General features: G+C 41.6%; 1 protein-coding gene across 2 annotated transcripts; it reads left to right on the top strand.

Annotated features, from left to right (window-relative positions):
- Window positions 1-19,891: 19,891 nt before the first annotated feature.
- On the top strand, window positions 19,892-66,373 carry LOC148015238 (large ribosomal subunit protein eL20z-like). 2 transcript variants are annotated; one of them, XM_087665440.1, is made up of 6 exons: window positions 19,892-20,078; window positions 20,170-20,409; window positions 20,817-20,901; window positions 21,294-21,408; window positions 65,826-65,882; window positions 65,961-66,373. In XM_087665440.1, exons 2-5 carry the CDS (start codon window positions 20,196-20,198, stop codon window positions 65,877-65,879), a joined length of 468 nt encoding a protein of 155 aa, XP_087521566.1. In that variant the 5' UTR covers window positions 19,892-20,078; window positions 20,170-20,195; the 3' UTR covers window positions 65,880-65,882; window positions 65,961-66,373. The 2 variants fall into 2 exon arrangements, with proteins under 2 accessions (XP_087521566.1, XP_087521565.1); XM_087665439.1 differs by having other exon boundaries at window positions 19,893-20,078; window positions 65,981-66,373.
- Window positions 66,374-72,089: the final 5,716 nt, after the last annotated feature.

The following is a 72,089-nucleotide window of genomic DNA, read 5'->3' as shown; positions in this document are numbered from 1 at the left end:
GGTCATCGACTCTAGGAATTGGATATCTATTCTTTACTATGATCTTATTTAAAGCTCGATAGTCAATGCACATACGATAGGTATTATTTTTCTTCTTTACTAACAAAACAGGTGCACCAAATGGAGAACTACTAGGTCTAATCAATCCTCTATTTAGTAATTCCTCAACTTGATTTTGAATTTATTTTTTCTCTATCTGGTTATGCCTATATGGTGCTTTACAAGGTGGTTGTGTACCAGGAATCAAATCTATTTTATGGTCTTCTGGACATGAAGGAGGTAAACCAGGTGGTAGATCTTCTACAAAACAGTCTTTAAAGTGTGCAAGAAATTCTTTATGCCTAGGGTGCATATGGTTATCTTTAACTTGCAGTTCATTCACCCAAATGAGATAAGATTTACTACTTTTGCGTAATGCATGTTTAGCTTGAGTATGAGAAAGCAGTGGAAAAGCATTAGATGCATGCATACCTTACAATGTAATATGTTTTCCTTGAAAATGAATATTAATCGAATGTGTGGAATAATCTATATCAGGGTTATGCTGATGACGCCAAGGCATACCTAAAATAATATCACTGGACTGTAATGGTACAACTAGAAAATTTCTTCTTTCAGTGTATTCACCAATTTGAATTTCTAAGTCATGCACTTCTTGTGTTCCATTATACCTTGTGCCTAAGAATGCTACTTTAATGCGATAGTGCGTAGGTACAGTTTGTAACTTCAATTCTTTTACTAGCTTTGCAGAAATTAAATCATGAGTACTACCATCATCATGCAAAATAATCTTTTCTTTTCCATGCACTAAACATTTCATTGTCAATAAAGAATGTGGAGTTGGCATACCTGGTAAAGTATCTGAAGGAGTGGTAATGTCGTCTTCATCTTCCATGAAATCATGCATTTCTTCATGTTCGTCATCTTCCATTGCTCCAAGGTAGTTGATATGGACAGATGGCTTCTTCGAATGACAATTGGCTGCTAGATGACCAGGTTGGTGGCATTTGTAACACACTATAGGTTTGGCTTTGGTTACATTGTTTGCAATGGCAAGAAGTCTAGGAATATTAGGATTTGGCTGTGGAATGGGTTTAGGGTTATGATTGGTATTGGATGGTAAAGAAGGTGGTTTTGCCCAAGTTTTACGGAAAGATGATGAAGGAAAACGACCTTGATTAAATCTTCTAAAATTTGAGTTGAATTGCTTAGATCCATAGTTACCATTGGTTTGAAATTGCTGTGGACGCTTATCTCTTCCTCGAAGCTTGTCTTCAGTGTCATGAGCTAAAGAAATTGCGTCTTTAAGAGTTGCAGGCTTGAATATATTGACTTCAGCGTAGTAATGCCCAAGTAATCCAGACATATACTTGCGCTTGTGTGTCGCTTCAGGTACGTCTTCAAGCATGCGTAACTGGAGTAATGCATTCCAAAAGCATTCGGTGTACTGAGGAATAGGCTCATGATCTCGTTTTGCTGAAGAAGGTCCCATTGCTTTATGGCTTTTTCATGGAATTGTGGAGGAAGGAAATTCTGCATAAACTTCTTCTTGAAATTCTCCCAGGTAGTGGGACAATCTATACTCTTACGAACCACGGTCCACCAAAGAGATGCTCTATCCACTAATGATTAGTGACACACTTGATTTTATCTTTTTCTGCATATGTTTCCTCATGAAAGTAATCATCAAACTGACTGATGAATGCAAGAACAGTTTTTCCATCTCGAGTGCCATTGAAAGTACGGAATTTGAAATTTCTTTTACTTATCTTTGTTTCTTTGCGAATGGATTGAGCTTCAAGAGTCGCGTTGATGGTACGTCGAATAAGGTCTTCAGATTGAGGTTCCTCTTTGTCGATAGTTGATCTTTGTAAATTAGCCAATTGAACTTGCAATGCTTGCCTAGCTCGTCGTTCTTCATCCAACTGCATCATAATTAAGTCCAGCTTTTGCTCCATCGTAGGTTCAGGTAGATCGCCTTTAGCCATTAAATCATCCATATGTGATTCCGTCATCCTGCAAAACTTCAAAAGACCTCACACTCTCAAAATCCAATTAGCGGGATGAGCGTAGCTCAAGATCGGGTGTACAAGGCTTATATATTTTTGTGTGTGGCTTTCACAATCTTCGTCTTTGGCTATTGCGGAATTTGTAATCTTTGAAAAATCTGCGTTTTAATCTTCTGCGCGTGTTGAAATGGGTTCAGCAAACCTGCGTATGCGAACAGTACCTTCCAATGAACAACTTTGCAGTTTGGAGTTTCTGCGCAGGAACAACCCTTCTATGAGTTTTGAACAGAAGACAATTTTGACTTCAAGTGACTTGTCTGACTTGTAGAGTTGCAGACTTATGTGACTTGCAGAGTACCAGAACTTGCAGAACTTGCAGAACTTGAGTAAATTAGCAGACTTGCAGAATAAGTAACTTTGTAGACTCGCAGAATTTATGAGGCTTGTGTGATTGGAAGCTTAAGAGACTAAGCTTATAGCTCAGATGGATGAAAACGGCGAATTTTAGGGGGGAGGGCCGTTTTTTCAGCTGCCAAAAATTTCGCGAACATACTCTGATACGCCGATTAAAAATCGTGAAGCTTTAAAGCTTCTTTAAGCTTTATAAGCTTTGTATTAAGCTTTGAAGATTATGAAATTTTTAAGACTTATCTATGTAACTCCACGACTTGTATGAGAGGATGTAGGAGTGGTTCTCCGTCATTGCAGGCCGGTCCTTTGCGATCTGAGGATGGAAACAGAGGTTCTTGACCGCCAGGAATCTGCCCGTATCAACCGTTTGCGATGAGATTAACCGTAGAGCTCGATCGTTCCAGGAGCTCCGCCTTCGCACAAGATGGGTAGCAATTGGAAGCTCTTGATCTCAGCTTCGCTCTGATACCACTGATGCGCAGATCGGATGTTGTACGCTCGCGTAGTGAATGCCAGAAGGTCCCCAAGAACAAAAGAACTCTACTTTTTGCACAAAACTCAAGGTAAAAAGCATGCACGACATGAACAAGAGACCGATTGGGTGCAATCTCCCCCCATGCCTTGTGTGAGCGCTCCACAAAGCATGTATTTTATGTATTAATCATCTTCAAGCTCAAACAATAGCCCAAATTACAAAATAGCAAGCTTTTAGCTTTTGAGTTTGCTTTAGCACAAAATAGAAATAAAGCTAATGGGCAGTGCCCAAAGAGTCAGGCATACCCAATACAATGTCCAAGTACAAATATCATAATCGTGCGCCCATGCACATACAAAATAATAAATAAATATCCAACGCCTCAATAAATAGGCGCGACAAAATATAGGCGCCATGCCTAAGGTATGCACCCATCAAAATATAAGTGATAAATCGAATACTCGCTATCCTCCAATGCTTTCCTCCGCCACTGCTGCTATCTCTATACATCAACTGAAGCATTCACAATCATTAGTAAAATAATACAATTAAATCGACAAAAGTGAATACCTAACAGTCTTCAGCTACATAAATAAATCAACTGGTTAGAAATCAATCCTAACCTTAATTTATTACGAGTGCGCACTCTAAACTCATAAACATTTATTAATTTAATATGCATTTTACGAAATCACCCGCCATGGAATCACCCATGTACACACTAAATTAATGAAACGCCCGAAAAGGATAGGCGTCCCCATCAACTTCTCGCACAAAGAATCCACTTTGTGTATGAGCCCCGGTCATCAAAGTTTACGGAATCCACCGTAAAACCTCACGGAATCCACCGTGAAATATTCCTCCTGGCATCACTAACACTATTGCATATCAACAATTGTAATGTGCCATGGTATATGGTGTACTATAATGTGTCCCCCTGTCCACTTGCAGGACACGTCTTAGCTGCCCATCGGAAAGGGAGTCTAGAAAGCGCCGCCCGGCACTCACAAGAAATGTCACAGGGTTTGTGATCAAGGTATTCCCGAGTCTGCCACGAAGCAGAAGCATCTGGCTGTTCCCACTTAGGACCAACCTGAGTCAGGGTTTTCCTAATAGTCAAGTTCCTAGGAGGTAGCTAGCGTCGATGAACCACTTTGCGTAGAACATCAGGGTCGAAGCGGATTTATACTACACTTGGTTCAAGGAGAATGGAAAACGAGAGGGATGCGAAGCTCGACCTCTCTGCCTGTAAGGCATATTCCCATTCCGTTCTCCTAAAATAGTATAAATCGAGACTCTAGCTCTCTAGATTCTAGGTCATTGTTACCTCACTGTCAATTCCTTTGAGAAAAGTTCCTGGTCAACCGGGACCACCCTTCCATAGGACGGACCCAGATTCACGTCCACTGTACTTTCCTTGGGTTTCTTTAGTTATCTAATTACCTACCACATTTAGTTTGACAAGCAAAAACAGCTTCCTTAATTAACCATTTAATCACTGATTCCTTCACGTAACTTAGACACTCGCACAGAAAAACATTGTCAAGCAAGTTCCTTTTTCAACATTTGATCTTTATTTATCAGTCTTTGGAATACATCAAATAACCTGCCCGAATGCTATTCCAGCAATCCTCAAGGATCGCTATTCCAAGTTACGCCCGTTGACTAGTATATGCGGGCCTCGAGATCCCATCTCGAGTCATGTCGGCCTCTTGTACACGATCCGGAGCCAAGGGATTTACGGCCAGAGCCTCCCTTGGCACCCAAGCGTCCTCCTGCTCCAAGTAGCACCCACGCAGAGACCTCTCGTGGCGGGTTCAGTCCACGTACCCGACGTGGCTAACAACCCCCTTAGATAGGGTCAGGCAGACAGTCGGAGGTAACTAGTACTACCTCTCCCTCTAGGCTTTCAACCTGAAGCATTAGTTATTTTTCCTAAATTAGTTCCTTGAGCAAAGAAGTACAAATAGTGCGCCTAAGTGTACAATCACGAGCATTCCAGTGGTCGTTTGTACGGCCAACTGCTAAGGTGTAACTCCTTCTTCCCGAACGCTTCCAGCATTCGATCCTGGATCAATCCCGACTTGGCAAGATCCCAAGTGTTTCATAAGCTGAGTTGCTTGTTTACCCTCTTTCCTTGGGTTAGGGTTTATACCCTGTTGACCCAAATCGTCAATACCTTATGTTTCCTTATATTAAGGTCAATAAATCCTGGGCAACCTCGTCGTCCTAACTTGGTTGGTCAACTACTTTCTTGGCAATTCGTAACTCCCCTAGCTTGGCAAATCAGTCTTCAAGGAAGAGTCTTGAAGCAGGACGAATACTCTATTTCTAGAAAATTAGACTTGTAATTACGACTTACCAGACTTGGTCTAAGGAGTAGCGATACTATTTTGTGATTTAGACACAAGATTGTACGATGTTGCAGCTCGTTGCACAAGCTACGTGTCAGTATCTGACTTGTGGGATCATATCTTTCTTCGTACGATCTTTCTTATTCAAGAATACCTTTGATCAAGATAAGGGCTTGGGAGTCCTCTTGACCCAATCAAAACCCTAACCCTCCACGGTGTGCAGCATGACCAATCCCCCTCCCAAGCTCATGGAGGGGGTTTATATGGGGTGAAGGGGGTGAAGGGTGTGAGGGGGGGTAGCCACACAAGTGGCGGATTGCATGCCTCCTCCCCATGCCCCTCCACCACTCAAGCTCCACACATACTCCCTCTCCCCACCATGCAACGGCTGAAGGGGAGGGAGTTTAATGTAAAAAAAATTTGCAATTAATTCATTATCTTTTTTTGTCCCTTGAAGGGGTGTTCCCGCGTGGGGTACGGTTTTTGAGCCACAACTTCCTATACACGATGTGGGGCTAGTGTTTGTTGATGCACATGGATGGAACACTTATCCCAAAGTTATTTTGTTGCGGGAGATTACTTTGAGTCGCTTTTGTATGGAATCAAGAGTCGTTAATATTTCGTTGCGGAAATATTACATTCTCTCCCCCTTAGAGGAATCGAGATGTCCTCATCTCGAGAAAATCTGGGGGTATTGTTAGTTGAGAGTACTTTCATCCATCCAAGTGGCATCCTCTTCGGGATAATCTTTCCACTGGATGAGGTATTCTCTCAAGGTCCAAGATCTCAAATGCCTCTCCCTAACATCTAAGATCCTGTCAGGTCATAGCTCAAGGACTCCTTGGCTGGGCATTATAATTTGTTGATCATCAAGCACGTGACTAGGGTTAGGCACATACTTTTTCATTAGACTGATATGGAATATATTATGAAAATTTAGGTTTTCAGGGAGTTGCAGTTTGTAAGCATTAGGCCCTAGGCACTTTAGAATCTTATAGGGTCCACAATACCTTGGAGTTAGCCTTTTGCATTCACCCAAGGATAGGGAGCTCTTCTTTGGATGTACGCGAATGAAGACCATATCACCTTCAACGAAGGATCTGTCTTGCCGTTTCAGCAATCACACTCACTGACAGCCTCTTTGTATGGAGCTTCAGGGCCAAGGATATGCAGGCTTACCTATCCCATATGCACAGTGGTGCCTACTACAGTTTCCTACTTTCCTATAAAGCATTGTACTTGCTTCCTTTTCTTAATGCAATGATAGTACTCTTTTCCTTCCAGTAAAGTGTCAGTGTCATTGTCCACACACAAGATTGTGTTTATGAGTTCAAGTCTCAATCTTGAAACCTAATTCACTTGTGTGACAGTCAGTGTTTGGACTATGTCTACATGAGTCTTCTTCCCGTCTTTGAACCACCATAGCCATGCTCTAGATCCGTGTTTCTCAACATGATATCAGAGCCCAGTCAGGCATGGTTCAGCTCGGCTTAGCTCTCCTCTGCTCTCTCTCAGCTCATATTAACCTCTAGTCAACTCAGTTTCATCCCATGACTTCATCTCCCAACTCCACCTTCACTTGAGCTTCCATGGCAGCCATAGCCAGCAGCACCCTATTAGATTGAGTCGCTTATATCTCACTCCACAGGTCAAATCTCTTGGAGCTTCCTTCTGGAAAAGTCTTCCCCACCTCACAAAGCTTCCCTCTATCACATCAATCCATGACATTTGGCTATCTGAAGCTTAGCATTGTGAAAATTCTCAGTCCTGCCATAGTCTTCAACTGTGACCTGCAGGACATACCCTCCATGGAGCCTTCATATCTCTCTCTGTAGAGTGTATCTTCATGAACTCTCTTCTAGACATATCTTTCTCTACTTAGGGCGCTCCCTCCTGGCACAAAAATTGTCCACATTGTTCATCAACCAGCACAGCATTGTCGAAATTCGTGTTTGCTGAAAAAATATGTGCCTGGTCTGCATGCTCTGCAAAGCCCTTAGGCTGCTCCATGTATATCTCATCATGCAAAGCCCCATGTAAAAAAGTTGTATTGACATCCAACTGATACAAGCCCAAGTTAAGTGTAACGTGCCTAGGTTACGACATGTTTTAGTAGTCCATCGGGAGTCTGATCTAAAAGATGCCGCCTGGCACTCCCATGGAATGTCACAGGGTTTGTCGGTTAGCGACTCCCGAGTCCACTCCATAATGAAACGTATTGACCAACCCTGTTAGGATCGACCTGAATCTTCCTTGGTTTCTATTGGTCAAGTCATTCTATAGCCTTCTAGCGTTGGGACGCTCGATCTACATTGTGCAGAGCATCTAAACTAAGGTGGACTCATATTGCACTTGGTTCAAAGAGAATGGGAAATGAGAGGGATGCATCGCTCGACCTCTCTACCCGTAAGGTAAAGTTCCATTTCGATCCCCTAAAATGATATGAGCCAAGGTTTTACCCTACATTATCTAAGGTCAATACGTCAGCGCGATTTGAATGTTGAGAAGCCTCCAAGTTCTTTGGGACCACCCTGCCGTAGGATGGACTCGTCAGGGGTTCCGTCCACCCGCTTCCCTTGAAGCTTTAGTTTCCTACTTACCTAAGGGCACATTAGTGGTAACACATACAAGCAACTTCCTTAATTAACATGTTAGTCACATGTTCTTTTTCGTAATTTTATGCACTGACACAAAAACAAATCAAACAAATTTCTTGAAAGTAAACTTTATCTTAAAATTTCAATTGAGATACAAATCCCGTCCATGGGACGATTTCCACAATCTGTAAGTATGCGTCTTATTTTCCTCCAAGTTTCCACCCTTGCACTACTAACAGGGCCTCAAGATTCCTTCTCAAGTCACGTAGACCATATGAGTAGGATCTAGGGGCAAGGGATTTATAGCCACAGATCCCCCCCTAGCACCCGAGCATCCTCCTACGAATAGACATTTCTAAGGAGAGACCTATTATGACAGGTTCAGTCCACATTCCTAACGTGGTTATCAAAAAAATCCCCTTGGATAGGGTTGGCGGCTAGCTAGGGGTGCTCAACACACCTTTCCCATGTGTTTCAACCTGAATCCAATTTTAAAGATTTTCTTATTATCAATTCCTTTGTTAGATGACTCCTTTTCCAAACAGGTGTTCCTAAGTAAAAACACAAGCAGAAGTGCACAATATGTACTAGAAAATTCTTTGTTCTCTTTGCCGAAAGAAATTCCGATTTGATGCGATAGCATCTAGTCTCAGCTTTATCCCTATTATCGTCTGAGATTTCTAGAGATAACCTAATTTAATTTCCTCATTCTTTTGAATGAAGGAGTATCCTTGCAATGTTGATTACAAATTGGGACATTGGCTTCCCTACGATGAAACCCTACGTATTCATTTGAACTAGGGTTTGTCGCGTAATTCATATAGTTACTCTTCAAGCAAGATGGGCCTTGAGAAGAATCCTTAAACTCTTTATGGTTTTAAATTCTTTCAACTTCCTAGGAACCCTACATATTCTATCACAAGTTCAATCTATGTTTTGTGAGATGTAATAGGATTTCCTATTATTTCAACCAAGCAAACGGATGCGAATGCATAAAATCTATCTAGCTTAATTGCAGTTTAATGCGTATTCTTGAAAATTTTCATATATATATTAGCATGAAATTTCCATGTAATTTATGTGTAATTTAATGGCTTCTAAGTGCAATTTCAATTGATTACCTAAGATGAATGAGATGAACAAAATTTTCCTAGTATTCTCATTATCTCAACACATGCTCAATTAAGTTGTGGTAATTAATGTAAACGTTCTTTTCTCCCAATTTCTTTTCCCTAATACAATGGGGTGCATCTGATTTATAAGAGATGTATTTTCCATAGTTGCAGTCCCTTGGTTCACGGTCCCATTGCTTGTGGTGGGAGTTTCAACGTTTGGAGAGATCTTTCGCTTGGGGCCATTGTCCGCAAGTGGATTCGAGAGATAAAGAATGAGAAATAGATTTGAGATGGGAGAGCATAAGAGAAGATGGCTTAGTCAAAGACCGAGATAGGGGGAATTGAGCTGACTCTCTCCCTCGTACTCTCTCTCTCTCTCTCTCTCTCTCTCTCTCTCTCTCTCTCTCTCTCTCTCTCTCTCTCTCTCTCTCTCTCTCTCTCTCTCTCTCTCTCTCTCTCTCTCTCTCTCTCTCTCTCTTGTGTCTCTCTCTCTCTCAAGCTCCTTCTCGCAATCTCTTGGAGGGGTATCCTTCTACCTCCCTCTCTCTATCTCTCTCTTGCAGCCTCTCGGGGTCTCCTTGTCCTTTTTTCTAACTACTCCCCATGCCTCATATTTATAGCTAAACAAGAGAAGAAGGGTTGTGGCAGAGAAGAAGAGCTCTTTATGGAGGGGATATTGGAAAGATCAGCAATCTGATTCTCAAATCACAATTCTGATAGTTTCTTGGCTCCGAAAGGGAGCTAAAACCCCAAGATACTTGCTTAGAAATCTTCTAGATCACTCTTTCTTCTCCTCTCTATTCGAAATGCTGTTTATTGCTTGTAAACTGCGATCGCGACATGCACGATTTCACCAATCCTTCTTTTTTTTTGTATTAAATCTCCAAAACAAGCTGAAAAAACTTGCTTTTTTTTGCATGACATCTTGTTCTAGAAATCTCCATAGATTTTTAGGATATTTACAATAAGTAATAACTAACATATCTAAAATATGCTAGTTTTGCCCAAAATCTAATATTTTTGGACCATCCATACTATACACATTAATACTAGTGATTAATATGGCTCATAACTCTCATTCACGTTGTAACTTTCGTGAAGGGTGGCTACGGTTCTTATCAATTCGAGAAAAATGTCAGATTACGACTCTTCGTTTTTTTAAATATTTTTAATTAAATAAAAAATATTAGTTATTAATGTTAGTTAGTTTTTACTTGGGTTAGTCTTTTATTAGTAACCTTACTAACTTATTAATTGACTAACTAACTTTCAAACTAACCAACTAATTTTTAATTGCATAGAAGTATTACATCAAGTTGTGTAGCCAAAGCTAAGACTAAGCATAGGGTGGTCATCTTAACCACAGGAGAGAAGACCTCATCAAAGTCAACACCATGCTCCTGCTTAAAACCCTTTGCTACCAATCTATCTTTGTATGCCAGCCTAGGGTGTCTAGGGGTACTTTTCAACTTGTAGACCCACTTGCCACTAGAGGCAAGGAAACAAATCCCATATACGATTCTTATGCAACGAGCCAATCTCAGACTACATAGCCCTCTCCCAGGAGTGACTATTACCCCTACGCATAACCTCATCATAGGTGAGAGGCTCTCTCGGATCTGTAACCAAGACATAATTTATGGAGGGCTCATAACGGTCAGGAGGTCATCTATCTCTAGTAGAATGCCTCAATGCAGGCTATGCTGTTTGTCCAACATCTTGTGTAACATCCTCTCTAATACCCTAGCCATGAAGATCGGTTGCTGGTGAAGGCTATCTAGCTGGCTATGCGGGAGAAGGGGGCTCCTCCTGAAAGATAACCTTGCGTATCTCAACAACTTTCTCAAGTTGCATATGCATTTTGTCCTCATGGAACACAACATCATGGCTACGAATCACTTTTCAGGCATGCGGATCCCAAAGATGATATCCCATCTCACATGCATCTCCATAGCCAAGAAAAATGTGTTTCACACTTTTAGGATCCAACTTATTGCATTTGTCCTTTGGCACATGTCCAAAGATATGCAAATGAGCATATGAGGGAGGCTTTCCTTTCCATACCTCCTCTGCAACCTGGAAGTCAATACCACTACAAGGTGACCTATTAATGAGATGCATGGCAGTAGAGACTGTCTCAGCCCAAAAATGTTGTGGTAAGACTACTTGGCTAAGCATGTTGTGAACCCTCTCTTGGATAGTCTTATTCATATGCTAGGGAGGGGTGTAAGGGCGATCAACTGACGCTTAATACCCTGCTCGTCATAAAACTACTCAAAGGCACATGAGACATACTCGCCCCCGTTTTCAATCCTTAGGCATTTCTGTCTATGACTAGACCGATTCTCTACTAAAGCAAGCCAATGCTAAAAGATAGCCGATACATTAGATTTCTGCTTCATGGGATAAGCCCAGACCTTACATGAATAATCGTCAATAAATGTGACAAAGTACTTTGCACCCCCTAATGACTGACAGGGCATGGGTCCACATACATCGGAATGCACAAGAGCCAAAGGCTCACCCATGTGTGGAATACTAGACTTTTTATGCAAATTCCTAGTTTGTCTGCCATATAAACAATGATCACATGACTCAAAATGTGAGTAATCAAAAGGCGAAAGATATTGCAAAGCACTAAGCATTTTCATTCCCTTAAGCGACAAATGCCCAAGATGAGCATGCCAGAGAGATACATGTGGGATAGAACCCATTGACAAAACATGGTCAATAGTACCATATACAACCAAGGGCTAGACGCTGCTAGACTTGGCACCTCTTGCAAGAACAAGCCTGCCACAAGTTATCTTCCATGAAAAATCACCAAATCATTTATGATAACCTACACCATCAAGTTGCCCAGTAGACATAAGGCTTTTAGTCAAGGTGGGTACATGACGTACATTATGCAGAACAAAAGTGTTACCAGAGGAAAACTGTAGAGTGGCATCACCAATGCCAACAATAGCAAGAGACCGATCATCACTTAAGCACATAGTACCAGATACACTAGGATAGGTATAAAACCACTCATTGTAGGATGTCACATGAAAAGACACACCCAAATCCAAGAGCCAACACTACGCATGAATAGACTGAGTATTGGTCATCTGAGAGGCATCACATGAAGAAGGCTGCTAAGATGTAGTCACCATCGGACTCCTTAGGCTGCATGACATTTATCTCCTCAATCTTTACGCTAGACTTTGCAGGTACAATGTTGCAATCATTGGATTTTTCCTGCACTTTTTCTTTTCTCTTTTCTTCACACTTGTCATCACACATCTTATGACACTTTGGCCGTATGTGTTCTGCTTTCCCACAATAATGGCATGTAAGATCAGACTTACATCCAGGGGACTTGTTGCATCCACGTGACCGGGACTTTTGAGAGTCCTTCTTATAACAATCATTATCTTTCTTGCCACTTCTGCCACCTCTAACAGATAAAGCATGTGAACTACGGGAGTATCATTGTTTTTCCTATTGATTTCTTCAGTCAAAAGAGCGCTCTCTACATCTTTCAATTTTAGCCCATCAAGTTTGGTGGTACAAATCGCAGTGTGAAATACATCCCAAGACTCAAGTAAAGTGCCAAGCAGAAACAAAGGATGCATATTATCCTAAAACTCAATACCTTGTTGAAGCAGATTCTTCATGATAGAATGAAACTGCCTAAAGTGACCAGACAATGGGGTCCCCTCCTTCATGTGGAGATCCATTAACTGTTTAAGCCAATACATCCATGAAGTAGGGCTCTACTTTGCATAAAGTTCATGAATCTTTTCCCATAGATTCCATGCACTCTAATCTTCATCTTCAACAACATTATTGTGGACCTCTTCAGAGAGTGATAAAATGATAGTGGACTTGCATAGTGCATCTAAATTAGCCCAATCATCATCATCATCCATATTCTCAGGTTTAATACATTTGTTTCTTAAGTGGCTTATTCTGCAATTTCTACACCAAAACCTGCCATATTTGAGACTTCCAATAGCCATAGTTGGTGCCACCCAACTTGGCAATGTTAAACAAAGCCGTATCTTTGAGATGACCAGCCATTATGAGTCAAATAGAGGCAGACTATGCAAAAAATAGCTTGTTGTAGTCAATAGTAAACAGGCTAAAACCTTTGCCAAAACAAATTGAAAATAAGAGAAATTGGTAAAATGACTAGATGTCCACCAAGTAGTACCAAAAGTACATCAAAATGACATGATTAAGCTCAATGAATACATCACAATCCACATAAAATAGCTTGTTGTAATAAATCACAGTAGTGAGAAAGAGAGAGTAAACAATGAGCTAGAAGTGATCCAAAGTCAAGTATGACTACTAGGTTAGATCCTCATGATGCGGGCATGTAACAAACATTGTAGCAGCCAAGAACCATGAGCCAAACACCCAAATACCTGACAATGTTCGGTGTATGCTCAAAGAGAAGACGGATCAAATTGACCCAAAAGCATCCAATGCAAACAATTATCTATCAAGAGCAGAGACATGTAAGAGATCCTAGTCTCATCTACTCAAGAAGCTCAACTGCATAAACCACAAGCTCTACAATATCCAGAGATAGCATGAAGCTCCCACTAGTAGAAAGATAGATGTCAATCGAGCAACCAAGCTCAAAGATATCATGTGAATGCATAAGACATCATGGTGCCAAGACCGTATATCAACAGAGCATCCAAAGCAAGGGATCGGTCAAGCATCACCTATAATATCCAATATATCATGTAACAGTCATCAATGTCAAATCTCTAACAACCTAAATAAGCATCCAAGAGCTCCAAAGTATGCAAATGAATGCCCAAGTGAAGCTCCAAGTGGCAATCAAATACAAACAATGTAATGAGCATGCATTTCTGACATATGCATCAAAGCATGCACCGAAGGGTCAAGCATAGACCATAGGCATAATGACTGTCACAAAGCATGTCATTGTAGACCAATGTCAATCAAATGCCAACCAAGACAGAGCTTGATCGAAGCTCAAAAGGCATTCTAGAGCAATACAAGACATGTGCCAACCTCTCTATACATCCGTGTAGTCATATGAGTCACTTGGGAAGCACCCGTGACCAATAGGTAGAGCATACACTGACCAAATAGGCTTCAACCTTGGTTATTAAAGCAATAAATTCATTATCAAAACAGAGTAAACCAATCCTCAAATGAAGCTCAAAGATACCTCAAATCATGGCATATGATATACCAATATACTAGCATCAATAGTACACATAAGGAGTGCATATAGAACACCCAAATCATAGCCAAAAGCAATGGGCACATAAAATCCATGTTAAAAGAGGTTCAGTCCTACTGTATATAGCAGTGAATACATTGTCAAACCAAGCTATTTTAGTACCAAAATCAGCTCCAAATCCAACCCATAACATGGGCATAGCATTCCCATACATGTAGACATCACTTCAACATAACCGAGCATCATAAGACCAACACAGCTTACCATAGAAGCATCAAATAGAGTGTTGCCTTGTATTTCTAGCCAACAAACCTCAGCCAGAACATAGTGAATTAAGTGGTTAAATCAGTCCAAAATCAACTCCAAGCAATGACGTAGTATCCCCAAATATATAAGCATCCAACCGAGCATCATCCAACCAATGGCAATGAGTGTAGATATCAAAGATAAGTACTGCCCTATTTTATGACAGTCTGTGGACTATTATAACAGTTCAAAACTGAAGCTTGGCACTCAAATGGAATGCCAAGATTGGAAGGATCAATGCCAAGCATCAAAACCAAGTGTATAAGTGCTTGTATAGCTACCCAATGAAGAATATATGATGTAGGAGATGAAAAACGTGAGTTGCTGCAAAAAAAAAAAGACATGTTCCACACAACGTGATGCTGCACCAGCAAGGTGAGGGCTATGGGGACTGCTTCAACTTACTCGAGAAGGCTCAAAGAGTGCCCAAGAAGAATGCAATCGAAAGGAAGCTTGAACAGAGTGGCGATGGATGCCAACAAAGAGATGACTGTTGTAGGTATTCGAATGGAAGTTGAGAGTGTGTTGGACCAAGCTCGAGCTCACAAAGAAGATGACTAATGTAGGTATTCGAATGGAAGTTGACCAAGCTCAGCTCACAAAGAAGAAGGCTTTGATACCACTTGAAAGGAGGTGAGCCAGTGTGAACTAGCTAAAAGTGATAGTAGATGAAAGGATCAAGACCTATAAAACCTAATCTCCACCCAATGCACATAAATTAGGGGTTAGCTATTGTATTGATCAATAACTATTCATCTAGGGATAATATCCTTGGGCTATAAACATGCTACTCAATTATTAAACCCTAATACTAGGTCAGATTAACAAGTTATTAGTCATAGTTCTAGGCATTAGAGAATGTGGTTTTTTATGGGACTTGTACATGAACAACCAAAATGAATGAGCCACTTGTTTATATTTGGATTGAATAATTGAATCAATTGTTTTGTTTAACATTGATATGTAATAAAATGCACCTCAAATTTAGGTCAATGTCTACTACAACTCACAAAATTTTCATATTTTAGAAAGTAAATTTATAGGATTTTGTTCATGAACATGCCTTTAAAACAATGTAAGTGCTAAAAAACCCTACGATGTTAGATACTTTAAAGAATAATGCAAGTTGTTCCTTATGTGGTTGGCATGTCACTCTAAGGAAACATGAGGGCTTATCCATGACCTTTTTAGACAATAGATAAGAAATTAGGAAAACTCATCGTGCTTCCTTAGAACTATTCTTATTTGGTTTGTATGGATTTAGGAATTCATTTTTTTTAGGGGTTTGCAAATATTGTGGCTCTCATGGACAATGCTTATAGGCTTAGGTAGGAAGTACTCGTGGCCTTTAAGGGCTCTAAGCAAGCAAGATGAGCCAATGTACAAAATAGTACACAAAAAACTATGTAAGACAAATGGTCCAACTAACTTTGCAAAGTTATGTTGGGTAACCATGATGCATCCTTTTTCGGTTTTGTAGATATCATTTTGCTTTTCTTAGTATATAGTGTGTTTGTTGTAATGTGCTTTGCATGCTAAAAAAAACCAATCTTTATATTGACTATGTGGTTTGAATAAAGTAATTGTAAATTTCAATGCTTCAATGCTAACAAAAGAGCATCACTACTTTATTGGGAACACACACACACACACACACACACACACACACACACACACACACACACACACACACACACACACACACACACACACACACACACACACACACACACACACACACACACACACACACACACACACACACACACACACACACACACACACACACACACACACACACACACACACACACACACACACACACACACACACACACACACACACACACACACATCTCTCTACCCTCTCGTTGCTCATACACATGTAAGATCCCTCTCTTTGAGGCTATCTTCCTTCAAAACCCTACTATAGTAATAGTAATGGTATTCTATCAAAGGGCCATTGGGCTTTTTTTGCACGTTTATTTATCAATGCTTATTATGAGAAGACATTGAGGACCAATTCTTGTGAAACAATACTTTAACTTATAAGAATATACTTAAGTGAGAAAATATGTGAGAAAAAAGCAAAATTTCTACCTAGCCACGTACAATCTCATATAGATCTATGCTTTCTATACCCACGAGACTATCACATGTAATTGTGCCCAAACACATATCATTCATATAATTTAGTTGAACACTCTTTAGTAGAGCCAAAGAGCATTTGATTCCTTCCATCTCAAGAATACACTTGTTGAAAAGGAGTTGAAAGTAAAATATGTATTTGTGAAAAGTATAAAAATGCATGCTATTATATTTGGTTATTGTGGGGGTAACCTGAATTTATAGTTATAGCAACTAGTGTGTTACTCACACCAAGAACTTGGTAGATTAATGCATAAAACATTGGATGTAGAAACCAAACACAACCTTGCCATTTGACATATGTACTCCACCACTCTCACAATGAGCTATGTGCAGGAATAGATGCATTATGAATAAAAGGATGTAGAAAGCTAGGTAGTGCCAAGAGCATGGGCTTCTTGAGCCTGCACATGTGTGCTTTCTTCCATTTAGCCCTTTAAGGTGGTTCATCACTATTTATGTTTGTTTAGCTATTGAAATCACCTTCAAGTTCACTAGATTAGGTTTAAATTTGGTCATGTGAGGAGCTTCATCAAACTTTGTACTTAGTTAATAGATTATTTGTCTCATGTAAGGAGTTTCAAGTCGAACTTTATACTTAGTTATAAATTCTTTGTCTCATGACCATACTTATCTTCTAAGTATATATAAGGAACTTCAAGTTTAAGTGTTTAACTCTACATGGAACTTGAGGATTATATGAAAAGGACAAACATAGGGGACAATGATATGGTAGGTGAGGCCATACTTGTCTCCTTATGTTGTACAAGGGACTAACTAGTACCGATAATGACAACTTAAGTCGTAACAAAATTAACAAGTATGTGAGAAGGATAGACTTAAAAGGGATAACAAAATCATATTCATGTATTCTTCGCCAAAGTATCAAAGACTGCTACTTGTGCAAACAATGTTCAAGCATAGTTATAAAAATCATGCCTTGAGTATGTACAACATAGCTATTGTGGCACGCTTCATGCAATTGTAAACAAAAAGTGATCCATCAAAAATCTTGCTTCTATCAACTAGTTGTAATTGAAACATTGCACCCTTTGTTTATTCTTCTCATAGCTTTCTTGAAAATCCTTGCTTTGTTTATTTACATTAATGACCTAAATAAATTGATACAATTTATTTTGCACTGCTTCAAATTTCATGACTCGTGAGTGTTGGATATTTGATGAAAACTTTGACTTATTATGTCTGTACTCGTTTGGATGCTTTGATTCGAGTCCACATTCTTGAAACAATAGTTGTTGGATGTTCATTGGAGGAAATAAAACTCCTTCTTAGTCTTGAAACCATCCATCAACTAAAACATGAGCAAGATCCATTATTAAAATAATATGTTTTGCATTCCAAAATTTATACCTTCACCAACTACACATTCTCTCGTTTAGGTATAGGTTTTCTACTCTCAAAGGCCTTGTTCCTACTACCAGCCTTTGAAGCAAGCCAAGGTGGGCTTTGGGCCCTAAACCAAAGTGGGATCTCATGAACCATAAGACCCTACATGATTTGAAATTTCTCTAAACCCAAAACAAGTGGACCTTGCAAAGTGTAGGCCCAACAATGTATCAAGTTGTCAAGAAAGTAAATTTGAATTATTTTTTCTTATTAACATGGTAAATATTTTTTAAATAAAATAGTAAAAACGTTTGCAACATCCTACAATCCAATGTAGCATGCCTATAGTGCCATAGAGAACAACTTTTTACATAAAAGCTAGATCTAGCACTTGGATATGAGACTTTGAAATCAAAAACCAAAAGGCCAACACATTAGACAAGGGTTTTCTTGGCTCCTCTTCCAAAGGCTACTTCATTCCTACTTGCCCTAATATACTCTAATGTGACAATGCATAGAAGATTCATCATGTTCTAGCTTGCATCATCAAGCAATCCTTAGTCCTCAAATAATTTTAGTGGTTCCTTTTATGTTTATTATAGAAGTTAATTCAACTATTCATACATCTATTTTATCATGGAAAATAGAGGCTGGTGCATGAGAATGATAAGGAAGAGAAAATGACGCATGTATATGCATGAGGTGTTGTAGGCCATCATCCACAATTGACCCTAATTGTGAACAACAAAGGCAATTGAATATGAGAAATTACAAGAGCAACTTTTTGGTGGATCAAGCAAACATGTCTAGCAAGAACATAGCTATCATATCATGCACATCTTGAAGATAACCAAGTTCATTACATGTAGAAGGTTGGAGCAAATGCGTTTAGAGGGATCCACATGAAAGGCTTGCTACATAGTCATATAAATGTCATGATACTAGCTCCTTTGCCTCAATCCTTGGATTATTTTGAGCTAGAAATGTAAGAGATAATGCATGAGTATGGTGGAATTTGCACCTCTTTTTTGCATTCATTCATGATAGCCCATGTAGATAATGAATTGTAGAGAGTGGATTTGTGGAACCAATCTTCAACTGTAGAAGGCTACCTCAACAAACTCATGCACATGAACATATTGAAACATCCATTTTGGGATGGCTTTTTTCTTAGCATCAATTAAAGGCCTCCACATGCTAAAGTTTCTCATTTAACCATGCTATTGTTGATGCACATAGGTTTTCATTGTGGTAATTGAGGGGACCTCAGCTCAACTATAAGGTAAGTGCCACATCATTAAGGGGGATAGTTCTCATGTGTGAGGGCTCTCATAGGCCTTAGAGTCAAGGCTCACGCAAGTAAATGGACTTATGCATGCTACTTCATGAACTAAATGTCTTGGAGCCACACGCAAGTAAGGCCTTAGAGTCAAGGCTCACGCAAGTAAATGGACTTATGCATGCTACTTCGTGAACTAAATGTCTTGGAGCCACACGCAAGTAAACGGTAATTAGTGGAGCCATGCCCAACAAGGGGACAAAAGCAAAACTGAGGAGAGAGAAGAAAATGCAAGGAGAGAGACACCAAATCACATATGGCAATATCCAAATTGCAAATTGCCATGTTTTTCAACTCCCAGTAGTCACAGTGGACTTCGTCCTTCCATTTTTGGAGGTGCTTCATCGACTTGGCCGATGCGCACCACCGTTGATGTCCTCCAAGTCCATGGCAGCGTGGCCACATAGAAGAAACTAGCGAGTCTCAGAGGACTTCATTGAGTCGATGAGCTCGTTTGTACCACCAAGCCACCGTCCATGGCTCCCTAGATGAATTTTTTTGGGCACAGCCTATAATTTACCGGGAATTTAGTTATTTTGCAAAAATATAAAAAAATGCCCGCGGTTTGTCTGATGCGTGTGAAGAGCACTTGCGCCTACAGTAAGCACGTTTGACACCTGTTACAGACGTGTGCTTGCGCGAGATCTGTTTCTCTCCGATCGTTTCCCCGCTTACCTGCAAGCTTAGCATCGTCAATGGAGCCATCGCCATAAGTCAACCAATCCAAAGAAAGAAGACAGGCCTGCCGTGTAGTCCCCCCAATCAGGTATCTGCATTTACCTTCCAACACACATATTTTGAATCTCGTCGTTTGTTGTCGTGGTGTTGTCTGATCACTTCAAGGCTTCTTCTTTCAGAGACTCCTGTTCCCTTTCAATCAATCATGAAGCAAGGAGGAAGCTCCGAGGAGAGGGGTTTCTACTTCCCTGGTAAGCAGGAGGAGACCGTGCCCTTGACGCAGCAACCCGCTCCAAGTGCGCCTCATTACTATGGCACGTTCCAGGGAAACCCTAACTACCCCCAGCCTTCTCCTCCTGGTTTCCCACAACCTGTGCATCCTAGCCAGATCCCTCAGTATAGCTACCACACAGTTCCAGGTATGGTTTTCTTAACTCAAATTTTGACCTTTGTTGTTCTTACTGTTTTCTGGAGATTACTGGAGCACGTGCTGATTAGAGCCTCTTCTTTTTCTTTCTGAAAGTACATCACTAAGCATATACTCGTGCATGCACGATAGTACGATAGCTAAACACCATTACTCCAAAGACCTGTGATATAATCTAATCTGGCACTTTAATACGTGTATCTCCAAAACATATTGAAAGTCTCCTTTCATGTTAATTTTTTCTTCACCTTTCTTTCAGAGTGATTGTCAATGCTGCATCAGCTGTGGATATTATCAATGCTGTATCAGCATGTGGACTGTTTTGTGCAATCAAATGCACCATTGAATGGCATGAGAATTCAGAGCTATTTGCTGAAAGTTGATTTCCACTTTATGCAGGCTATCCTGTGGTCGAGGGGATGCCTGCAGAAGAAAGAGAAATTCCACGCCTTCCTTGTTGTGGAATTGGGATTGGCTGGTTTCTGTAAGTTGCTTCTTTTCTCCCAGATTAGCATGTTGTGAAAGCAACAAAATACTGCTTATCTAGGTAGCTAGCGTTACAATTGAAGATCATGCCATTCACTATCACTTTAAACCTTATAAAAGTTGCTTTTGTGTATGTTTTTTTTGTTTGCTTCGGTGTGCATGTTATTGTGTTGTGTCTTTTTTGGGTATGCATGCATGTGCTTTTATGAGTGTGGGTGCACATGGGTATGCATGTTTTTCTCAATGTTAGAATCTAATATTTTGAGGAGATTTCTCAAAGTTTGTTTTTGTGGAAAACTCATATATGTGTGACAGTTTGAGGAAAATGCTGCTGGTATTGATTTTTTGATCTCCCCTGTTGGATTCTCATGTATGGGATTTCATGTGCAGGTTCATCATTGGCTTTTTCTTGGCTTCGATTCCATGGTATGTTGGGGTATTCTTACTTGTATGTACAAGACATGATCCTAGAGAGCGGGTTGGATTTGTTTGCTGCACTATTGCTGTAAGAGCTCATTCCCTATTGTTAAAACTTGAAAGTTTTTGAGTGTTATCTTTTGTAAGATGGGGCGTGGGTAGTATTCATTGGTCAACAAGGTTTGGTTTATATAGGGATGTCTTTTCTATTGAGTAAGGCGAAGAAATCACATGTATTGATGAGAAGAACAAGGTAAGGCAAGGTAAGATTCATATATAATTTGTGAGTCTCACACTTGACTACTCTTGAGTGATTTTGTTGCATGGATACCTATTATACTGATCAAAATTGTGGACTTATGTCAACAACGCAATTGGTTTTATAACTTTATGGGTTGGGAATCACTACTCCACATGACTTTTGCATGAGATTAGATTAGTAGTCTTCATCAGTGCCATGCTTTGTTAGAAGAGTGTGTAGCAATGGAAGCAAAGAGACACTGCTATAATAGATTGCAACAACAAGAAATAATAAAATAGAAATTGCAAGAACATGAGAACTCAACGAGAATATGCTTGGGAAATGGAATCTATATACCAAGTCTCAAGAATACAACAAAGGTATGTAGCACACTTTTCTAGATCATGGGTAATCGGTTTAGTAAAATGTACAATGATGATGACTCATCATAGTGCATATAACAATCGCTATCATATCTAGGACCATGGATACTTAAGTGGTGGGTAATCAAGCCACCGCTAAGGTGCTTTAGAAAGACATCTATGTCAATGTCGATTGTACTGATCCTTGACCGCAAAATGTAGGCATAGCTAAATCTCAATGGTTGTCATGAACTACCTCTAGGAAAGCATATCATGACCATGGTTTCTCCACCTTGCGCTAGACCGCCAAAGTGTTTCCTCAGACTAGGAGCAAAAACCACTCTTTGTTAAGCAAAACAGGCCATCACAAACCTGGAAGTGAATCTTGCTTTGACATTTCGAAACCTACCAGACTTCGGTAGTGCATGTGGGAATCTGAACTTTGGGATTATTGCACTTGCATATGGATGAGGTTAAGATGTCCCACCATCCCCACCCTCTCACACTCCCTCTTTGGCACTAGAGAGTTCGTGAGGGATGCCAACATACTAGGGCTAGATGGAGGAAGAGGAATCCTTGATGGCTTTCACCTTCATTGCAAAAGAGAAGCCCTTGGTAGCCTTGGCTGGAAGGCACGAGTTAGAGTCTCGATTTGAAGATGATGACTCGTTGAAGGAGTCCTTCTCGTCCTCCTCTTGCCGTTGTGTCCCTAGTTCCTTGCACTCCTTTCAAAGATGCCCCTTCTTACCACAATGATAACAGTGTGCTTTCTTATTCTTTTGTTTGTCATTTGTATTTGAAGTTGTAAAAGCATCTTGCTTGCTGCCATATTGAGATGGTAGCCTCCCTTGTAAATTAGGCTATCTAGTGTTTACTAACATCTGTGCTGATAAAGCATTGGCCACACCATTGAACTCTGGAGGAAGCTTGCAAAGAACAATTACACAATGTGCTTCTAGAAGGGCAAATTGTATATGTCGAAGTTGATATTGTACTTTGTTGAGAAACCCTTCACCTGTAGCTTTGCGTTCTGTATTTTGCGTTTAGGGTTTCACAATGGATAGGTCCAAAAAGGGGTTGGGCGCCCATAGTGGGGCACCATCTTAGACAGCCGCCGCGCCCTCCCTCTAGGCGCCACCCTAGACAGTCTCTTGCCTATTTATAGGCTGCCTCTGTGACTCATTCTTTATGGCTGATTCATTCAGTCCATCACCTTTTCTCTCCAACCTCTCCAGTCTCTCTACTACCCTCACACCCCTTTAGGAGGACATTGCGGTTCGTGGTTCATGGCTGTCTTCATCATCTTCCATGTGCTATAGCACCCTTGTTTCCTTGTATCACATTCTCTCCATGATTCAGATCTTCATCATTCCATTCATCAGAGTTTCTTCTCTCTTCTCCTCTTCTTAGTTTTTACCGAGTTCACTTTGTGTTCCTCTCCGCAAACCCTATTGTCTTGTTGGTATGTTGTCTTTTGACATGGTATCAGAGCCGGATTTGCTCAAATAGTAGCAAAGATCCTCCACTCCAGTGAAGGCAAAGACCGGTGGCGGGTTTGGCATCCACTTCTCTTCTTCTTTCGTTGCATCAACATCCTAATTAGCGACTGCTCCCTTTTGTGTTTGCTATTTTCCAACCTGTGTTCAAGGCTGCTGCTGCCCCCTCCACCTCCTAGTCTATTGGTGGCTTCTCCTTGCTACTGGTGGCTCCTCCCTGTTGTTGGCAGCTTCTCCTTGTTGATGGTCGCTCAACTAGACTGTTGGCGGCTGTTCTTTGCTGTTGGCGGCTCAGCTAGATTGCTGGCGGCTATTCTTTGCAACCTGGCGGCTTTGCCAGTCTGCTGGCGGCTATTCTCTACAACTCGACAACTCCACCATATTGCTATATCCTGCGTTTTTCTATTGGTTGCAACCTCTTACTGCTGGTAGCATCCTCCTCCCACAGGTAGTTCACTCCAACCCTTGCATTGCCCTCATACCCTTTTGGCATACATTGTGCAAGGCACGCTAGTACCCATGGCTTCTTCCCCAACAGATGACTAGTGTATTGGGTGTTCCTACTATGGCAAGAATGGTCATTGCATTGATGATTGTCAACTTTGACCTATGCTCCCCATCTCCTCAGAGTATATGCGTCTCTCACCTGGCACTCCTTGTGCCTCCTCTTCTTTCTGGGCCATAGAGATTGTTCTACATTGGCTATCGAAGTATTAGGCTCAAGGTAATAAGTTACAACCGATGCGCACTAAGTCCTTTCGAGCACATGGAGGCTCTAAGACCTTACGAGGCGATAAGCCCTCCTAGAGACCATCCCACTGCGGGGAGGTTTTTCCCACCCACTTTCGGGTACAATGGTTTCCACGGTCCACATCTTCTCCACAGTCCACTCTCTTGAGAGCCCGTGATTGTTTCCCACCCTTGGCTCATCCTAAGCCTCCTTATTCCCCACCCTCTTCCACTCAGGTTCGAGAGGCTTCTGGGTGCTTTTTGGCTTCTTCTTCTGAGCCCAGATACCTTCTTTGGCACGATTGGCGGCACTTCCTTCGTCATCAGATGCTTCGCAATTTGTGAGCCACGAGTGGTTGGGTTCCCTTTCTCTCTCAGACTAAGATTTAGAGGGGGATTTTCTTACTTCGCCCTCAGAGGGGGCTTCTAGTTCTTCTTTGGCTTCCAAGGGGGCTTTTACTTCTACTCCTTCCGATTCAAAGAGGGATCCTATGTGCCTTGAAGGTCTTCACACACCACCACCTTTCACTTTGAGGAGTGGATCTCCTTTGAGCAGTCATTTTCTCTACTCATACCCAAGATCTAGAGAATCTACCTAGATCAGGGCCTTGGGTCTTTAGCAATGACTTGGTGGTTGGGCCTTCGTATTCCTTTTAGCATGGAGTCACCGAGCTTGTGGCTTCTCTCCAGAGGTTGTGTTTTGGGTTCTACAACTCATCCAGTCTCCTGACTATCTTCAAAGTTCTCCTTTCGAGTGATATTCTCAAATTACAGGGTGGATCTACTTCGTCCCTTGGTCAGCATGGAGCAAACTCCTGAGATCGAGTATAAGTATATCCTTATGGTTCTCGACACCACACAAAGTCCGACATTCCTCCTATGCATTGCATGATTTCATCATCTTTGTACTAGGGCGCTTGGGCAAGTGAACAATTTTTCCAGGAGGGACACTGTCCAAGTGGCACTTGCTGCACGAGTATTCTTCAACATGTAGCATTCCATCTCCACCTCACTTTTCTCTTGTTCCCCTTTTTGGGCTTGAGAGGGGGTGTTGAGAAACCCTTCACCTGTAGTTTTGCGTTCTACGTTTTGCGTTTAGGGTTTCAATGTGGACATTCTCAAAAAGGGGCTGGGCACCCATTGTGGGGTACCACCCTAGATAGTCGGCGCCCTCCCTTCGAGCGCCACCCTAGACAGTCTCTTGCCTATTTATAGGCTGCCTCCGTCACTCATTCGTTACGGCTGATTCATTTAGTCCATCACCTCTTCTCTCTAGCCTTGCTACCCTCACACCCCTTCAGGAGGACATTGCGGTTCGTGGTTCGTGGCTGTCTTCATCATCTTCCTTGTGCTACGGCACCCTCATTCCCTTGTATCACATTCACTCCATGATTCAGATCTTCATCATTCCATTCATTAGGGTTTATTCTCTCTTCTCTTCTCTTCTCAGTGTTTATCGAGTTCACTTCGTGTTCCTCCCTGCAAACCTTGCTATCTCACTGGTGTAAAGAAAAATACCCTAACATAGGAACATAAACAGAAACCGTACGACAAAGCACAGACTGATAAAAAGAACATAGTTAGGGTTAGGGTTAGAGTAACTCAGAGACAATGAACACAATGAATAAATGAAATGATATGACTACTAATAATACGATGCTAATGCAGCAAACACACTATGCAGTGAATGAATACTAAACCTCGAACTCTTGTATCTCTAGGATCAGGGCAGGGGTAATGAGCTGGAGAGTGTGTCGTACTCCGAACAGATCCTGAATCGCAGCAAGGCAGCCTCCGGATGTCGCACACCAGCAAACGTAGCAGTGAGAAGCTGGATCTGATGCAGACAGCAGTGAGGAGAGAGAAAGACTAAAAACGGAGCTTGCAAGAGAGGGAGACTAAAAAACGCAGGCAGGACAGCCTGCAGGAGAGAGAGAGACTAAAAACGGAGCTTGCAGGAGAGAGAGATTGAAAACGCAGGTAGGACAGCTTGCAGGAGAGAGAAAGACTGCAGCGACTGCAAACAGGAGAGAGAAAACTGTTAGGGCGGCAGCTGGAGCCTGTAAATGCAGCAGTTTGCTGGCGTGGCAGGCTGTACGACAGCAGTGCAGATGAACAGCAGCCAGTCGCCAGGCAGAAACAGCAGCAATCAACGTGTGGAGGGCTGGAAACAGGCGCCAAACTGTAGGGAACAATGATGGACAGCAAGGGCTGAGATGTCCTCCGTGACCGGGGTGTGGGCAGCAAGCTGGTAACACCTGAAACCTGCAAAAACGAGATTGTGAAAGAGTGGAGGGTTGGCTGCCAATTTATAGAAAATTAGGGTTCTAGATCCTCTACCACTTAACTTTCTCGGTTCGCTCCCCGTTTTAGGGTTTTGGCTAAAATAAGCCTAAAATAAGCATGTTTTGGGGCTGTTTAAGTGGCTAAGTGCATTTCTTAGCACAACAACTGGTATGTCGTCTTTTGACTTACTTGTCATCAGAAGAATGAATGATTGAATCGTCTTTGTTGCCTTGAATTGGATAGTTTGAAACTGACCATAGAGGGTCATAGCTTGAGGTTGATGGAGCCTTGTAAATAAAGTGTAACTTCTCCCACACTCTTGAAGATGTGTTGTAGGAGGTAACCACTAGAGAACTTGTTTAGAGATGTAGCGGAGAAGAGTAGAGTACATCAATCTCCCAAATAAGCACTGGTTCCTTGTAGTTGTCTTTGTCTCAATCATTTGGAATTTTAGATGTCATCTAGGGATGTAAGATGGCTTTTGAAACAATGTACCATTGGATGAATGATTGGATCTTCTTAATTGCCTTGAATTGGATAGTCTGAAGTTGATCGTAGAGGGTCATAGCTTGAGTGGTTGACGGAGTCTTGTACATAAGGTTTAACTTCCCCCACTAGGAGGTAACCAGTCATTGGAGAACTTCTTTAGAGATGTAGTGGAGAAGAATAGAGTAGGCACAAGAATCATCCATCTCCCAAGTAGGCACTACTTCCTTGTAGTTGTCTTTGTCTCAATCATTTGGAATGTGATATGTTACTTGATGACGTAAGGTGGCTTCTGAAACAATGTATCATAGGTGCTTTTGCACAAACCAAGCTTTCATGACAACATTCTAAGGTAGTTAGGTTCCTTAAACTTATCATCAATAGAGCAACTTCGAGGTGCCATTTGAGGTGAAGTGCAGAGAAGATGAAAGAATTGAAGAGATGGGCGAGAGAGAAGCACTTGTAGAGACATAGGCCCAAACCACAAGTTCAATAGTTCAAGCAATACAATTTAGAACATAGACAAAGGAACAAAAGTGAAGAGAGTGTATTATAGAAGCATGACAATTGACACTTGCGATTGTTCCTTTGAGAAAATCAAGCTGAAAATATAAACTTGCCTGAGAACATAGGCTGTCAGAGAGCAAATCTGTGAAGAAAAGGTTGAAAATGGCTGCAGAAACAGCAAACTCTTGCGGTAATAGACTGCAAGAATGCAAAGAATTGAAGAGAACATTGCAAAATCATGAGAACTATTCAAAGAGAATATGCTTGGGAAATGGAATCCATATATCAAGGCTCAAGAACAGTACAAAGGCACGGGTAGTGTGTCATGGACATTGTGCGCTTCTCTCTCTCTCTCTAGATGTAAGTAGTCACACTGAAGGATGAGTATTTGAGTGATTGACTCAAGTGAATGATTGAGGAGGAGGAAGCTGGCTTAAAAATAGATGGAGAAGGCTAGTCAACTAGCCTCAAAACAAGCACCAAAATGAGGTTGCCCAACATTAATGCCACTAGCATAAGTTGGAAATGCACATACACAGACTCTAGCACTCGTGAGATACTTTGCTAACACACTCAGTGTAGCAAACACTTTGTGATTTTGGAAATGTTTTAGTTTTTCAATACTCAAAGAGCAATGCGTCCTTCAATGGGGGATAATGTAGTTCAAGCAATTGGTGGGTTTTATGGTTTGGCCAACATTGTGCTTATTTCTAAAGTTTGTTTATTTTGAAGCCACTCTTGGTCCTTAGTCAGTTGGTAAGACTTGTGCTTTAATCATGCGTTTGTTTTCTGATCAATGCACAATAGTTTTGACCATCACCCTCTTCCTTCTACACTCACTCTCTTCTTGTGCGTTTCATGTGTGTGTTTTCAAATTAGTATAAAATAGTTTTGGCTCTTGTTCCTTCCATACTCTCAATCTCTTCTCTTGCATCTTTGTGCATTAACCATGCACCCTTGGAGTGTTCTAAGCAAGGCACTTGATCTCTGCCTCATGAGCAGCACATACATTAGGTACAGAGTGGTTTTCAACATCAGAATATATAACTTCCAGCCTAATGCACATATTACCAAGATTTCTACCATTTCCCAGCCCTCCCATTTTACTTGCTTGACAAAGAGTAGTTTGTTATAGAAACAGACATTGCAATAATAACCAGTGCATAGCAATGTTTCCACTTTCAAGTTTTCTATCCTACAAAGGCTGCTTTTTGCAGTCATTAGTTGATGTTCTATGACAATAGACCTTCCAGCCATGTGTTTTGGGTCAAGTCAGCCCCCATGCAACCTCAAATCAGAGCTATCTTACTGTTTTGTCGTACGATACATGGAGATTTTCCTTAGTTTGCTTCTCCAGATGAAACTTACTGTTGCATATGTACATTTAGGATAGCAAAGGAGCAATTTTCTTGAATCCTTGTATAATATATTGAGCAATTGTCATGAGGGTGTGAATTTTTAACTTAATGCTCTTTGGACATTTAAGTTGTTACACTTGAGATGTGCACATGTGAGTTGAACATGTGAGATTAAGCTAGATGTGCGTCATGGTGATAGATAATCCTAGCTTAGGCAATGGGAAACATTGGTGGAAGTTGTTGTGGACAGGTGCCAATGGGTGCTTAGTGTCAAAGGTTGGTCAAGGGCATGGAATTTCCTCTTGGAAATGGCTTTTCTTGTCATGGGGATTAGAGATTAACATGATTTGATGTCCTAGACTAAGGATTGTGGAAAGTTTTAACTCTTTCAAGTTCAAGGAGGCTAGGAATTTAAATTGAGGCTGGGCAGCATTAAATGCTATTAAAAATCAGGAGAGAGCCAAAGGGCTATGCAACTTGTTTTTGTATCTGGAGGGTGCAATGAAAATGGAAATTTACCAAATGTCAAGTTTGGGACAGTTTTGGGTTGCATGCAAGTGTATCTTCCATGTTGGACTGGGTTTCTCTCATTCTGGACTGTTTTGGGCAGATCTAAGCATGGAGAATTGAGTGATGGGCTAAGAAAGAGTAGTTGGCCATCAAGGACAGCAAAGATACATGATCTACAACACTTTTTAGGGCTAGAACAGCGGGGCAACTGTTGTGCAAGCATTTTTGTTGCGAGGAAGACAGAATTTGCTCTAATTTGCTGCTCACCTCATCTTCATAGGAGATTTGATATTTTTCAGTCCCAATTTGATGGTATGACTTTGAATTTTGCAGAAACTAGGGTGTCTCAGTAGTCTCAAGAAGTATGCCATAAAGTCTAAGCTTTTCACTATTTTATTTGTCAGATGCAAGTTGGCCAGCTCTTTTTGCCCTTGTTTGACCAGTTTGGCCAGATTTGGTCATTTTCCTACTATTTATAGCATGCCCAGTCAGTTGGCAGATCATCTTGTCTTGTAGGTTCCAGCACACTCTGACATACAAGGACTCTTCTTCGTCTTTTGGTGTTGCCTTTCATCATGAGCATGATCCAATGCCCTCACTGATGCCTTGGGCTTTGTGCAAGGAGACTGATCAGTCCTTGTATTCAGCATTCTTTCATAGTTCATTGTAGATTTTCTTCTTCCATTGTCTTTGTTCATTGTAGTGTCTCTCTCCCCCTCTCTCTCGGTGTTCGTGTTTCCTCTTTTGTTGCACTCTCTCACATGGTATCAAAGCCAAAGTGGGGACTTGGAAGTTTTATGAAGAGAAAACCATACTCAACTTGCTGTTTGGAGTAGATTTGTAGCAAAGAACACATATTTTTTGCATTGTTCAGGCCTTCTATGAAGTGTGTGGGACAACTACCACTTCCTTTTGTAGGATATAGCTGATTTTCCCTCAGTTCGAGCATCCTGACTCCACTTATTTTTTGCATTGTTCAGGCCTTCTACAAAGTGTGTGGAGCAACTACCACTTCCTTTTGTAGGATATAGCTGATGTTCCCTCAGTTCTAGCATCCTGACTCCAAAAGAAAAAATTTTCTAGTGTGTTTAGGTTTTTAGAGATGGATTACTATTGGTTTGATACTTCTGACGATTTCAAAGAAGAGTTTTTTCCTTTTGCCCCTATTAGGCAGTCATAGTAGTTAGGCCGTTGTAAAGAGTGGCGTGAAGATTGACATTTAGAGCCTCGTTCTCACTCTATTAGGTCAAGAAGATTGGAGTTCCCTCCTCTCGCTCCTCTCCATATTTCCCGCAAAGCCTATACCTCTAGCCCTTGCATAGCTATGATGGCACCTCCTGTTCAAGTGCCCTTGCTTATTTTCTTATCAAAAGGAGGTTAATTTGATAGGCCGAACTACTACCTTTGGTCATGTAGAGTGGAGTGCATCTTTGATACCTTTCATCTTTGGGATTTTGTTACCAGCCCTATTCCCTGTCTAGTGGAGGATTCCCACATTGACTCTACTATAGACCAAGTTGCTTTATGAGATCGGCTCAAATCTAGAGCTCGATCTTTCCTTTTCATAAGGTTATAGGATTCTATTCTTGTCCATGTGCACAAACTTCTAGCCGCAATGATAGTGTGGAGAAAGTTAGTCTCTCTCTACCATTAAAAGACCTTTGCCCACTGCATCACCCTAGAGAAGAAACTTTGGATGCTCTCAGTTGATGATTCCCCTTCTATGCAAGAGCACATCAACCAAATGGAGGACATGTGGGATGAGCTTCATCCCTAGAATGGACAATATCTTCAGAAAATATGGTGATGATCCTTTTTACTTATCGATCCTCTCCCAAGTATGATGTTTTCTACACCAACCTATTGACATCTAGGATACAAGAGATTGTCCTTTGGGAGGATTTAGCACCGCTTGTTTTAGAGTATGACGAGCACCTTAAGGAGATTGGAGCCAATGGATCAGGCTCTATGAAAGCTTTTATTGCAAGTTGAGAAGCGGGCAACAAGAAGGATAGGAAGGCCAAGAACAAGAAGGAGGTCCATAGTTTAGAGTTTTCCACGGGCTCTGAGATTGATTTAGAGAAGTCGAAATGCCATGGGAATGAAGGATGGAGCTAAAATGTTTGAGCCCTACTCTACTTCTACACTCACACACGAGTTAGTATCCCTCCATATCTATGAGATGGAGGAGCCTTCTTCAACGGGCGTCTTGTCTGCAAAGAGGCCTTGGCTTATTGACAATAGTGCTTGGAGTCATATGACTCCTTGAGGAGATTTGTTGTGGGATCTTTGTCCATCTTAGATTATAGTAATTGTTCGTGACATCTCATTTGTGCCTATTACTGGTGTTGTTACCTTGCTATTATTGCCCAAGTGTCCATCAAACTCCGTTTTGAACGTCGTGTATGCTCCAGAGTTGGGCTTTCCACTCCTTTCTGTTCATGGCCTTACTAGACTTGGTACCTAGGTTATCTTCGTCAAGAAGGCCATCTTTGCTGAGGATTCTTCTTTAGGAGCCATTTTAGTGTCATGTTGGTAGGAGAGGGCTTTGCAGGTTTCATTCTCCTTTATTGTACATGGTTCTTTGAGGCAATCTTCTATTGCTGCACCTGCTCCCGATTGTGCACCATCTATCTCACAAGTTTCATCCTAGCCCCACCATCTCCTTTGGTGGTTCTCATATCCCCCAATCCCTTTTAGAGGGAGAAGATATTGCGATGTGGGCATGAAATTCTCATCACATGTATACATTTTCAAATACTATTTATGTATGCCGTTCCCTCCCGTGTCCCACCCCCCGTCCCCGTTCCTTGCTTTTAGCCATCCCTCGCCCCCGTCCCCGTCCCCGTCCCTGTCTTCATTCCCGTTCCTCGTTCCATGTTACTATGGCAAGCCCAAGTTGACTGATCGTTTTTGTTTTATAGATTTCACATGCTTCAATCTTTGATATAAAGGGACTCTTCTTTAACTTTTTGTTGGAAATATGGAGAGAGAGAGAGAGAGAGAGAGAGAGAGAGAGAGAGAGAGAGAGAGAGTTGGTTGTTCCATACTCAAAAGATGCAATTGCTAGAACGATAGAATTAAATTGCAGTAGGTCTTAAGTAAGTTAGACCTATCCCTAACCAAACTAGAGTTAATTTAACTCTAGAAGTGGTGACAAAACTTATTAATGTAGTTGCGTTCATACTACAAACCAACTAACTAAAACATTGGGCACTGCCCATAGAATTGGCAAATTCCAACACCCCCATTGTAGTGCCAATGTGGTAGAAGTACAAGAAGATCAATCCCCAAAGGGTAGCAAGTTGAAGGAAAAGTCTCAAACTTCTTACGAGGAAGTGCTCAGGTGAGAATGTCTGCAACATTCTCCTGTGTAGGGACATACATCAAACTGATCTCTCTTGCATATCATCTCTCCTTGACATAATGGTAATGCATGTCAATGTTTTTTGTGCAAGCACACAAGATTCTGTGCCACTGTAGTAGCACTTTGATTGTTAGAAAGAATGGGTATAGGACCCTCCAAAGAAATCAGTAGATCAGCCAGCAATCTACGCAACCATACACATTCCAATGTTGCGGTGAAGACCGCCCTGTACTCAGCCTCACAAGATGAGGTAGCCACTGTAGGGTGTTTCTTACTTAGCCATGAAATGCATGAGCTGCCCAAAAAGAAATAGTGTCCACTAGTAGATTGTCTAGTATTTGCATCACTAGCCCAATCTAAATCATTGTAAGCGTGTAGATGCAAGTCTTTCCCCGAGAAATAAAAATGCATGTGATCGATTGCCTTGCAAATACACGAAGATCTACTTAAGAGCTTGCCAATGTATGATTTGTGGGGTATGCATATACCTACTCACATGAGATATTGTATACTGAATGTCAGGGCGTGTGCTGCAAAAATAAATAAGATAGCCAACAACTTGGCTGTAAATTGCAACATCAAACATCTCTTCACCATCATGCATAGACAGCTTTAAGTGTGGCTCCATAGGAGTGCACACAAGTTTGCAATCTTGCATATTAAACCTATATAATAGCTTATCCACGTACTATGATTGTGCCATGATGATACCATGCTGATTTTGGGTGAACTGAATTCCCAAATAATAGTGTAGATAGCCCATATTTGACATAGCAAATGCATGTTTTGATTCAACTTTAAACTTTGCAAATTTTCCCTTTGTGGATCCAACAAGCAACAAGTCATCTACATAGAGAATGATAATTAACAAGTTCCCCCCTTCATTCTTAATGTATGGATTGGGAGCAATTGGACTATTTTTGAACCCTTTGCTGGCCAAATAAGCATAAATTTTAGAGTTCCATGCATGAGGAGCCTGTTTGGGAGCATAAAGAGCCTTATGCAACTTGCATACCATCTGCACTTTTCCTTTAATCACAAACCCTGGAGGTTTCACACATAAACATTCTCATGTAAATCCCCATTCAAGAATGCTGTCTTAATGTCCAACGGATGTACTTTCCAACCATAATTTGTAGCCATCACAATCCCACATCTCATTGCACTCATACGAGATGTAAGAGCAAAACTTTACTCATAATCTACGCCCTTCTTTTGCGCATAGCCTTTTGCTACCAATCGTGCTTTGTACCTATCAATTGTACCATCAGCCTTGCTTTTGAGTTTAAAAACCCATTTTGTGCCAATTGCCTTCTTGCCAGGTAGTAAATCCACAAGATCCCATGTAGAGTTAGTGGCAATTGAGTCTAACTCACCCTGCACGGTTTGCATTCAATGTACATCTTGCTGAGTTTTGTCCAAGGAAGTAGGCTTATCATCATCCAATAGTGAGCTCATGAACTCATCATGATCATCTACTTCCGTAATATCAGCCAAATGTGCCCCCCCTGCATCATGTGTCGTATGTCTAGCAGCCCTTCTAGTGTGCTGAGGTAAAGGAGCATCCATTTTATTCTCTTGGAAAGTTTGTAAGAGCTATCTTGGGACTGTTTTGGCTGCATTTGCAACATCCCTTTTAATGTTGTACTGCATCTTCCATTGCATGTGGCAAATCATCATCAATACCCTACATGGTGTAGCAACAGCTTTCTGTATTGTGTTTGACATGCCATTTACAGTAGACATGGACTCCAAAAAAAGTGGTAAAAGGCTTTCAAAAAGATCACCAATGTCATGTATGATTGGCATTTGAAACTGGTCATGAGAAAATGTTGCATTTTCAGCAAATATGACATCCCTATTGATAAACACCTTCTTCATGTGTGGGTCATATATGCAATAGCCTTTGCTGTAGCCAATAAAAACACATTTTACAACCTTATCGTCAAGCTTCCCATGAAGCTCTTTAGGAAGATGTGCATAGGCTATGCAACTAAACACTTTAGTAGTCGACTTTGGGTTTCTTGCCATGCCAAGTCTCAAATAGAGTGATCATCTTCAAAGCCTTTGTAGGTGCCCGATGGCACATTGAAGCCCTTCTAACCAAAATTTATGTGGCAGTCCCTTGCTTTTTAACATACGAGTCATTTCCATGAGAGTGTGATTTTCTCTTTTAGCAACTCCATTTTGCTGAGGAGTCATTCTCATAGTGCCTTGATGCGTAATGCCACGATCCACAAATATGTCTCAAATGCACGAGACATGTATTCCCCCTCTCTATCTGTGTGAAGTGTGTGCACTTTTAAACCAGTTTCAGCCTCAAGCTTTGCCACAAGATGATTAAAATGCATGAATATATCAAATTTAACCTTTAGCCCATACACCTCTGTATACCTCAAGTAGTCATCAATAAATGTAACAAAGTAAATATGACCCCCAAGTGCACGTGTCCTCATGGGACCACAAACATCGGAGTGAATAAGCTACATTTTTTTAGATAGCGCCCATTGTACTATCCTTTTTGAAGGTAAATGTGTGCATCTTGCCCAAAAGACATCCCTCGCATGCATGAGGAGGTGGAGTCTCCACTAGAGGCGACACATTTACCATATGACATCTCTGAATGGTCATCAAACTTCCAAAGCTCATATGTCCGTAACGGGCATGTCAAAGCTCCACATTTTGCATAGCAAGCGTAAGACTAGTGACTGCTAGTGCATCATGAGATTGTCATTCATAAGTGTCTAACAAAAATAAATCCTTGTATAGGGTGTTGGATAGCTTGAGTACATAATCTATCTCCCTGTCTTTGACAATGCATTTGTTCTCCTTAAAGATGACCTAAAAGCCATGCTTATTGAATATAGAGATAGACAACAAGTTCTTTGTAATGTCAAGCACAAACAAGACATCTAGAAGTATAAAATCAGAACCTTCTGTAGCAGTAATAGTGACTATCCTAATGCCACATACATCATATCTGTTGCTGTTTGCACAAGTGACATGCTTCCCAATAGGGGTTGAATGCAAAGAGGTAAACAAGTACTTCTTTGAAGTGAGGTGCTTTGATGCACCACTGTCAAAATACCATGTTTGTTGCATTTCAACAACATTAAATGAAGAATCAGTCATAGAAGATGTGAAGATATGCTAGGGTTTGCACTGATGAAGCACAGCATATGTGACCGAGATTGAAACATAAAGACTCAGATAGAGACAAGCAAAACTCAAAACTCGAACACAGAGACAAACATAGAGAAGAAACTTTGAAGTGAATGAATGTTGTAAATGAATGTAAGAGTGTACAGAGTGCCCAAGGGCAAAGCAATGCAGTGTTGGAGAGTGACATCTATTGGAGACAAATTTTAAGTATAGTAACCATGAGTCAAAGATGAGAGAGTGCTGAATAATGAAGAGTAGCATTTTGGTCACCAAAATACAGTAGTTGAAGGCTGAAATCATGCAAAACGCAGCAGTGTACCACAAGAGAAGGTTGGAAACTGGTCACCGGACTGTTAGGCGACAACAGGAGAGATGTTTGTTGATGTAGACGGCTTGTTGGACAGCAAAAATGTAGGTATTGCAACATTCTCCTAGTGGGAGAGATGACAATAGCCTGTTGCTTCGCGCTTGCTGATGTAGACAGCTTGCTAAACAACAAAAACGCAAGTATTGTAGAAGTCACCCGGTGGGAGAGATGGAACTAGCTTGTCACTTGGAACCAGATGTTGAAAATGCAGGCTGATTAGGTGCTATGATGACATAGTAGATGGAGATATCCAAACAGCAAGGCGATGGTTGAAAACAAGCCGCCTAGGGCTCTACAGTGATGGGCTGTAGTTGATGATGGTTAGACAATAGATGGTAGGTGGCTGATGGCTGAAATTTGCACAGTAGAGTAAGAAACCTACACAAAAGGATGAGGCTGAATGGTGGGCAGCCTGCCTATTTATAGATGTTGAACAGTGTCCCAAAAAATTAGGGTTTTGGCGGACCATTGAAACTCTCTCAAATTGTGCACCAAATTTGCATTTTAATTAATTAAGCATGTTTTGGGGTTGTTTAAATATGCTAATCAATTGTAAAGGGTGTTTTAGCTCAACATCCCCTCTCAGGCTCAAAACTAAGCCTAAAAGGGAAGATCGGCAATGTTTACCCCAAGGTTTTTCACTCCAAAGTAGCCAAGGCATCAGACAAAGGGTGCACTTTAGCTACCCAATGGCCTACCAAGACTACAGAGGCAATGGTTATCTTACCAAGGGAGTCCAAGTAGTCGCCCTAGAGAGGTTAGGGCATCGGACAAAGGGTACATGTTAGTTGCCCAATGGCCTACCAAGCCCTTCAAAGGCGGATGGAACCAAATTGAACTCTTTTTTGTGGAAAGTTAATTTAAGGGGTGACGATTGATTAAGTAATAGTGACCTGAAAGACGGGAGCAGGGATGGCACATCCAACACTGTAAAGGTGAAAGTGTTTCTACTTCCTCCATGAGACTATAATGCCTTTTCAGAGCCTCCAATGATGGAGAAGCCTGATAGGGCATCATAGGATTCGAAGAAGAAGGTTCTTGAGACATTATGAGTTAGAATCAAGTTGTGTGTGAGTCTCACATAAAGACTAGCCTTCACAATCATTGCAGGATACTCTTTAGAAGAGCATTGGCTTTGATACCATGTGAAGATATGCTAGGGTCATGGTAACCATGAAATGCATTTCAGTAGGCATGAAATGTGAAACGTGTTTTCACTAATGAAACGTTTCCGTATGCAACGTTTCATATATTTGTTTTTTTTCAAGGGGAAAAAACAATTTCTATCAAAGGCTTGCTAAATATATATACTTTGAATGTGTTATTTTGCCGTTTCATGTGGCTTTTCACTTAGCACCTACCCAAGGGTGAAACGTTTCGTGTTGAAACACAATGTCTTGGGCATGAAACGTTTCAAGGGTGAAACGTTTCGTTGTTATCTTGGCTAGGGTTTACATTGAGAAAACATAGCATATACAACCAAGACAGAAACACAAAGACTAAGATAGAGACAAGCAAAACCCAAACCCTAAACAGAAAATGCAAAACACAAAAAGTCAAAGCTAAAACATAGAGACAAATATAGAGAGAAGAAACTCTGAAGTGAATGAATGTTGTAAGTGAATTTAAGAGTGTACAAAGTGCCCAAGGACAGAGCAATGTAGTGTCTGAAAGTGATGTCCACTGAAGACAGATCCCAAGTACAGTAATTACCAGTCGGAGATGAGAGAGTGCTGAATAATAAAGGCCAGTAGGCTGGTCACCAAAACATTGTAGTTGGAGGCTGAAATCTTGTAAACATAACGATGTACTACTAGAGAAGATTGAAAACTGGTCACTAGAGGCAGAGAATAGTCAGGCGACAAGAGGAGAGTTGTTTGCTAATGTAGACAGCTTGGACAGCAAAAAAGCAAGTATTGCAGCAGTTTCTTGGTGGGAGAGATGGCAACAACCTGTGGCCTGGCACTAGATGATGAAAACACAGGTTGATCAAGTGCTATGACGACATAGTAGATGGAGACCTACTTCTATTTGATATACATTCTCCATTACTTTCAACAAAGTCTACTAGGATTGATCTTGCCATTTCCATATATGCTTGAACTCTCTTAAGTCTCTATGTATTTCCATGGATATAACACCTTACTCCATTCTCAAATATTAACGATAAAAACTTATTTTGGGATCCCATACACTATAAACCATGCCTTGCAACATACCATGGAACCATCTATTCTGAAATTGTACTTGATCCTTCCTATAATGTCATGGTGGCAAGCAATGGAGAGCATATTACACACATAATTAGTTTAAGATTTAGAGTTTTGACTCCAAAATTGCTTACTTATTTGCATCAGTGTCATGATTTGCATGTTGGCAACATCTATGAGAGCAACAATCCACAATAAAGTCTTTCCTCTTACTTGTCACACTACCGCGAGTCTTGAAATACTCTCCATATTGCTAGGAGTACTAATCCTCTTGAAGATGGCTTTAAATGTTACTATATAGAGAGTGCTGTGCTAATAGAAGAAGTGAGTAGAAAAAACATTAATGCAACCTATACTTCTTATACACTTATAGTTAGAGGTAGATATAATGGTAAAGAGAGTAATTACCATAGTGGAGGCATAGTAGGGTGATGGTTGAAAACAGACCACCTAGGGTTGGATAGTGATAGGCTGTAGTCGGTGATGGTTGGATAGCAGATGGTAGATGGTTGATGGCTGAAATTTGCATGGTAGAGGACTTGCACAAAAGGATGAGGCTGAATGGTGGGCAGCCTGTCTATTTATAGATGTTGAAGGGTGCCCCAAAAAATTAAGGTTTTGTGGGATCATTGAAACTCTCTTGATCTGCGCACCAAATTTGTGTTTTTCATGAATTAAGCGTGTTTTGGGGCTGTTAAAAAAATGCTAATTAGTTGTAAAGCGTGTTTTAGCTTGACAGAAGAATCATAATTGCATGTCAGAAATGCATTATCGTCCTCCACCAAGTTGGCCGAAGCATCACCATTTGTTGATTTGTTGGCTCTTGAATAGCCAAACCAAAGTCTTTCTTCTTTTCCTTGGCTAATCTCTTTTTGCATTCATCAATATAGTGGTTGGCGGGCTTCTTGCAATAATGACATTTTCCCTTCTTTTTAGACCTTTCTGTTTGATGTCTGTCTAGCATCACCCTTTTTATTGATTTTTTGCATTTTGCCCAACTTTTCCTTGCCTTTAAACTTGGAAAGCATACCCATATCTCACCTAAACATAATGCAACATTCTTCCAAGTTTGTTCCTCTTGTAGCAAGAGGCCTTCCAACTCCACAAGTGTAAGGGGCTGGTGCTCCCCCCTCAAAGACAATATCAAAGAGGTGTGGAAATCAAGATATGACTCTGGAAGAGAGTTCAGTGTGATGTTTACTGATTCAACATTTTGAATAATCTCATCAACATTGAGCAACTCATGCAAATCTTGTATATGAGTAAGGTGATCCATCATGCTATCACCCTCATCCATGTTTACATTTGCCAACTCTATGTGAAGATAGGAGATCTTGGTGTCATTGCGGGCAGCAAACATATACTCAAGTATGCCCCATGCTGATTTTAAGGTCTTGCAAGACTGAATGTGCGAAATGATGACCCTTTTTACCAACAATGTTATCAAAGAAGTGTATGAGTATCCTTTGAATTCCATTTCCTCTGATTCTCCATGGAGGGGGAGGGGGAGGAGGAGGAGCAGTAGCAACATCAACAACTTGTCCTCAAGCGTATTTTGGTATAAAATCCACCATGTCTAGCATGTCTTATGTCATAGAGATTGTTGCTATAGGCGATTCTCTGCTGCGTGAGAAGGATTCGGGTGTCCAATAGAGTGGGGAGAAGCTTAATAAAAAGTTATTTAAGGCTGTAAAAAGGGACAGATCTGAAAACCAGGCTGAAAAGATACCAAAACAGCAAAGAAAGGGTTGGAAATCATTGGCACAGCATAGGGAACTGACGGTTGCAAATAAATGCTTCATTTGTGAACAGGAGGGTTACTTTGCAAAGGACTGCCCTGTGCCAATAGGCAGCAAGCTGAAAAATCAGAAAATTAGGGAGATTCTAAGGAAAGAAGCCCAAAACATAAGTGGGATTGGTACCCGATATTGTTAGTGATCAGCCTAATGATGCTACTGAGTTATGCAGAGCATGGGGCAAAATTAGAGATTAACATGCATTTATATTCTTTGATAATACGAGCCAACTTCATCTCTGTAGACATGGCAGCCCATCTAGGCATCATAGAGAATGGGATGGGACCCATGGGGAAAGTTGGAATGGCATGCAAGGGTCATGCAAAGCTTGTCACACTGGTCATTGGAAAGCTTCGGTTACACATTCAGAGATATGTGGACAGTAAAGAGTTTTTTATTGCTTCCCTTGAGGGTTGTGATGTGCTGCTTGGTATGTCAAGGTGTCATTGTATGTATACAACAATTGATTCATGTGCAAACGAGATGACTATTCAGCATAAGAAAAAGACACTCACACTTGATGTAAAGTTGAAAGGAAAATTTGTCTTTGTTGTATCGATTTTTGCCATTTCTAAAGTAATGAAAAATCATCTTTCAGCGTACTTGGTGTTCACCAAGGATAATGATGAGAGAGAATGTTGGAAATATGTTTGAGTTAGAGAAAGATTGCGTGTCATCTTAAAAAATGTATGTTGGTTGGTTTTCTCAATCACTTCTAGGTCAGTTACCGCTTGAAAGACTTGAAGATTATAACATAGATCTTATCCTTGGAAATAATTCACCTAATAAGCCACCTTATAGCGTCAATACAGCTCAGTAGGAGGAGATTATGAGTTAGATGAATGAGTTGTTAGAAAAAGGGCTGATTCAGCCTAGCTTATCTCCTTTTTGTGTTAGAGAGGATCACAGCCAGGCAAGTACAGCCAGGCAGGTGCAGTCCAGTCGGACCTGCAGCAGTCGGACTGCCACGTGGCAGTCCGACTGCCTGCAGCCATTTTATTCCTGGCTGCGCCCTATTTTGGCGCCCCGTTCTAGGTGATTTTTCGCCTATTTATTGCTGACGTTTTCAGCAGTCTGGCCACTATTCTCTGTCGCAGATTACAGACCGGTGCCGTGCAGATCTCTGTCTCTGTTCACAGATTTCAGACAGCAGACAGTGCAGACTGCAGCAGACTTCGAGGTGGACAGCAGGTCGCATCGTCGAGGTGGAGACACGCAGTCCAGCGCACTGCGCTCGTGTATATCTTTGTATTCAGCATTCTTTATACAGCAGATCTTCATTGTACACTGTCTCTTTCTCTCCCTTTTCTCTCTGCGTTCTCTCTCTCTCAGTCCTACGCTTCTGCACCGCTGCACTCTGACATGGTATCAGAGCAGTGTTTGAGGGCTGATTGAGCGCAGAATAAACCTGAAGAGGAGTTTCCATCGCGACACAAATTTGCGTTTTTTGCGTTTAAGGGCAGACAGGAGGGCTGCGCCTTGGAACAAGGCTGAAACGAGTGTGGGCGCACAGGAAAGGAGTACAGGTGGTGGATTTGCTGCTGTTTACTGCTGTTTGACGCGGAGAAAGTTTGAGTTTTCAACCTAAAAGTGCAGGTTTTGCTTTTTCATCGCCTCCGGCGGGTGAAGAAGCTTCGGGACGCGGAAGAGCCTTAGCAGGCTGAGTTTACCCAGTCAGAGGGGGCTGCTTTTGCGTTTTAGAAGGCATTGCAGGTTAAGATGTCTACAGAGATGGACTTGGAGTTCCAGGCGATTATGGACCGGAAGGTGCCTGTCCTACCGGCTCTTCCTACAGATCAGAAGCTCGACGGCGACAACTACCGCATTTGGCGCGTTATGATGTTGGCCATTCTGGAGTCCTATGATTTGGCGGAGTTGGTACAGGAAGATATTGACCGGCCTTCGGTAAGAGATGAGTCCAAACTCTTTTCCGATGCTCGTGCGGAGTTGGCCAGGGCCCAGTCTCATTGGGACAAACTGAATGCCAGGATTCGATCCTTTCTCTTTCTATCATGCACTACAACCGTGATCGCTCACATCGAGCACTTGACGGTGGCTCGTGAGATATGGCTGGAGCTTGATCAAATGTACAATCGGATGACCCTGATGAAGAGGGTTTCTTTGGAGGTACAGATGCGGACCTTGTCCGTCAATAAGTCTTCTTCGCTAAGGGAACACATTAACAAGCTAAGGCAGCTACAGATGCAGGTTCAGAATGCGGGGAAGCCAATTTCCTCCGAAGACATGGCGATTACACTCTTGTCCCAGTTGCCGCCACGATTCGGTACATTTTACTCTGCCCTTGTTGCTTCGGGGCGAGAGTCTACTCTTCGGTGGGAAGAGTTGGTTCCTATGGTCTTGGACCAAGAGGAACAGTTAAAGGGACATAATGCTTCCAAGACGGAGGCGTTGACAGGTCAAGCCTCTCAGAAGAAGGGGAAGGACCAAAAGAAGAAGAAGGGGGATAACAAGTCCAAGAAGGACAAGGACAAAGACTCCACATGCCATATTTGTGGAAAGACTGGCCATTGGAAGAAGGATTGCCCTGACAAAGACTCGAAGGACACCAAGAAGAAGGAAACCAAGGATTCTGGAGTGGTGGCTGCACCCTCATCAGCTGCATTTCTACATTTAGTTGTCATTGAGGACGCTTCACCGAATGCTTCTGATGCTGCGATGGCGGCTCCCCAATCTCGAGAGTGGATTATTGATAGTGGTGCCTCACGGCACATGACTCCTTCATCAGATGGTGTTGCCCAGCTGCGACCTTCGCGTGGGCAGGTTCTCATTGGAGACAGCTCTTCAGTTTCTATTGCAGGTCGGGGTAAGATGCAGCTTATTCCGGATGGACGAGGTGGCACCCATACCTCAGAGGTTTTGCATGTACTAGGTTTGGGGTACCATCTCCTTTCAGTTCATAAGATTTGCTCCCTTGGTCTTTTGGTGGAATTTGACAGTTCTACTGTGCGAGTCCTTGATCGTGAATCGAGGAAGGTTTTATCATCTGGATATGAGGAGAACGGCATTTACAAACTGAAGTCTTCCACTGCCCTCTCTTCTCTTCTTTTTACCTCAGAGTCACAGTCTGAATTATGGCATGCTCGGTTTGGTCACCTGAACTATGACTATCTTCGGAAGGCGTCACGGGGACAGCTTGTTCGAGGGTTGCCGGATATAGTGGTGAGCCAGCAGCCATGTGTCTCCTGCATAAGGGGGAAGCAGCATAGGGATGCCATTCCCCACACCGCTTCGCGGCAGTCTACTTCACCGATGGAGTTAGTATCTACGGATCTATGTGGCCCTATGAGGAATGAGTCCCTGCGTGGGAGCTCGTACTTCATGCTGATCGTGGATGACATGGGCCTACTTTTTGGCACTAAAGTCAGAAGCTTTCTCGCACTTCAAGGATTGGCTTCTCTTTGAGGAGAACCGATCAGGCCGGAAGTTGAAGACCTTGCGATCCGACAAGGGAGGTGAATTTGTGTCTAATGAATTTGCTCGGTTTTGTGCAGATAGAGGAATTCACCAGGAGTTTGCCAATACTAATACTCCTCAAGAAAATGGTATTCTAGAATGGAAGAACCGCAGTGTGATCGAGATGGCGCGCACCATGATGGAGCACCGACAGACCCCTCAGGTTCTGTGGGCCGAGGCTGTGGCTACTGCAGTCCACATCCTTAATCGATCCCCTACTTCGGCCGTGGAAGGGATGACTCCATTTGAGGCTTATTTTGGGACGAAGCCAGATGTTTCTTACTTTCGGGTCTTTGGGTGTGATGCCTATGTTCACATTCCCAAGGCTCACCGTGACAAATTTGAAGCGGCTTCCCGAAAACAGGTATTTGTTGGCTACAGCTCCCAGTCCCAAGGCTACCGACTGTATGATCCCGTCAAGCGGGATGTATATACTAGCCGTGATGTACGGTTTGTGGAGGTTCCGGCTTCTTCAACGGGTGAGGAGCATCCCGTTCTTGGAGATCCAGGGGAGAGCTTGGCTCCTTCTACAGTTCCATTGGAGCCTGTGCCGTTTGATTATGATTCTGTTTCTGACACAGAGTCTACTGTTCCACCGGATCCTTCTGAGGAATTACCACCGGTGGACATTTCAGAGTCTTCTACTGATGGAGAACGACGAGGGGAGGTTCGGCCTCCTCCTCGCTGGGCCCGTGACACACTCCGTGATTCAGGGATCGAGGGGGTTCCTGAGGAGTGGGGACCGCAGGATGGTCCGCGGCGGTCACGGAGGCACCAGGCGCATTCTTCGGAACTTGTTTGCTCCAATTATTGTTTGATGTCCCGAGTTATGCAGGATCGAGAGCCCACCTCCGTGAAGGAGGCTTTACAGTCCGCCCCATGGAAGAAAGCTATGGAAGCTGAGTTGGAGGCTATTGAGAGGAATGGCACTTGGTCACTTGTGCCACGCCCCCCGAAGAAGGTGATTGGAGTCAAGTGGGTCTTCAAGACCAAATATCTCAGTGATGGTACTTTGGATAAGCACAAGGCTCGCCTTGTTGCTAAGGGTTTTGCCCAGCGCCCAGGGATTGACTGTCATGACACCTTTGCCCCTACAGCTCGTATGGCAACCATTAGAGCTGTTCTTGCTTTGGCTGGCCATAGGAGATGGCCTGTTTATCAGCTGGATGTGAAGTCGGCCTTCCTGAATGGTGATTTGAAGGAGGAGATCTACGTTGAGCAGCCTCCTGGCTTTGGTTCTTCAGATGGGAAAGTCTACAGGTTGAAGAAGGCCCTGTATGGTCTCAAGCAGGCCCCGCGAGCTTGGAACGAGAAGTTTGATTCGTTCCTCCAGACTCAGTTGGGATATCGGCGGTCCAAGGCCGATCCGCAGCTGTATGTTCACACTTCCGGGGAAGGTTGTGTGCTGTTTGTATTATATGTTGATGATTTGATTGTCACAGGTGATGATGCACAGCAGGTCCAGGAGACAAAGTCAGCTTTACATCGGATGTTCGAGATGACGGATTTGGGGCTACTCCATTTCTTTTTAGGCCATGAGATTTATCAGTCTCAGAGGGGGATCTTTCTCTCCCAACAGAGATATGTACAGGAGCTCTTGGTGACTTTTGAGATGAACGATTGTCGGGCCCTCTCTACTCCTATGGATCCGAACTGGAAGGCCACTTCCCACTCAGCTTCTCCTTTGGCGGATGCTTCCCGCTATCGACAGTTGATAGGGTCTTTGATTTGGCTTCTCAACACCAGGGTTGATCTATGTTTTGCTGTTGGGCTCTTGGCAGGGTTCATGAGTGAACCTAAGACGGTGCATTGGCAGGCTGCTCAGAGGATACTTCGGTATCTGAGGGGGACGTCTGATTTGGGGATTCATTACCCCGCAGGGACAGATGGGTCAGATCTTGTACTTGCAGGTTGGAGCGACTCGGATTGGGCCGGTGACGTGGACCACAGGCGGTCTACAACAGGTTACTGTTTTACTTTGGGTGCAGGTGTTATTTCATGGAGTAGCAAGAAGCAGCCCACGGTAGCCCTTTCGTCTACTGAGGCGGAGTATCGGGCCGCATCTTCCACCACATGCGAGGTTGTGTGGCTTCGGAGATTGTTGGAGGAGCTTAGGTGCCCCCAGACTCGTCCTACATTGCTGCGATGTGACAATGAGAGTTGCATTGCCTTGGCAAGGAACCCTGTTTTTCATGCCCGGACGAAGCACATTGAGATCCAGTACCACTTCATCCGAGAAAAGCTTTTGGATGAGACCATCACTGTGGAGTATTGCAAGACGGAGGATAATCTTGCGGATTTGTTTACGAAGGCGCTTCCTCAGGCTCTACTTCGGCAACATTCCAGATCCCTCAGGCTTCTGCCCTGCCCAGGCTCTGAGAGGGGGTGTTAGAGAGGATCACAGCCAGGCAGGTACAGCCAGGCAGGTGCAGTCTAGTCGGACTGCTGCAGTCGGACTGCCACGTGGCAGTCCGACTGCCTGCAGCCATTTTATTCCTGGCTGCGCCCTATTTTGGCGCCCCGTTCTAGGTGATTTTTCGCCTATTTATTGCTGACGTTTTCAGCAGTCTGGCCACTATTCTCTGTCGCAGATTACAGACCGGTGCCGTGCAGATCTTTGTCTCTGTTCACAGATTTCAGACAGCAGACAGTGCAGACTGCAGCAGACTTCGAGGTGGACAGCAGGTCGCATCGTCGAGGTGGAGACACGCAGTCCAGCGCACTGCGCCCGTGTATATCTTTGTATTCAGCATTCTTTATACAGCAGATCTTCATTATACACTGTCTCTTTCTCTCCCTTTTCTCTCTGCGTTCTCTCTCTCTCAGTCCTACGCTTCCGCACCGCTGCACTCTGACATTTTGTTCTCCAGTCCTTTTAATGCAAAAAAAGAATGATTCATGGCGTATGTGCATTGACTATTGTGCTTTGAACAAAATCATGATAAAGTATCGCACTTCACATGATGGCGATTTCTCGGGAGGTGTTGACCACCACACCAATTACAACTAAATCTTGATGGACCACTCTCTTCAGGGCGTCAACTTCCTATTAAGTTAAAGTTTACGTCTATGGTTATTTGTCTATACTGTTCAGATATCATATTAGTATAATGCTTCATCATGTCATTGATTTTCCCAAGAACATTTAATACACTAGACTCATAATCGTAATCATTCGTGTGGCGTCCCAATGGCTTAACCACCTGGTTAGGTATTGGTAGTTGATTAGTTGACATTACATTGGGATTCATCATTTGACTTTTGTTATTGAATGAGCCTATTTGGCTAGCCATTGGCATAGCAGCATTACGAGGAGTTGGCAATATAGGTATATTTTGCATGATGCCTCCTCTTACATTAGGGTTTGTTATGGGTGGACTTATCACACCTTAATCTACGTTAGTTGTAGTTAATGTCAAATTATTGCTAGGACCTAGACTTAAATAGAGATTTCTCTTAGATGTATAGGCCACTTGTAATTGTGACTCTATCTCCTCTACTCGTGTAATGGCCATATTTATATTAGCGAGAGAAACACTATTCAACTGCACTTGGGTGTTGAAATCCAATCCATATAGGTGGAATGCGAGTAGAGGCTTGCAATTTGTGGAACATCCCTTTAATTTCTTGGCATAAGCTTGAGCATTTTCATGAGGCTCTTGACGTGGTATACTCAAAATATGCAACCAATATTGACCACCTCTCTCAGAGGCAAACTTTCTTTGGAAGGTTGCTTAAAATAGATCTATCCTAGTTATGGTTCTGGCTTCCAAGTCATGATACCATATCATAGGTCTTCCTTTCAAAGTCATTAAAAAACATCATAAGTCTTGAATCCAATAATTAAACATTAACTTTTGGAACTCACTAATTTGCTATTTTGCATTATTCTTTGCTAATCCATTATTTCGGATCCCTTGGATTGATGATGTTATGGATAGATTGTAGGGTATAGTCATTTTCAGCCGTATAGATTAAGTGGATATCATCAGATATGTGTTAGATCGGAGGATGTGCCTAAGAAAGCTTTCAAGTTATCTTTTGGGTTGTATGGGTTTCTTGTTATGCCTTTGGACTTATGAATGCTCTTGCCACTTTTAATTGAATGATGTATTGTATCTTTAAGCCACATAGAGGATTTGTGGGCACTTTCTTTGATGATATCGTTGTCTACTCAAAGAATGAGGTAGAGCATAGAAAGCTCTTAGACATTGTGCCCAATGAATTGCGTAAGCATAGGTTGGTTATTAAATATAAGACAAGTAAATTCCTTTTGCATGAAATCCACTTTTTGTGGCATATTGTATCGGTTGATGGTATTTGTATGGACCTTGCAAAGGTTGAAGCAATATGATCATGGCCACCTTTGAAGAATGTACATTAGACTTGTAGCTTCTTGGGTTTATGTTTTTACTAGAGGAAGTATATACTTGGGTTTACTAAAGTTGCATCTCCATTGCATGCTTAATAGAAAAATAATTTATCATTTAGATAGACAATAGTGAAAATTTCAACATTTGAGAAGTTAAAGGAAAAGATGACTTTAGATCCTGTGCTTGGTTATCTGATCTAAGGAAGTCATTTGTGGTTCAATGCGATACATGTGGAAACAACATTGGGGCTATTTTAACGCAGGATGGTTGAGTTGTGGCTTATGAGTTCTTCTCATGGTGTAGCGAGAAATTTATAGGTCTATGCGAGAGAGATCATGGCTGTAATTCATGCATTGTCTATGTGGAGATACTACTTGTTAGGGGCTGATTTTTAGTGTAGACAAACCATTAGTCTTTGACGTAGACAAAGTTGTCAGAGAAGCATATGAGATGGGTGAATTTTCTCTCTATGTTTCATTTTTTAGGTTGTGATGCAAAAAGAATTTTGTGGTTGATGCACTATCACGTAAATCACAAATTTCAGCTGTTAGTATCGTTTATCACATTGAGTTGGATGCCATAAAAGAGCACTGTTGATTCGGACTTTGCTAGTTTTTGTGATAAACTTTGCAATGGTTAGAGGTGTGAGTACTTCGTGCTAAGAGATGGATTTTTTATGATGCATGGACGATTGTGTGTCGCAAAGTAGTTGAGATCTAGAGGAATCATTGAAAGTCATACTTCTTTGTATGTAGGACATAGAGATACAATTGAGTATTTCTTTTATTGGCCATCTTTGAGGCATGATGTAGAGTAATTTGTCAGGACATGCATCATATATCAGAAGGTTAAGCATGATAGGCAAAAGATATCGGGGTTTTTGTAGTCCTCTATATTAGACAAGCTTTGATAGGGCATTGCAATGGATTTTATTTTTAAGCTTCCTGGGACACCTAAAGGGAATGATGGGATATGGACTATCATTTGTAAGTTTAGCAAACAACCCCATTTCATTGCGGTGAGGAAGAAAATAAAGGTTGATCATACGGCACGATTGTTTTTGCAACACATCTTTAAGTATCATGGTATGTCAAAGTTGATCGTCTGTGATCAAGATTCTCAAATGACTGGTTTATTTTGAAAGGGGTTGTTTGAGAATATGTGTACCATGTTGAAATTCTCATCATCCTTTCATCCGCAGACATGGTTAGTTCGAAGAGGCTAATTTCTTAGTGTTGGATTTTTTGATATGTTATGTTTCAGATTATAAGACAAAGTGGAAGCAATATTTTCCATTGGTTGCATTTGCGTATAATAATACAATCATAGTTGCACTCATACGTAGTATGAATTGGTTCGTACTATACGGTTCGTACTGTACCGTACCGTACGAATTCGTACAAAAAATAAGTTTTTTTGTTTGTTTGTTTGTTTGTTTGTTTGGTGCCGTGGCTGTTGTTGTTGATGGTGGTTTGGGTTGTTGATTGTTGTTGTTGTGGTAGTGGTGGTGATTTTGTAGCCTTGATGAATCAACCAAGAAAGGGGGTGGAAGCTTGATTAGACTCCTTATACATGTTTTGTTATGATTTATCCTAGAGCCAAAGGCCATACATAAGGTATTTAAGCAGTTCCAAACGTTTCTAATTGATGTTCCATCATTTTTCACAATATGTTAGTGTCATCAATAAATAAATTCAGCACCATTTGAGAAACATCAAGTAGCTTAATCCTATTGATTTTACCTTTGTTCACAGCTCATTTTGCACCACCCAACCCAAAGCATTAGTACACATTGCTAATAAAACTAGGCCAGAGGATAGCTTGGCCTAATGTACCTTTTGAGAGTACACGAATTAGTGAATGTACCGTCTGTAGCTGCTTTAGCCTTAGCAATGCCAAACAAAACCATAACAAAATTCATAAATCTTTTACCAAAACCTTTGGTGGTTTGTTTGGTAATTGTTGGTCTTATAGGTCATTTTGGCCTCTTGTAGACGTTAATAAAGTATTTCATGTCATTTCATCTCTCTCTCTCTCTCTCTCTCTCTCTCTCTCTCTGAACCTTCTCTCTCTCTCAAGCATACATGTCTCTTATTTGTATGATCATTCATGTATGATATATCCACTCCTATGTATGTACTTGTAAGTTGTAGCACATGTTGCGCATGCGGCATATGCCATAGAGGTTTTGGCGTGTTACCCTCAAGTATTCATCTTATATACTCCAATAGCATTGCTATTTAGACTCTTAACATCTGTTCTATTATCTATAGTTAAAAATAATGAAGTTATTTTTTTTCGTATTAATATCGTACCGTACCTTATATAATCTTAAGATATCATTTAGTACCGTATTTTATCGTACCATATCGTACCGTACTTTTCGTACCTGACAACTATGAATACAATATATAGTTACATTGGCAAATCTCCATTTGAGGTGGTTGAGGGTAGCAAGAAAGTACCATCTATCTTGCACACTAAGGATAATACCTTTGAAGTTGATCGCTATGTGAAAAACTTAGATGCAACCTATGCAAAGATAAAGTATGTATTTCAGAGATCACAAGAAAAACAAAAGAAGGTAGTTGATCGCTATAGATGTGCTTTGCAATTTGTAGAAGGCGATTATGTATTGTTGCGTTTTGAAAAGGTAAGGTTGAAAAAGATAAAAGAAAGAGAGAGATTGTTTCCGAAGTTGAGTATGAGATACTATGGCCCTTCCAAGTGTTAGAGAAGACTAGTGATGTGGCTTATTGGCTGAAATTACTTCCACGTTGACACATATACAATGCCTTTTATGTAAGCTTGTTGAGGCCGTTTTGTGGTGATGTGTCAGAGGATGTATCTGTAGAAATTCAGCTTGAGGTTGAGGACTTGGATGAGATATTGGTATTCGAGCAGATTTTGACATATAAGGAAAGAAAGATTAGGGGTAAAGTTTTTGGGAGATATTTGGTGAAGATTTTGAACTATTCACCGATGGATGCGAAATGAATGAAAGAGGATGACTTGGTAGATCATCCTCAATTGTTACGACTTTATCGAGATGCCTTTTAGTTGAGCTAAGTTGGGCTTAGTCAAGCTCAACAAAGAAAGGGTCTAGAGCAGCGCTTGATGCTCGAGGGGGAGGTAGCACTTCCAATCCTCTAGGTTTGGACATCTCTCGTATATAGTGGATCTCGGATGTATTTAGTATGTATCCAAGATATTGCGCTGATAGTATGTTTGCTATGAGTTCACTATTTAGTGTGCTAGCCACTATGAGATGTATGCAAAAGAGTATAGTTGTTACTGTGGCTGTGAGACTACTTTTGCATTAGTTTGAGATCAGTTCATGATTAGTTTGGTATGAGTTTTTGCCTCAGTTTTGAGATCAATTTTTGATAAGTTCTAGCTCAGTTTTTGATCAATTTGAGAACAATTTATGCTCACTCTTGGATTAGTTCTTGATCCATTTTTGCAATCAATTTGTGATAAGTTTGGGATCACATTTGCAGCAGTTTGTGATTAGTTCTCAGATCAGCAAATGACCAATTTATGCTTAGTTTTCAATAGTTACAATTGGTTTTATGGACAATAGTATGTTAGTGAATGTTGATTGTTTTAGCCATGGTTTATTATTTATGTTGAGTTTATGCTTTACTATGGTTGTGAAGTCAGAAAAGTTGAGAAACATAAGTTAAGGATGTATCCAATGGGTTTCTAGCAACAATTTTAGAATGTTTTTCATTTTTATTTGATGTTTATGCTGGATGGAAATTTTTAGTAAGTTTTGGGCTTATGACAGGGTTAGACAACAGGAGCCAATGTTATGACTGTGATGCCTTATGGAAATTCCAATGTAGAATGCTTTTGGTTTGGCACAATGTAGTGCAATTGAGAATGATTGCAAGGATTTCAAGAGGGAGGTCTGTCACAGGGATGTGAAGTTTTGAGATGCTTTGATCTTGCTAGTGACATTTGAATACATTACTAATGAAATGTGCAAGGTTGTTAAGCACATGTATTGCACATGGCAGTTATCTCATGATCATAGGACAAGGACTCCGAGGATGCAGTGGGTATCAAAGGCAAAAGTTGTGAAAAGTTATGGTGGTTGGGGTTGGGTAGTCAATTGGTGCTAGGACATGTGTTTGGCTAATAAGTGTCAATGGTGACACTAGGGACTAGCATTAATTAATTAATTAATTTCAGTCCAAGGGTCAAGAGAGGTTGGGGATTACTTCATGTTGCAAATGGCCTAGCCAATTTAATGATGGATGGGCACATTCAATTTTGGGTAGGGTCAAGTGTTGAAATTAATTTTCAAAATTAATTCATTTTAAAAAATTGATTTAATGGTTGGACAATACTAAAAGAGGGGTTTAGAAGGTTGCCACTTGGCATAATTACTAATGCAACTAAGAAAAAACGTTTTTGGGCTTGGTTTGAGCCATTCAGTCAGTTTTCAGTATGAGAGAGAGAGAGAGAGAGAGAGAGAGAGAGAGAGAGAGAGAGAGAGAGAGAGAGAGAGAGCATGCTGCCCGCCCTGAGCCACCAAGGGCCAGCAGCCAGTCACCCCCCGGTTGCCACACAGAGCGCGCGCCAGCGTGAGCCAGCCACGGGAACGAGCCCGTCTCTGCCTGCGAAGAGGTAGCCCGGCCGGTGCAGTCCTGCTTCCCGTGAGATTTTCGTTCAGCCTCTGACCGGTATACGCAGCAATACACCATGGCCGGCTTGGACTTGGATTTTATAGACCAAACGGTGGCAGCACTTGGTCCGGACTCTGACACCGAGGAACCCGATGATATGGTTCCATGCAATGAAGAGACGCCCACTGCTCCTGACTTTCAGCCTGTAGGCAAACGCACCAAGCACACTTCGGAGGCGTCAATGGATCATCAGGATCGTTCTTATGCGCAGGTTGCTTCAGACTCTGCAGACTCTCAGGATGTTGACTGGGAGCATTTGCTAGAGTTTGCAAACACTTTACTTGGTGATTATGTGCAACATAATCAGGAAGCCTTTTCTGAATCTGCACTGGAAGATGTTTTGGAAGCTACTGTTGACCCCAAATCTGTCTTGCGTTCCTTTTCAGTATTCTATGATCGCGCGGTGATACTCTTCTTCACTGGTAGAATCCCCCAGATTTCCCGTATTCGCCAGTGGCTGCACAGCCTGCTACAGGGGGAATGTGTGGAAGAGATTTTTGTGGGGCCCCGGGGGTTTTTTGAGGTGTTGTTAAAATCTGAGCCGCACCGTGTTGCTCTTCTGTCTAAACTGCCTCTGTTTCTTGATCGCCGTTTGGTCCATGTTGTACCATGGCGCCCAATGGCAGATTTTCAGCGCCTGCTACAACGGGAGTGCCCTGTATGGGTTGAAGTGGAAAATTGCCCGGCTGTTTATTGGCCACTGGTGAAGGAAGCCATGGCTGCAGTGGGCACGGTTCTGGTCCCGCCAAGTTTAAGGGCAGTGAATCGTAATCGCTTATGTATGTTATGGGACACTACCAGGAAAAGGCCCGCGTGGTTACGTCTCAATTGCTCTAGCATGCATTCCTTACACTTTCGTTTGAAATGGGGCACTTTTGCAGGACACTGCTTTTCCTGTGGCAAATTAGGGCACTTCATGGCCGAATGCCCAGAACAGCACCACCCTTCAGATGCGGGGCATGTAGCGCCCCCCATGGAAGATATGGTCTGTGATGTCCCATCGCAGGATGCTAGTCATCCACCCAAAGCTCTGGATAAAGGTAAACAACAGGTTTCGGTTTCGGCCTCCCATGGCTCCGACTGGGTTGAAGTACGTGCAAAAAAAGGTAACAGGGTGATTGCTGGTATGGAGAATTCTGTGCCTTCTGCGCCACAAGATTCCATGCGTACTTATATGCGCAGGAAAGAAATGTTGCCGTCAGAGCACTCTCCTCCTGCGATGGCTTCCTCTGCCCCCCGTCCGCAGCCCCCTCGGAGAGGGTATTCGGATCGTCCAAAGGGTCCACCAGCTAAGCTGACTTTTGATACCCGAGGCAATGTCATTACCCCGTGGGATCGTAGTTATCCCCGCTCCATTCCCAAGCCAGCAGATCTGCCGTCTACCTCCAAATCTGGTCCGCAGAACTCTTTTGCCGTGTTGGCTGATTTCTTGGATGAGGGAGTCCTGGATATTCTCGCGGACAAGGTCAAAGCACGGCAAGCCGTGCCTCGTACCTGATTTTCTTTTACAACAACCATGAAAGTAGCCACTTGGAATGTGCGAGGAATCTGTTCTCGCCATAAGCAACATGCCATGTGGATTGTATTGCATGAGAATCAGTGGGATGTCTTGTGTGTTGTTGAACACAAGAGTCACGGTGAAGCTGGAAAAGTTGTAGACTGTCATGGCTTTCGTCTGTTCTATGCAGGGACACAGGCCATGCGTTATTCTGGTGTGCTCATGATTGTACACGAAAAATATCAACCTCTTCTTATTAAAAATGATGTGCATGGGCGCTTTGTGGTGATTGAAATTTTACTAGATGGAGAAATCTTATGGTTACTTGGTCTCTATGCACCGAATGATCCTTTATCGCGCCGGGAGCTTTGGCATACTTTGCAAACTTCTTTGTCACTTGGCAGACGGGGCCTCTTCATGGGCGATTTCAATATGTGTGTTGATTCTTCGCAGTCCACTTCGGAGCATTCGGTGATGGACGCGCCGGAAAGCCGTAGGTGGCATGAGTTGGCTCTTGCTGTTCTTAAGCAAGATCTCTGGTCCTGGCTGAACCCCTCCTCTACAGGGTTTACTTTCCATTCCGCTCAGTATGCAACAACTTGGTCGCGGCTGGACCGCATATACATCATGCAGAATGATGATTTCCTCCCTGAGATGCTTGAAATGAAAGTCTTGCAGCAATATGCATTGTCGGACCATTTTCCTCTGCAGCTTGAGATGCTCGCACACCCCATTGCACCTTTCAAGCGATTTCTGGACCGGCTCCCTTTGCGTTTTAACTCCTCTTATTTGAAGCATGCAATCTTTCAGGGTTATATGCAGCAATTGATTGATAGATTCTTACTGGACTTCCCTTCTCAGGGCACTGCCTCCTTTGAAAGATTGCTCGCTAATGTGCAGCGGGTTGCTCGCCAGTATGGAATCCATCATGCCTCTCTTTGTCGACAGCGTCGGCAAGCCGCCCAGGACTTGCTGGCTTTGGTCCGTTCTCTGCTGATGGATACTCCAGATGATGCTTTCTTACTAGCACTGGCAATGCGTGTGGCTCATCTTATTCAAGAATTTCAGTTGAAATCGTATCAGCAGGCCAAACTGCAGCATCTGACGGAGACTCTGCAAGACAATGCGTGTCAGACTCATAAATTCTTTCAAGCCCTCCATGCCTCTCCTGCTCGAGAGAATATGACTAGACTTCTGGATGCAGACGGGCAACTGGTCATTGATCCGCAGACTATTGTGCATATGTGCAGGGATTATTTCATTGATCTTCTTGGTTCCACTTCGCCACCTTCAGCCCAAACTACTCAGGCCCGTTCAGTCTTTTATGACCTGGTTCGTAATCAGGTTCCGCAAGACATGCAAGCCACTATGGAGTCAGATATTTGTGAGGCAGAGGTTGTAGATGTTTTGTTACACTTACCCAAGGATAAAAGTCCTGGTTGGGATGGTCTCACCAATGAGTTCTTTGAGGTTTTTGCTACCCAATTGGCGAAACCATTAACGGCTTTGTTTCAGCAGGTGTGGGAAACGAGGATTATGCCCTCCTCATGGAAAGAAGGACTTATTAAATTGCTTCCGAAGATTCCTTCGCCGTCTATGTTGAAACATTGGCGCCCAATTTCTTTAATGGGGTCTATGTACAAAATCTTTTCCAAAGTAATGGCGAATCGGCTCCACAAGCATCTCCTTGCCATTGTGCATCCACTTCAATATGGGTTTATTAAGGGCCGAAACATTCTGCACAATGTGTTAAATGCGCAACTGGCGATTGATTATGCACGACATTCTAATCAGGAGGTCGTACTGATTCAATTGGGCCTGGAAAAGGCTTTCGACTATCTGGACTGGTCTTTTGTTGCAAAGCTTATGTCTACTATGGGCTTTGGTGATCGGATGTCGCGACTGATCTACATCATTAGTGCAGCGGCGTCTTCGCGAGTCATGTTGAATGGAGGCGTTACCGAGCCATTTGCCCTTGCCCGGTCTGTCCGACAGGGGTGTCCATTGAGCCCCCTCTTCTTTGCCCTTGCGACCCATCCGGTTCTTTCGCTGTTATCTCATATGGCCGCTTCCACTCAGTTGGCTGGATTGTCGCTTCCTTCTGGACAACATTTCATTAGTCAATCCTTGGCTGATGACAGTTTTATGATTCTACGGGCGGATAAGGATAACATTCGCAAAGCATTGGATGTTTGGGATCTCTTTGGTCAAGCTTCCGACCTTCGCATCAATGCGCTGAAATCAGCCATTCTCAGCTGCACGGAGTCGGATTTGCAGTCATTGAATTGGCAGGGGATCGTTGTGCCTCGTGGTTCCATTGTCAGACATCTTGGCTACCTCTTGGGTGTTGATGTTCCACCAAAGCAGCTTCTTCAGTGGACTTCTCAGAAACTGGTAGCTAAGTTCCTGTATTGGAAGTCTCAGGCTTGGCCATTCCATGTTCGCCTCAAAGTAGCCCAGACAATTATGTTGCCGATGCTCACATATTTCTTGCCCTTGCTGCCCTGGACTACTACTACTCTGAATGCTCTGGCTCAGTTTATTCGTTTCATGTTATGGAAGAAAGATTCCTTGCATGCAAGCATTTCCTGGATTTCTTGGTCGCATGCGTGCACCCCCAAACGCATGGGTGGAGGAGCTATTTTGGATGTCCAAACTCACATGCTGGCCCTTCGTTGGTCTCTTTTCCGTGCTATGTGCTCAGATCATCATCCCTGGGTCGTGATAGCCCATTATTTCCTGGAGGAGCAGGGGCTTCGGCATGGCAATATCCAAATCCAGAGTTCGTGGTGGCATGTCCTTAATGCCGATTCCCGATTCGCCTGTTCCTCTTCATCCTTGCTTACCCATTTGGCATGTTCTTGGAAACTGGTCCTCCGGAAGGCTCAGTGGCATCCAGCGGAGGATCGCATGGTTGCTAATTCGTTTCAACTAGAATTGCTGGCAGTCTCGCGGATACTTTCATGGGAAGGAAAACAAGAGCTTCGACCACAATTCAACCGTATGGCACGTTTGGGCTTAACTTCAGTCACGGATGCCACCCTTGCCAGTCGCAATGTGCTAATATCATTTCGTACAGCCAGGAGAATCTTCAGGATTCCTCCTGGATACAGGCATTTATGGGAACAGCTTCTGATGGTGCTCCAGAGTAGACAACCCTTTCCCGCCCTTGCTTCGGATCGTCCTTGGCAGGATTGGGACTTTGAAGGCCGGCTGAGTTTAGATAAAGCTTCCGCAAACCAGGTCTATCATCTCCTGATTAAAGATCATCACTGGCTGGTCACTAAAGCTAATGCGCTATGGGGATTGCGTAAATCCCGGTCATGGTGGAGGGCAACTGTGATGGAAGGGTGGCTGAACAAGACACCCTTCAAATATAAGGTTTTTCTTTGGAGGGTGATGATTGGGGGTCTTCCACTTGCTTCTGCTCTTTCCAAGCGACGAATATCCAATGGCAATTGTTTCTTTTGCACCACCAGTGTCGAATCTGCCCGTCACTGCTTTATTTCTTGCCCTATCGCTAAGAAAATATGATCGTTCTTGTCAGCTGTTTGGAGAGCAGTGGTTGGTTTCTCGTTAAGGCCCTTTGATTGGGTCTTTGTGCAGCCCAAATACCCAACACCCGCACAGCCACATATGAAACTAGTGTTTCACTTTCTTCGCTATTGGGGCTGCTAGCACAACTGGACCATTCGGAATGCTTTCCTTTTTGATTCCGCCTCTAATGTTCAGCGGCATATTGTTCGGCTTAAGGGGCTCTTGTATTGGCAGATCGATCTTCTTCAGCATTCTGACTTACTTTCCCCGGAGGACTTGCATCCCTGGCATATGGCAATTTCCTCTATATCTTTGCCATGACCTTGTAACTCGTAGAACTAGAACTGTTTCACATAATGGCTTAGTGCCATCATGTATCTTGTAATCAAGTACACTTGTACTTTTTTTCGTAATTAATACAATTACCCTTTACGAAAAAAAAAAGAGAGAGAGCATGCTGGGAATGTGCTGCGTGCTCGTAAGATCTCTGTTGGGCAATGTATACTGTGTACCACATGTGATGAGACAGTGCTTCATCTTTTTGTCTCTTGCCTTGTTGAAAGATAGATTTGGAGTTTTGTTTTTCGTGTGTGGTCCTCGTTGACTCAGCACCGGATTGTTTGTGGATTATGGGGAAGATGATCTCCATGACCTCTTTGAGTTCAGATTATTCGTGCCTTTTCCATTTCTTTAGATGGACATCCTTGTGGTATATTTGGCATACTCGGAATGTCTTCATTTTTGTTTCAGTATCTGGCATTCATGTTCATGTGGTCCGAATTCGGGGTTTAGTATTGTGGCAAATCACTTCTATGGTGTTTGCTGATCTGGTTCCTCTTGACATTGTTGCTCCTTGACTAGATACTGTTTGCTCCACACCAGCTGTACTTTTAGTGTGACATTTTGGTGTTGAGGCTGTGTAGACTTCATGTATGTTATTTCAATGCTGACCTGATGGTCTGATGTAAATATTTACTACTTAATTCAATTATCTCCACGAAAAAAAAAAGAGAGAGCATGCTATTGGTCCAATTTTTTTAGTGAAATCAGCCATTGGAGGCAGGGAACAACAGATAGGAGCCATTTTGCAGCAGGCGACAGCAGATTGAGAATCATCTGGAGCGTGCAACAACATTCAATAGTAGGCAATAGCATCCTAGATGCTCCAAGCAGTAGGCAATTGTTGGGTGTAAAGCCCCTTCGGGTGTAAACTCCCTCGTGTATAAACTTACGGGTGTGAACATACCCTTTACTTGTACCCTAATATATAAATACATTTTTATTCGTTGTGTACCGTGCAACACACTGGTACACTCTAACATGATTCTCCAAGATCTTTGCCTTATCTTTGCTCACTCTGAGCTCGCATTCTGGTAAGCACTCAAAGTGCAACAAACTGGTATCAGAGTTGATTGGTTCACGCAAGGCAAGCAGATAGGAGACTGAGGCTGCGCATGGTAGGGACTGCTCGCGACATGAGGCAGATAGTTGACGGGGTTGAGCGAGGACCAGCGGGCAACCATTTTAGGTCACACATTGTGGGGCTGCACGGACTAGACGGGCAGGTCAACGGCCCCTATTTTCTTTAAAAATAAAAAAGTACAGTTCATTTTATTTCCCCTCTTCCAGGTGTTCACGTGAGCAAGCACAGAATACGAATCTGTGCACATCTATCCCTTAAAATTTGGGGCTTTTCCTAGATTTGGTGCCAGACACAAGTTTCAGTGATTCCTGATCTACAAATTGTAGACATTGAGTGCACAGGTCTCGGAAATTTTGGGAATTTTCAGATGCAAGTAAAATTTTTGCTTGATTGAGCCGATCTCTTGGAAATTTGTGCACTCTTGGACCCCAAAATCTGGGGCTTTTGCAGAATTTGTGAAATTTCTGCAACATTTTCCCACACTTGATGTTCGGGATGATGTACTGATGCAATCGGTTCAGATTTGTTAGTAAAATTTTGGAGGGTTTGCTGAAATTTTAGAATTTTGGAAAAAATGATGTTTGAAATGTACATTGGGAACATTGTTGATGCAATCTTGGTGCTGTAAGCAGATTCATTCCCACTTATGAAACATTGAAGAAATTGCAGAGCAAATCATAGAGAATCTTGGCTTCTCTTGTGTATCAGAAGTACTTGGTCACACAAGCAGTAGTACATACGTTGGGTAGCTTCCATTGAGTTGATGTATTGCTGAACAGTCATTTTGCAGCAGTCTTAATGATCATTTGCAGATCTGGGATTATTGCAAATGTACTTTTGGTGATACTGTTGAAGTGGGAGTCACCTGGCAGTCATGTATGCTTTGAGTATATGCTAAAATTTCAGTTATACTATTGAATGTCATTAGTCCCACTGCTGTACATGTACTTGGACTAAACCTTGCACTCATTATCTGAAAATTTGGGCTGATATTGACCAAACATTCAGCTCATTGTTTGCTGTTGTAATTTGCAGTATTTTTCTTGGATATATTTCTGAAAAATGACTGCAAATGCTTCAAGCAGCAGTGACACTAAATCCCTTCTTGAAATAAAGAGATTTGATGGCATTGGTTTTGACTTGTGGAAGGACAGAATGCAAGGCATTTTGTTTCCAAAAGATTGTGATGATGCTCATTTAGAAGTCAAGCTTGCAGCTATGATAGATGAGGATTGGGCTAGACTCAATAAGAAGCCATTGCATATATTAAAATGGTTGTATCTGATGATGTACTTACGGACATTAAGTATCTTGATATAGCTTAAGCCATACGGAAAAAGTTGATGGATACTTATGAAAATACAACTCCAGTAAATCAAGTTCACCTTATGCACAAGCTTGTAAACATGGAGTTGGATGAGTCTAAGCCTGCATCGGAGCATCTGAGTACTTTCACAGGGATTTTGATCCAATTATAGGACTTTGGTTTGTAGCTCTTTAATGATAAATTGAAGGCCATTTTCTTGTTGATGAATCAGTTGGGCAGATTGATGCAAGAGGGTATTTTACTACCTTTGGTGGTGGATCTTGGAAGGTCCACAAGGGCTCTATGCTGATTGTTAAAGGCAGGAAAAAGGAGACTTTGTACTATTTGCATTGTAAACCATTACTTGGCAAGTTCTTGGTTGTGGCTGAAGTTCATTCATAGATGGAACTTTGGCACAAAAGACTTGGTCATATGAGCCAGAAAGGCTTTCAAGTTCTCTTCTTTTCAGGGAGATTTGATGTAAAAGGGCTTTGGACTTACTTTTGTAATGATTGCATATATGGAAAACATGTGAAGTCTCCTTATTACTTTGGTGTTGTTAAGAAGTCCAATGCCCTTGACTTAGTACATTTAGATGTGTGTACTATGCCTGTTAAATCACATGGGGGTGCACGATACTTTGTCACTTTTATTGGTGATTTCAGTAGAAAGTCATGGGTGTATGTACTAAAGAGCAAAAAGGAAGTGTTTGATGCTTTTAAAAGGTTTCATGCCTTTGTTACCACACAGAAAGGGCTTAAGTGAAAAGCTATAAGAACAAATAATATAGGGGAGTATATCTCTAATAAATTCAAAAGATTTTGTGAGATGCATGGCATTAAGAGGGAGTTGACAACCCCTTACAACCCTGCATCAAATGGCGTGGCTGAAAGATATAATTGCACACATTGTGAGAGAGTCAGATACATGTTGTCCACAGCTAATCTCTGGGAACAGTTTTGGGGAGAGGCTCTTAAAACTGCAGTTCATGTGTGCAATCGCTCTCCTAATCATGCGTTGAAAATGACATTCTTGTGAAGAGGTTTGGTCTGGAAAACCTGCTTCATATGACCATTTGCGTGTCTTTGGTTGTGATGCTTTTGTGCATATTCTTGTAAATCAAAGGACTAAACTAGACATGAAATCCATCAAGGGCATCTTCATGGGATATGGAGACGAGGGAGAGATGGGCTATAGAGTTTGGCTTCCTTAGGATAGGAAGATGGTATGCAGCCGAGATGTGCCATTCAGTAACCATTAGCTGAAGATACTGTCCCTTTGCTGAAAATGAGCAGCAACCTATCGTGCTACAACCAGAAGACAATGGACAGCAAATTGATGCACATGATGGAATAGGACAGCAAGAAGAACATGTTGAAAACAAGTTACAGCAGCAAGAAAATGCTGAAAATCAGCCACTAGTTGATAGTGTGCACATACTTGAGGATGTAGGCCCATTGCCAATCAACATGGATCATTGGGTAAGAAGGTTTATAGGAGTCATGTGAAAACAAGAAAAAGTGGGAGCTTGCTATGCAGGAAGAGACGAAATCTCCATATGCGAATAATACATGGGAGCTTGTATCTTTACCCAAGGATAGGAAGGCTATTCCTAATAAATGGGTTTATAAGGTGAAATGTATTGATGGGAAGCCCAAATACAAGGCACGCCTGGTTGCTAAGGGCTATACACAGAAGGAAGGCATAGATTTCCAAGAGGTTTTCTCACCGGTTGTGAAGATGACTACTCTCCGTGTTTTGTTTGTTCTCATTGCATCCTTGGATTTAGAGTTGGATTAGATGGATGTGAAGATAGCTTTTCTTCATGGTGACTTGGATGAAGAGCAATACATGAAACAACCCGAAGGTTTTGTTATTTCAGGGAAAGAGCATTTAGTCTGTAAGCTGAAATGCAGCTTATATGGGCTGAAACAGGCTCCTAGACAATGGTATAAAAAATTTGATACCTTTATGCTCAGCCATGGATTCAAACGTAGTCATGCAGATCACTGCTTATACACTAAAAAAGCTGATGATGGAAGCCTTGTTGTGCTGGTTTTATATGTGGATGACATGTTGATTGCTGGAAAGCATAAGAGTACTTTACATACACTTAAAATGCAATTGAGTTCAGCCTTCTCAATGAAAGATTTGGGATGAGCTGAACACATTTTGGGCATGCGCATTAAAAGAGATAGAGGATAGCACTTGTTGTTTCTCTCACAAGACAAGTACATTAGTAAAGTACTTGACAAATTTAATATGGTTGATGCTAATGCGATGAAAGGTATACCTTATGCATCAGCTTGTGGTTCTTTGATGTATGCCATGGTTGCAACTCGTTGAGACATTGCCCATGCAGTGGGAGTTGTTAGTAGATTCATGTCTAACCTTGGCAAACCACATTGGGAAGCAGTGAAATGTATCTTTAGATACTTAAAAGGTACACAAGACAAATGTATGTACTATGGAAACGGTACACTAGAGCTGCAGGGGTTTTGTGATTCGGACATGGCAGGAGATCTTGACACTAAAAAGTCTACCGGTGGGTATGTATTTACTTTGGCTGGTGGAGCTATATCTTGGTGTTCAAGGTTGCAGAAAATTGTAGCACTGAGTACTACAGAGGCTGAATATATTTCAGCCACGGAGGTTTCCAAGGAAGCTATTTGGCTTGGCCGTTTGGTCAAGGATTTTGGTCTTTCTTCCCGTACTCTAGTGCTTAGCCAGAGTGCAATATGTCTGGCTAAAAATGCATTGTTTCATGCCCATACCAAACACATAGATGTTCGGTATCATTTCATTCGACAGGTCTTGGATGATGGCCTTGTCACATTGACTAAGGTCAAAACCCAAGATAACCCTGCCGATGTTCTCACTAAAAGTCTTGCAAAGGCTCAACATGAGTATTGCATTCGACTAGTGGGAGTTGGATAGTTTACAAGCACCACTTTGGGCCTTTAAGTGGGAGGTTGTTGGGTGTAAACTCTCTTGTGTATAAACCTACGGGTGTGAACACACCCTTTACTTGTACCCTAACATATAAATACATTTTTATTCTTTGTGTACCGTGCAACACACTGGTACACTCTAATATGATTCTCTAAGATCTCTGCTCTATCTTTCCTCACTCTGAGCTCGCATTCTGGTCAACACTCAAGTGCAACAACAATTGCATTTAATGCTGATCAGGGCAAGCTACATGCAGATTTAGGAGACTTTGAAATCTCTCTCTTTGGCATTCTCTCACCTTCTCCAGTCAATTTTCAAAGATCTCAGCATTTCCCAACCATTCGAAGCAGATCTTAGCTAGATTTTGGTGGACAGCAAGGGGGATTTTTCTGTAAACCCTAAATTTTTGCGGAAATTAGGGTTTAGCAGCCACCTTGGGACCTGTGCCATCAGTCTAAGGCATTGTATACTGAAATCAACCCCTGAAATTTGTGGAATTGTTAGGGATTTTAAATGCCAACCCATCCATTGTGAATTTGGGGCAGCATTTGGTCAATTGGGGTTCCATTAGGGCAAGTCCTCAGTGAAATTCAAGGGGCAATTGACCCGAATTGTTTGTTGTTTGGTTGTGGAATCTTAGCTTGTACCCAAATCCATTAGCCAATAAAGTTAAAGAAATACCGAAAGGGGTGCCGGTTTTGGGGTCAATAGGGTGTCTACTGTCCAAGGTTATTAATGTAAAGTGTGCATTCTAGTTTATGCTTATTTATTGATTGCTGTATGTAAGTGTTTAATCAGGTATCACCACCCTACCTGAAAAGGAAGGCTGGTTGCACGATGTCCCTCTGTCAAGATTTGTAATGACAGATTTCTCTTAGATGCCACAAAACACAGCTACTAAAAACACAAGATCCAATAATAGCTCTCGCGGATGCTCACACCAGCTCCTAGACCACACAATCATGCTAAGGACAGCATTGCCATGCCTGGAATTGCATTACCATGCTTAGGACAACCATTTCCATGCACAGAACCGCCATTGCCAGGCTTGTAGATCAGATTGCCAGCTTCAAGATGGCATCGGCAGCCCTAGAATAGCCATGATCAGTACTGCCAGGTCTAAAATGATTAGGGTTGGCTACAATTTGCATTGATAATGTCCATGTGTGGTGAAAAGCTGGCTTTTTTTTTTGCTTTCCTATATTTCTCTTTCTTTTCTTGAGGTTTGCCTACTTTTCAGTGAGGTAATTAAGCTTATCAGTAAAATTTAGTTTTTGGCCATTAAGTTATTAAATGTAAAATTCATGACCCAAAACTTTGGCGCGCACACAAATTTATTATATCAAATGAAACTTTCAAACTAAGGTTCATTAAATTAAAATAATGCAATGTGCACACAGACTTGTACATCAATCAATCCATTGTATATTCATAGAACCTTAGCAACCAATGGTCCTGCCCATGTTGAGGACAACTCACGCAATGTCTTGGACCCCCCAAAGAGCCAGAGATAAATTAGGTACCCATGGCAGACTAGGTGCAACAAAGCACATAAGTTCATGCATTGGACTGCTAGTAAACTGTGGCAAAATGCAGTAAACGTGGAGGATGATGATGAACAGTTGAAATTTCGGCATGTCGCTGCAGACTTAGTGCACTGATGGCAAATCCTGGACTAGCTAAATGCTGGTCAAAATGCAGCCTATCAGGCCACAAATAGGAGTTCAGATCAGCAACAAAAATGCCTTGAGACTTTATGAAAAGTAACAAAATGCAGCTGATCAGGCCATGAAAAGGAGTTCAGATCAGCAACAAAAGGCCACAGACTTTATCACTAACGGACAAGGTCTTAAGTCCCATGGCAGCTGTTACAATGTTCAGTGCAAAGATGTTTACCTAGCAGTTATAACCATAATTGCCTGGTGTAAACAGATTTATGAAAACAACCAATATGCCAAGACCAATCAGCTTTTATGCACTAATATCAAATGATGACTGCATGATGAAGACACCAACTTCTTGCCAACAAGCATTTCTAGAGAAATGGAAACATAGGAAGTGTTCTAGAAAACTCGAGGACAAACAGTTCTCTATTCTAACTTCACGGGATGCGAGTCTTACCATTCATTAACATCATTGTTAATGTGCTCTGCTAGGATTTTAGGCTTCATATCTCATTACACTTTCTAGGCTGTGTGTGTTTGTGTGTGGGTGCTCACATAGCTTAATATGAACGAGTGCTGTGATCTTAAGCACTCTGCATACCTGTACATCACTTCTATAAACTCCGCTAGTTTGTAGCTAATACTTGAATTTGCCTCACTTAATTATTTGCGACTTATTCTAACAGCTGGTCTGTGACTGTATACAGGCTATTCTCTCGCTGATTGCAGCTATTGTGGGTGGAACAACAGCAGCTTCTTGAGCTGTGAGCTTTCACAGAGATCTATGATGTCTTTGCATAGTTTGACTTATTTTAATGTGGTTAACTCGTAGCTACATACAGATTATTCTCTTTTATTGCAGGGTGTTTGGAAGAAGCAACTGCTCCAAACTCGAGCAGTCTAAGAAGAAGATTGAACGGCTGAGGGTGTACTTGATGGGATACACCTTTTATGTCCATGTGATATTCCATTGTCTATAATTCCTTAGAAAGTTTTCATGTACATGAATGAGATCAACTCTTTCAAGGACGGCACTTCCTTGTCTTGTGATGGTGATATCTTGGTCTTTTGGCATGTGGTATTGTATTGTGAGAAGCAAAACAATCATGTCTACTCTTTAATGGGAACATATTTGAAGGGATGTCATTGTGTTACGCAAAACAATTTAAACTCGACTGCTGTAGAGTTAAGTTTGGAGAACAAGTTGAGACTCCATTGGATCAAGCATTGTTCAAGCTTTCTTGTTGTCTTAAAATTTTCAAGCTTTAAGTGCATGGACTAAAGTGCAATATTTATACTTCCAAGCAGATAATGGGCAACTGTCTAAGAGTCATTATTGAGATTTTTGATGCCTACTATGCATGCATAGGGGATCATGCTTACAAGGGTAGAACGAGATTAGATCTTGTAGAGCAAGTTTTTTGTTTTTTGTTTTTGTTTTTGTTTTTTTTTGTTTCCCCTGCGATACACACATTTCGAACCAAAACCCCTTACAAGGATGGGGTCACTTAACTCCATTATCCTTCCCATCATTTGAGAGTAACATTGAACATTCTAAGTACAAATGCTAGTGAAAGTTGCAAATTTAAAGTTTACAAGATAGTTTGTTGTAATAAATAGCATGAAGCTAATTATTTTTATGCATTTCAAAGTATTTGCTGATATATTTTATGACAAAACGTGCAAGGGACTCCATGTTTACTTACAAACTCTATTTGTTCCTTTATGATGGTTACCATCGAATCAAATTGATGGTATCACTTAGGCTTTGGAAAAGAAGTCCATCAATTGAGAGTTAATCCTTGTTTCCAAGAACTTGATTGCAACCTTTTGATACACAAGGTATCATGGGCCAATGGATGCACCAAGAGTTCTTGGCAATGCTAAATACATGTCCAAGCGCAACACTTTCTCAAGTTGGGGAAGATCTTGCACATGGGTAAAGATTTTGCTCGCCAAAGATTATGCTTTTAGAGTAGAAATATATTTTATACGATTACGGTTAAAGTCCTTTTAAGTACAAAACATTTGCAATACTTTCCACATACTTCCAAAATTATAACAAGTTCCAATGCAATAGAATAAAGCATTTTGTAAAATTCCTTATAGTTCACCTCATTAGTAAATGAATGATAGGAGTGAAGAGTATAAAGTAGACATCTATGCCAATATTTATTTGTAAACCTCGTTTTATGATAAGTTTGTGCTATACCCATTATTTTTGTAAAAAAATACAAACCTTCTAAGAAGGAAATCCTATTTCATATGTTTTGTGAATAAAAGGTCAAGGTTTTGATTTGATTCAGAAGTGTTTCACGCCTTTTCATGTGCATTGAATGAGGCATGTATGGAAGGTTGGTTTCACCCAACTAAATTAAGCTAGATAGCGCTCTTAATGTGTGAAATCTATGGTCTTCCTCCATCCATTTATAATTGGCTGTTGGCTTGTGTGTATGGAATGTTTGATTAAGGATAGCAGAGTTTTCAATGACGAGGGACTAATATATTTGTTGGATTGCAATTGGGTTTGTTTTTCAAGGTGATACACATATCTCTAAAGTTACGAAGCTTGATAGACTTGCATTAGAGACTTAAGGAGCAAGGATATACTTCTTGAACAATTCTTTTAACAACAATGAAAATGTCAAAAGACAATTGTAGAAATCATGCTTTCCATAAAGCAAGCCACCAACAACTAAGCCTCTTGTAGTTCCATGCCCTTTATTGTGTTGGGTTGTAAATGTATATGTTTTGCGCTTTATATTTATGGTTAGGCTTACATGATTAAAAGGATTCTTATAAATACTCATAAAAAACATATAGATTGTAGAAAAATTCTCATACATTTTGTGTATTTTCTTCAAGAAAGCCTCCAACAACTAAGCCTCTTGTAGTTCCTTACTTTTTACCGTGTTGGCTATCAATGTATATGTCTCAAATTCTCATGCATTTTGTGTATTTTCTTTAAGAAATCCTCCAACAACTAGCCTCTTGTAGTTCCTTACTCTTTACCGTGTTGGCTATCAATGTGCATGTCTCAAATTCTCATACAATTTGTGTCTTTTCTTTAAGAAAGCCTCCAACAACTAAGCCTATTGTAGTTCCTTACTTTTTACCATGTTGGGCTATCAATGTATGTGTCTCATTGTCTATGTTTATGATTAACCTTCCATCATTAAAAAGAACCCTTATAATACTCATAACAAACATATAGGATTGAATATTGTTTAGAGTGGGTCGTCCTTTGATAAAGTAAACCAACATAACAAAAAGACAAGTTCAGGGACGGTGACAAGGAAGTTAATTAAAGGGAAATTAAATTTTTGTTCAAATTTGGAGCTTTGGTATAGACACACTTGACTACAAAGTTTGCATGGAGAGGCTCTAACACCCACCTCCTAAGCCCCCTTGTAGTAAGGGTATGGGCTTTGTAGCTATACCATGGTGTTGGAGGAAAAAACACTTATATAGAGAGTAGTAGTCACTTAAGCTCTACTTAGGATGTGCTTTTGCATATGATTTGCTATGCTCAATGGTGAACCCTCATATGATGTGCCTCAATGTTTTCTATATCATAAATACAAAGGATTCCTTATTGATATATCTTGTGTGCCCTTCTCATGTGCCATTTATGTGCCTCATGATAGGTTATGATTTGAAGTCCCGTGAAGGTTTGTAACACTTGGTATCATAGAGCAACTCTAGTGCGGAGCATACTAGCTTGAGAGGGGAGCAGCTCATGAATGTGAAGATCCTACCATAACATGTCGGGCAACGCGATGTCGCAACCCCCCTAACACAACATGACATGATGCAACACGACACGATGTGACGCCCCCTCGAGTGTTGAAAATTGGAAGAGAATCTGTTGTGCCAACAAAGTTGAGAGGGAGCCGTGGTGTGATAGGGACGCACAACATACCATTCAAAACTCTCTTGGAAAGAGTTGAAGCTATGGAAGGATACTTTCTTTGAAGAGGAGGATAACCTATGCCATTAGCTCAAAATCGCATACAAGAAGAAAGAGTTGCAGCTCAAACTGATTGAGTAAACAAAGAAGACCATCAAAGCAATGGAGAAGACCCACAGGAGGTGGACTACTAGTTGATCATAGTGCGAGAAAGAGCTAGGGCTATAGCAAGTGGAGATGGCCTGAGACCTCAACATGGAGCTACAATGAGAAATCATGCTGAAGTGTAATTGGGAAACTTCCTTTGGATTTGAAGAAGCCAAAGAGTGGGCCGGAACCATACTTGAAGCAAATGAGAGCCGAAAGAGTCTAAGAGTTAAAGAAAGGAGTGAAGCCAACCGAAGAAGGATAAAGGAGCTAAGAAAAGAAGAAACAGGTAAAAGAAGAAGAAGAGTTCTGGTTAGATGAAGAAGAAGAAGAAAAGAGTGAGGATGAGCTCAGCCCAGATCTTGCAAGACCTTGCTCTCAACAAGGAGTGGGACCGCTACTACCTCGACTACTATCTTGAAGACTACTACCAAGAAGACTACCCTGAAGATCAATACCTCCACACTGAATGCCCTCCTGAAGATGGATACTACTACCTTGAAGATTTTCCCATCGACTACCACACCCGAAAGAAGATTATCTCTACACCGACTACTTCTATTCCGAAGAATGCCAACCCAAAGGAGTTCAAAAAGAGGAAGAAATAATGGAGTATTATATGAAGTGAGAAGGATGGGGAATGGATGTGAGTTCAAAGGTAGAAAATATTATGATGGAGTTAGGATACAAGAAAAAAGATGAAGATAGGTGAACATGTTAGAAGGATGAACCCGCACCCACAGGTTGTAGTTGAGTTGAAAGAAGAACCATTGTTAGAAGAAATGGAGTGTGAGAAGGGGGAGGATGAGAGCTCGAGCCTGATCTTGGAACACCTCCACTCATTGAGATTGGGGGTGAGGCCAAGTTGACGCCCTCTTGTGAGGCACAGAATGCCTTTGATGAAGATGATGGTGAATAAATAGATGAGGAGATAGACTTAGATGATGAGAATGGAAGGGTGAAAGCACCTTGGGTAGGGCATTTGCTACATGGAGCCAATACTTCTACTTTAGATGATGAGACATGTAAAGAAGAAGAGAAAAATGAAGAATTAGAAGATAAAGAAGGAGAAAAGGGAGAGGATGAGCTTAGCCTAGATCTTGGAACACCTTGTCCTCAACAAACCCAAATCCAACAACCAACCAAACCCATAAAGTTCAATGATGATAGGCTAGAAAGAGATTTGAATGAGAGAATCATTAAAATATGGGATGCGATAGAAGAAGATGATAGGAAAGAAGAAGAAAGAGACATTAGATGAAGCCATAGAGAAGATCAAGGAAAGAACGAGACAAGAAAAGAGAAGAAAGGAGATAGAGGACATGACCTGTTGTTTATTTGCTAAACAAGTGAACTTGAAGCCCACTTTTTGGACATGGAGTCTCAACTACCCATTTTGTAAAGTGACGGACAGGGGGGGTGCAATTTTTGCATATGCAATTGATTTAGAAAAATCATACACATTATTTTTTTACTTTATGCAACATGTGTCCTTTTGGTATGTAAAGGCTTTGTGCCCACATTCTTGCCTAGTTTCAAAAATTTCATGCCCACACTTTGACCAAGGGTTGGACTTCTATCATTTGGTGTGTAAGCAACCTTACATGCTACACTTTTCAACCCCTTGGAGCATGTGCCAATTAATGAAGGCCACCCGTGTTTGCAAAAAATAAAAATAAAAATTATTGTTATCACTTAAAGCACTCCCCTTGCCTAGCTTAGATCTTTTCTTGCTATGGAGATTGTTGTTCCTTGCAAACCACAATTCTAATTCCCCCTTGTTCATTGCCATCCCAATTCTTAGCATGCCCATTATGATTGCACTCTACATCAATAGCATGAATACAATTTGCATCGCTAGAGGAACAAGGCATCTCCATTAGGTATATTTGCATGCCTTAAAGTTCTATTCTTTGAAGGATTAGGGCTTCATGCTCAATAGAGTATTTGTAGCAAATATGCTTAGCCTTAAGGCCTTTTATACATTGCAATGCCAATCTAATACTAGCTCACAAAAACCCATGCTTTATAGTGAAACCTATAAGGCCATGCTTAGATTTATCATCATAATCTATTTTCATTTATTGCCATCACCCATGCCTTAATCATGGGGGGGGGGGGGGGGTCTCATATTCCTGATGAGGAAAGAAAGAAAAAGTGTGTGTTTATTGGATATAGTGATGTAAGTAAAGCTTATAAGCTTTATGATTCAATAAAAAAGGAATTGTTTATAACAAGGGATGTAATATTTGATCAGAATGAAAGTTCAATCCTTAGATTTCGAAACATGCTCTTCTACACCTGTCAAAGTGCAGGTACCACAACACTTATTAAAAAAATCCCGAATGAGGAATTAGAGGAAGAGAATAAATAGCATTAAGAGACCTTAAGGAGGTCTACAAGGCATAGAAGGACACCCCAAAGACTAACATATGGAATTAGAGGAAGAAAATAAATAGCATCAAGAAACCTTAAGGAGGTCTACAAGGCATAGAAGGACACCCCAAAGACTAACATATCAAATATGTATTTTTAGATTTTGAGCAATGCAATCTTGCTCTTTTCACTTTAGTTTTATGGCATGATGAACCTACGACACACAATGATGTATGTGATAAAAAGAAATGGAAGGATGCTATGGATGAATAAATGTTTGCATTGCACAAGGACACTTGAAGAAATTAATGTTAACACCCACCTAACAATAAATCCATACGATGTAAATGGATCTACATGCTGAAATTCAATAAGGATAGATTGATAGGTATAAAGCTAGGTTGGTTGTTGGTAAAGGGATTGCTTAAGAATAATAGTACTGATTATTAAGACACTTATGCACTTGTAGCTAAGATGAGCCACCCCATCAAATTGTTGCTCTCTGTGGCTACTCTTTATAAATGGAAGCTATTGTAGA

This window comes from Lygodium microphyllum, chromosome 24 (assembly GCF_053477565.2).
Source record: "Lygodium microphyllum isolate KBCC chromosome 24, Lygodium_microphyllum_v1.1.10, whole genome shotgun sequence".
In the NCBI taxonomy this organism is placed as follows: Eukaryota; Viridiplantae; Streptophyta; class Polypodiopsida; order Schizaeales; family Lygodiaceae; genus Lygodium; species Lygodium microphyllum.
The sequence above is the reverse complement of the archived record's forward strand: the minus strand, read 5'-3'. Positions and strand labels throughout refer to the sequence as shown.

Coding starts and splice junctions, on each gene's coding strand:
- LOC148015238 (XM_087665440.1), top strand. CDS start 20,196: ATGAAGCAAGGAGGAAGCTCCGAGGAGAGGGGTTTCTACTTCCCTGGT. Junction 20,410..20,816: donor TAGCTACCACACAGTTCCAG/GTATGGTTTTCT, acceptor CACTTTATGCAG/GCTATCCTGTGGTCGAGGGG. Junction 20,902..21,293: donor ATTGGGATTGGCTGGTTTCT/GTAAGTTGCTTC, acceptor TTTCATGTGCAG/GTTCATCATTGGCTTTTTCT.